The following is a 71,852-nucleotide window of genomic DNA, read 5'->3' as shown; positions in this document are numbered from 1 at the left end:
TAAGCCAAAAAATAAATTGAATTACCCCAATTCTTTTAAAGTTTATAAACTGTTTAAAATAATTAAACCAAACAGACACTAAATTTTATTTTAAAGGCAAGTATTTTGATTTTACTATTTAGGTTATATGCAAGCGAAATATGTTTAACCCTAGTGGTTAGAAGTACAAAGAATCTGATGATGACGGTCAGATCTACAAATTAATATATAGTACTCTGCTTATTTTAATATTAATTAAAAATATGTATAATATATCAAAATATAATTAATTTTATAATTTTAAAAATATCACGTAAAAATTTAAAATTAAAAAATTATTAAAAAAAGGAAGAGACGTCCATTTAGAAAATGACTATACAAGAAAATAAAAAAACCAAATTTAAACTGAGTAGTTATGTGCCATACTTTTTTTAGTTAATATTTCAAAAGAATAATATATTTCTGACTAATATTAATAATATCATCAACATTTATTTATATTGGGTCCATTTATTTAGTAAAAAGTCCACGTTCTCTTCTATTTAAAAAATTGTTTATTTTAAGAATAATTTTGAAATATTACAAAGTTTTTCTATATTTTCTTTTAAATTAAACTTCATAATAAATCGAAAATGGATGGAGTAATTAAATTATGCTGGGAAATTTTTGTTGCTTAAATAAATGTAATTTTGTTTTCAAAGAAGTAGTATACTACTTATCTACGAATTCATGCTGTGGAGCTAAAGAAAATTCCTAATATACTTGAAAATAAGTAGAGTGACCAACATGGGGGGTGGGGGGGGGGTGTAGCTATCCCTGGCCTCTATATAACTAATACTTTCCCAGAAGAATATTGCAAGCAAATCATCTTCATTTGTAAATTACAAATTATTAGTCCTTTCTTTTTTCCAATTTAATTATAATTATATACTGCGCCACTGATTCTATGGAAACCAAAGTTATTTCCAGCGGAATTCGCCACACTACTCTCCCTCAAAGTTATATCCGACCCGAATCCGATCGGCCACGCCTATCGGAAGTGGCCGATTGTGAAAATGTTCCAGTAATTGACTTAGGCTGCGAAGACCCAACTCAAATAATCCGTCAAATTGGCGAAGCCTGTCGAATTTTTGGTTTCTTTCAGGTTCTTATTATTGAACTCATGAATTACTACCTTTTGATTTTCCAGTTAATTAACGAACTTGATATGGTAATGATAATTAGGTAATTAATCACGGCGTACCAAAGAAAGTTGTAGAGCAAATGCTAGAGGTAGCGGCGGAATTTTTTAATCTACCAGTAGAAGAGAAGCTAAAATTATATTCAGATGACCCTTCGAAGACCGTGAGACTATCTACTAGTTTTAATGTTAAAAAGGAGACGGTTCACAATTGGAGAGATTATCTCAGATTTCATTGTTATCCTCTAGACAAATATGCTCCTGAATGGCCGTCTAATCCCTCATCTTTCAGGTAAACTCCATTAATAAACTTTTTACTCGTCTTAATAGATATATTACATTGCTATCTGAGTCATTAGTTTTATCCTTATACACGTCAACTACTTTATTTGTATAGTAATGCATGGAGTAACCTCAAATAACAAGTGCCTTGTATCAGATGTTGTTACGTATCTAATTGTTTATATATATTTTAATAAAAATACAATATTTAAAGAGAATATTCTTTTCTGAACATGTGTCAGGTGTTTGTCTGTAGAATGTAAAATTAATTAAAATATGAAATATCACTAAACAAAATCATACTATAATTAGAAATATTTAATAACTAATAGTAGTAATTAATTTAATTAGGGCTACTATTAATAAATTATTTCATCCTATAAAGGGTCTAATCATTCAAAAAATATATATATTAAAGCAAAAAAGAAAGATGATTCTCTTGACAAATTTAAACCAGTTAATTAATTTCCGTAGCTAACCTCTCAATAATGCACAAATTGATCTTGATTTTTTCATGTTCCCTTTGAATGCCCCAACCATTTTTCATTTCTTTACTTTTTTATTTTTTATTTTATTCCTTCTTATTTTCATATTTTAATGTGTGTTTAGCACGCGTATTCAGTTGTTTTGGTAACCTATACTATATTTCCATCTAGTAGGTTCAAATATTGTATCACAATTGATTTTTTCAAAAGATGTATCCTTGACCTAGTCTATATTTTTGTTGCCTCTCCTCAACATCCGATAACCTCTACAATAGCCACATTTGACTATTCAAGATGTCCCAAAAATCTTGCTTCAAGGTGTAGCCAAATGGATTAATTAATGGGCAAAGGGCAAATATACACTTGAGATTTGAAGTATACTCCTTAAAAGAGTGATATATATACCGTCTTTTCATAAATGATGCATATATATATTTGCCATCTAATAAATAGTGTGGATTTACTCTTTTCATTAATAAATTGAATTAAAAAGGATATCTTAAAATTAACTTTTAAATTTCAAAATTTGTGTGACTTAAAAAAATACCTTATCTATTGTTTTTTACGACCAAATCCAATTTAGAAAAGCAATTCTTCATCTATTCAGACATGGTCCAAATTCATTTTATGAGTTTGTATAAGAGTATAATTTTTTTTCCCCATTCGGGTTGAATTTAGAGGTGTAAAAAAGGGTGAGATAATTTTGAAAAGTCATGTGACATTTTTGAAATAAAAAAAAAACATTATAATTTTTTCAATATTTTTTAATTAAGTATATATAAATACGTTAACAAAAAGATAAATATGCATTCATTTGTTAGCAGACAGAATAGATATGCACTAATTTTTAAAAAAGTTGAGGTGTATATCTGCGTCTATTCCCTTAATTAATTAATTATTACGTCATTGTTGACAACATTTGATGACGGCATCATTATAGTTATATTTGCCCATTGGTTGACACGTAAGCAATGAGAGTGTCACCCTTGTTATGACGTCAATTAATAGATCATTTGGTAACGTAAGCAGACAAAAGTGATAGGTGATGGGTTTATTTAACTCATTTTTTGTGTCGGCTTTCGACGACTCACGAAGTCTCCTTTTTTGTTTTTTTAGCAAGTACTGCTATTTTTTTGATAGAAAATAATATTTTATTTAATATAATATTGTTTTTGTTAAAAGTAAGTACTATGGCTATTTGCTTCATGGGTACTTTTAATAATAATAACTTTTATTATTATTATTATTACTTATTTGTCTTTACTAGTGTATCAAGAGAAGTTTTGTATCATGTATTACCTCAGAATTAATTATGTATCTTCAAAATTCAAAACTAAATATTACTAATTAATATGACTATTGTGGTAATACACTTATATGAATCATTATTTTTTAGTAAGCATAAAAAATTCAAAGTAAATAAGTAAATACACACGAAGGAAATATTACAGAATAAGGCCAAATATATATTGAAAAATCAAAAATAATTTAAGTACATTATTTTATTCCAATTATACTTTCAATCCAAATATATGTCTTTTCATTATATTTTAGTATGAATTTACTCTTAATTATGATGAAGGAACACGTAAACCTCAAAAGTAAAATTACCCATGAAGGGGTAGTTAGTATTATCTATACTCTTTTTTATAGATCTGAATTCTGGGGCTGGTCCTTGAGTCCAAAAAAGCTCTCCTCTTTTTAAGTGTCAATTCAAATTTTTCTCATTTGCCTAATATAAACTTATTTTACATAATTTGCGCCTCCAAAAATAAACTGTTTCCTCCGGAATCTCTTATGGTTTTTGATTACTCTTCTTGTCATTTATAATTTATTGTATTAAAATTTTATGAAATTTTTATTAGAATTTTTTAATTTTTATACATTCTATATTCGTTTTTACGTATGAGAAATTTGAAAATGATATTTTCTTTTTATCAATTTGTAGTTGGTCAATTCCATTTCCTCTCAAGTTCTATCAACAACTACATAATTTTTTTTCCTGGTTTTATAATTAATGAGTAGTGGTAAAAATTATTTATTTATTTATTTTTTTAAAAAAGAGAGTAAATGACGGTGGGTAAACAATGAGGATCTAAATCATTTAGCCATTGAAATATGCCGATTTTCTTGTTTTTCAATGCTAAAAAACGCGCTTTTAATGACTACTTTACCAAATGAAAGTGACTTGCAACATAAATTCAATGGCATAACGTAAGACAAAGAATAGTGGGTGTTTTGGTTCATACATGAGGCATTTGATTAATTTGGGAGCCAACGCAACACCACGTATTTGTTTATTTATTATTTGTAATTTGTCAATGCTAACTGCGGCTGATTTCACGCGTTAATTAGTGTGCTAAGTTGGATTGTCTGCTGATCTTCATGATTTGCCTGTTGCCCACTTTATTTTTCTGTTGACTATCTGTCCTGATGGAACACCTAAGTGCATGTGCATTCATAGCCACTTTTAGAGTGACATCTCGTTTCGTATACGGAATGGAATAGATAACAGTATCTTATGAGATTAGTTATCTCATTCTTTATATGAAATAATTAATTTTACAATTTTATTAATCAGATAATATAATCTCACGCTTTATATGGGAATTATTATTCTTATTATCCCTACCGGCCATCAAGTAACTTGTTTATAAAATATATGAAAAATGGCTAAAAATATTTTTGAATTACAGAAAAGGATTTAAAAATAATTTTTATTTATTTTTTGATCTAAAAATACTTTTCTACTTATCTTTTGGTTTAAAAATATTATTTCATTTACCTTTTTGGCTCACTATAATTTTGAAACTAACAACCCTCTCTTTATTTTTTATTTTTAAAAAATACTTATCATATGTCATTTCTTATTGGATGAATAAAAATTAACCTCTAGTAAATTTTCTTCATAATTTATCTAAGCTAAATAAATTAAACCTCTCCAAGACATCCCCCCCCCTCCCCCGGCCATCCAATTTTTTTTTTTTTTTAAAAAAAGCTACATTGATGAACAAGACTAAAAAAATTTTTATCCGATTAATCAAAAAAAATGACTAGACTTTTTTAGTTGTTGGCTTGATTTTTTTTCTGTTTAATAATATTGATTATTTTTTAGTTATTACAAGATAGTTAAAAATTAATAAATTAATTTTTTTTATTTATTACATGATAGTTCTTAGATAGTTATTGTAAAACTATCTTAAAATAATACGTATAATTAGAATATTTTTTTCCTCATAATTTATCTAAACCAAAAAATATATATATTTGATAACCATAAAAAATTAAATTTAAAAAAATACAGAAAATAAAAAAACTTTTTTTTTATATATTTTCCCCATAATTTATCCAAATCAAAACAATATCTTCTTCATTATCTTAAAACAAACTTAAAAAAAAATAAGAAGAAAAAGCTAAAGCAACAAAATCTATTAGATTTTTTTTAAAAAAAATTGGGGTTTGAAGAGGCATATTGTTTTTGGCTTGGATAAATTATGACAAAAATTAGTGGAGATGGGATTTTTATTCTATCTAATAAGAAAATAACACATGATAAATATTTTAAAAAAATAAAAAACTAAAAGAGTGTTGTTATTTTTTAGGATTATAGTGAGCCAAAAAGGTGAATGGAAGGGTAGAAGGATATTTTTAGATTAAAAGGTGGATAACGGATATTTTTGACGTAAAATATAAAGCCTATGCAAAGTATTTAAGCCATAGCTATAGTTTATCTCATTTTTTTAGTTCGAATTTCAAAATACTGTGCCCTATCCTCTACCAAAGAACCCCCCTTAGGTCTTTTAACAGTACTAGAAGAACAAGTATGTATCAATTGAGTCGAGGATTCTAGTTAACTTTTATTCTTCTGGACAACTTTAACTATGTATAATACAGGCTGCATTCTTATTACCTATGGACCTTTTAGACCATCGTTTAAAAACTCTGAAAAATCGATTAGATTACAAATATTAACTTTTATAAATATTAGATGAAAATCTAATATTTTGTCAAGTCTAATAAGGCTATATTTGCACAACTTTGTCAAATTACAATGAACTAGTAAGTTTTCGCTACATCACTACTGTGTAGAGAATATAAATTCTTTACAAGATTTCAGTACATGCATAAATATTATAGAGGTTTTGATGCACCAATATTCATCTTTGGTAAATTGTTTGTTTTAATTGGAAGAGGAATATTCATGTTAATTGATGACATTGTCGCAGGGAGATAGTGAGCAGATATTGCACAGAAGTTCGACAACTGGGATTCAGATTACAGGAAGCCATAGCAGAGAGCCTGGGGTTAGAGAAAGAGTGTATAAAAGATGTGTTGGGGGAACAAGGCCAACATATGGCTATCAATTTTTATCCTCCATGTCCACAACCAGAACTCACATATGGGCTTCCGGCCCATACTGATCCAAATTCACTTACAATTCTTCTACAAGACTTGCAAGTACCTGGTCTTCAAGTTCTTAAAGATGGCAAATGGTTGGCTGTCAAACCTCAACCAGATGCCTTTGTTATTAATCTTGGTGATCAATTGCAGGTAAACCACAACCCCTTTTAGTACTTGTGATTTAGTTAGTCATTACTTCCTCCGTTTCATTTTATTTGTCAATAGTTTAATTTGGTACAAAATTTAACAAAGTAATAGATAGCACATAACATTTGTGTCTCAGTTACTAAATTTTGAAACTTATTGTCTTAAATATGTCTTATAATCTTTGGCTGTAAAAACTTTTCATTAGGAAAAAATAGGAATGAGTTGATTCTTTTTTTAGAACAGATTAATAAGAAATAGCGATGCACAGAATAGAATAAAAGGAGTATAAGCATTGATTTTTACACTATCGGTTCACCTAAACCATAACTACTAGGTCATTTATTCATTTAACTGCGACAACTAATATGCAAAATAAGGCATGTTGCATACTATCGTAGCAATGCTGAAGTCAAAGATTTTAATAAGGAAACTCAAAAGAATTGAACCTATGAGCTAAAGAAAATTTTAAACTAGTTTTGCCACTACAATGAAAATTGTAATGTTTTTGCCCTGTTTGTTTGTGCAGTACAATTTACCGACGAAGGGGAACCCCTTTATTGTTTGTGTAAAAATCTTTACACTATCAGTATACTTTACAATAGATTTTAATCTAATACCACTCAATGGTGATTGTCCAGGCAGTGAGTAATGGTAAGTACAAAAGCGTGTGGCATCGAGCTATTGTGAATTCAGACAGAGCCAGGATGTCAGTGGCTTCGTTCCTTTGTCCGTGCGATAGCGCGAAAATCAGTGCTCCAAAACTCCTCACAGAAGATGGATCTCCAGTCATTTATCAGGACTTCACGTATGCTGAGTATTACAAGAAGTTCTGGAGCAGGAATTTGGACCAGGAACATTGTTTGGAACTTTTCAAGAATTAAATTGGAAGCCCATGTTTGGTTCATGGGATAAGATGGGATCTCTCAGCATTAAGTTAGGAATTAAATTTATACTTTGTTTGGTTGAAAGTGAGATCAAATTTATACATTTAACCAAATAATGTATAAGTTTTGTCTCAAACTTAATCCTGAATATACCATCTTATCCGATCCAACCAGACTTGGCATTATATTATAATTGTGGTATAACTTAATCAACAAAACAAATGACCCCTTCATAAGTAGTATTTTAAAACCCACCATTTCCATTTGTCTTTTTGCAGAGTTGCCAGCGCCTTTTTGTTGTTGATTCGAGCTATAGTTATGGGGTGGGACTTGGGAGTTAAATTAGGAAGAAAAAAGAAAAATGAAGACACCAATTATATCTCTATTGTCTAGCTGATTTACCCAATTACGTCACTACTCCAATGTTCTGTTACTGTTAAGTAGTATTAGCAAAATCTTGTTGGAATTAAGAGGAATAATAAGTTGTAGTAGTTACTTTTATCGTTTACTGTATTTTCTTCCATGATTTTACTTTTGTGAAAGTTTGCGTGTAACGTGTGAGTTATTAAAGACTATGATAATAATAAAAAAAATCGATGTTCGTTAACACCTTCAATGGATTGGAGCAATGTGGTGTCATGTTTACTAATCTTCATTTTGTGAGTCCATATTCAGAATGTTGGTATTAAATTCTCTCTATTTTTCTCTATCTTGCATCGTTATTTTATTTTTAAAAATATATGAAAAAATGATCCTGGTAAGTTATATCTAGAGTACCAAATTAACAAAACCAAAACTATTCAGTGAACCAATTGCAATTGGCTATAAGATTACCTGCTGGCACTCATGCTAAAATTCAATTACCTTGAGGACTAGGATTATATTCCACTTATTACATGTTTTCTTTTATTTTTTAGCGGTGCACCCATATTTTAAAAATTCTTGATCCGCCTAGGTGCCTCTACGGTTATGAAACAACAAACAATGTCGTTTCGAGAAACTTACTAGACACAACAAAGCCATAAACAATACTAGTATTTTGTTGTTAAAAGGCCATGTTAACTAGAGTAGCAAATTAACAAAACAAATACTATTCAGCAACAAATTTGCAATTGCCAAAGCCACAACTACATGTGCCAAAGCCTAAAAATGAGCAAGTTGGACCATTGATGAAAGACTGCGAAGCCCATGCTTCTTCAAAGTACATGTGCTATAGCCTTGATGTGATAATTTCTACTTTTTTTTAGTTTCAATTTGTTTCTTGTATTTTTTTTTAATTTCGTTTCAAAAAGAAAGTTTTTTTTTATTTTTGGCAATTCTTTAATTTAAATTTTCCACATAACATGTTAAAAAGATATTTTAATTTATTCTACATATCTTTAATTTAAGACCACCATAATCAAAAATATTTTTTATTTTCTTAAACTTCAAGCCACTCAAAACATGACAATTAAATTGAAACGGAGAGAGTTGAAACATCTTCGTAGCCAGAGAAGAAAATACTTTACATTTATCTCCAACACTTTATTACTACAATATATGTAAAATATAGGTCTCGTGGTCATAAAGTTAGGGGAAGTATATGATTGAAATTAGCATTCCTTCAATACATATGTATTACATAAATAGTACATACAAGTTCAAAATTGAAAAGAACTGTGTAAACTTTTCCCGTGTTCATTCATTCCCCAAAGGAGAATATATATATTGTGATACAATATTGAAATAAGGAAACTAATTATATGTTACCAAATATGCTATCAAACAAAGAAGGAAACTAATTATATGTTACCAAATATGCTACCAAACAAAGGAAGGAAACTAATTATATGTTACCAAATATTTATACTGCAATACCCCCCCCCCCCCTCTCAAGTTGGAGCATGGAAATAAAAAATGCCCAACTTGGAAAGCAAGAAGTCAAACTGAGTTTTGCCGAGAGCTTTGATAAAAATGTCTGCCAATTGTGAAGATTTTAAAACGTGTGACGAAGAGATCAATCCTTCATTAATTGCATCACGAACAAAGTGACAATCTACCTCAATGTGCTTTGTTCGTTCATGGAAAACTGGATTTTTTGCAATGTTCAAAGCGGATTGACTATCACAAAATAATTTGATCGCCTTGGGATGTTGTATACCTAAACTCAACAACAGACCTTTCAGCCACTTCAACTCACAAGTGACCGCAGTCATGGACCTATATTCAGCCTCTGAAGAAGATCTAGAAACTGCGTGCTGCTTCTTTGTCTTCCAAGAGATGGGAGATTGACCTAGAAATACTAGCCAACCTGTCAACGAACAACGAGTAAGCGGACAAGCCGCCCAATCAAAATCAAACCATCCCTGCAAAGTCAACTCATTGTCGGCACGCAACAAAATACCCTGTCCTGGGTGCCTTTCAAATAACGGACCACTCGTAAGGCCGCTTTCCAATGTTCAATTTGGGGTTCTTGCATGAATTGAGACAAAATATGAATAGAGTATGCCAAGTCCGGTCGAGTGACCTCCAAATAAATCAAACGCACGACTAATCTACGGTAGACCTCTGGATCCGACAACAAATCTCCATTTGCAAGGCCAAGTTTATGATTTTACTCAATAGGGAACCCACTTGGCTTTGCACCTAATAACCCTGCTTCAGAGATAATATCAAGAGTATACTTGCGTTGACGTAAGTCATGATGACACCTACTATAACCCTCTAGTAGGTAAGCCAACCCGTCAACCCGGAACTTCAAGTAATGTGTTTGAAGGCTAAAACTATATAAGAGCATTGAATTATAAAAGTAAACAGAATGAATAAGCGGAAGTAAACCAAAACATGTTTTAAATAACTAAAGATCCTTCCCAGAACCTGGAAGTCACAAGTACAGAGCTGCTATAAAATAAAAGATGAGTACAAGTCCCGAAAGTGGACCAGACATATATATACAACAACTGGCTAGTCTCAAAAGGCAAAAGACGGGCCATCCATTCTGAAGGAGACAGAAGTGATCCAAAAACGCCAAGTTATCACCCTAGTCTCCGAATCTGACTACAACAAGATCGATCTATTCGTGACAGTAGCTGGTGCTCGGTCCTGCATCACGAAAGTAGATGCAGAGTGTAGTATGAGTACCAAAACAACAGGTACCCAGTAGGCATCATAGGCCGACTGAGCAGAAAAGGTGAAAACAATATGAAAAAGAGGAATAAGCCTAAATAGGAATCAACATAAGCATCTAAAGTGAAAAAAGTACTATCTACGAGATCTACAGCTAACTATACCCAACTGGGCCCCCATAAGCCCAGCCAGGACACTCGTACGCAAGTTAAATAAAAACCCGGACGAACCCCCATAAGTTCGCCGAGTACACAGAATAGCTACAACTACCAAGGCTAGGAACCAAGAATCTGCGATGTCAGGAACCGAAGTACTGTATCATTTCCAAAACCCAGAATCTCCAAGAGTCAATCGATCTAGGGGTGACTTAGGGGTCGAGGCCGGGACTGGGATCCAGATGCTCGCCCGAATGTTCAAAGTGGCCAAGGCCGGGACTGGGTACCCGGATGCTTGCCATAATACATCAGTACGGTCGAGGCCGGGACTGGGTACCCGGATGCTCGCCGTAATACATCGGTGCAGTCGAGGCCTGGACTGGTACCAGGATGCTCGCTGTAATACATCGATATGATCGAGGCCAGGACTGGATACCCGGATGCTCGTCATACTAGCAAGTCGACGGAGGCCGGGACTGAGTACCCGGATGCTCCCCGATAATTCAGAATGGAGGCCGGGACTGGGTACCCGGATGCTCACAGATATTTTATCCTATGGTGCCGAATATTCCCCTTTCCAACTAAACAATAATAGTACCAAGAATCTCCATCCCGATGAGTCAACCAATATGCCGCCAAAACTGAAACCAGAGCCAAAGTCAACGATCACGAAATCTAGTATTGCCGACGCATCATGAAAGTCACGATTATACCGAGTTATGGATGGTGGTATTTTTAAGAGCAAGAGTAACGCCTAGCTAAGGCCAAACTACCAGGCACTAGCCCGCTACACTATTCTACAAGGATCTAAGTTTACCGGAGCGACGCCGGGACATCTAAAGCAAGTTTACATCCTATACTAAGGCCAACATACCCCACCGTATCAACAACATACTCATTCAACTATACTTGTAATGCTAACAAATAACGACAAGATACACATGCTTCTAAATATCCGAAAACCCGATAATAAGCCTAAAACATGATTTCTAACACCTAAGATATACAATCAAACTACCCAACCCAAATTCCAACTATTTCAACATGCTTTCACACATTCCAGCTCAATCTAAAGAAAGGTAAAACCGTAGCCTACCTGTAGGCTAAACACGCGAGCTTCAAATCACTGTGCTGGAGCTTTTCCCTTTCGAACGACCTCGAAACGCTTCCAAACTGTCAAAAATAGAACCGCAACGTCGATACGGTCGTTTAGACACTAATTTCATAATTTTTGGAAATGGACCAATTTTTGGGTCGAAAACGGGAATTGTGGGGCCCACATACGAAATTCCGGATTTGACCCCTAAAACAGGTTCTAAACGTCACTCCAAGCTCACAAATCAGATTTATAACACAATTCGGGGTGGGAAATTACGCAAGACGATCAAACAACCAAAACTCATAAATTCGGACTAAAGGACTAAAAATGGCAGCATCAAAATCAGTAAATTCTGGAAATACGAGACTCTTTCAACCCAAACAAATTGCACTATGATGATCCTTGCGAAAAACCCCACAATCTAGCCTCAAGAATCACTCAAAACGGAGTTATATTGACCAAGATACACTCTTTCAAAATTCAATAAAATTTCATTCTGAAAATCACTAAATCTGCAGCTAAAAATCAATTTATTACCTCGAACGACGTGCCAAAAACAGATTCTGAAACTTCCACGATGTTCTCCTTAAATTTCCACGCAAGATAGCCTCTGGAATCACCCAAATCGGATTTATATTGGTCAAGAAATAACTTGTCAAAGTTCTTCAAAAATCCATTCCGAAAATGGATACTGCTGCAAATAAAATCACGATTTTTACCTGAATCGAATGCTCCAAATCAGTTTTCAATCTCTCCAATGCGTTCTCCACGAAAAACCTCACAATTTTGCCTTTTGAATCACCCAATTTGGAGCTCTAGAACTCAAGAAATGAGGGTTCAAAGTTGAGGAGAAAAATCTGAAAATCTGGTGCAAAATCTGCACTATTGCACCAGATTTTTCTGGTTTTTCATTATTTAAAATCTCCGAATGGACCCTCGGAATTCGTTCGGAATCCGATAAAAATAAACCAGATATGCTACCCTACTAAATTCGATATTTCGGACTCAATGGCGCATTCAGAATTCTCATACGAGGTTATTATAATAAAAAGTGGGCCCCACATCCAAGAGTCATTTTAAGTCATATTTCACCACGGGCCTCGATATTAGTTCGGAAGCCTCAAAAAGCGAACGAAGGGTCGTTCTAGACCAAAATCAACATTTCGGAACTAACCGCGCTGTCAGAATTTTTATTCGAGCACATTTTCCAAAAATGTTGACCAAAGTCAACTATAGGCTAAGTTTCAAAGTCAAAAGCGCCAAATAGCCCCAAATTCGTATCGATTGACTCGATAGTCATTCCAACAGTTCTACTAGCCTAATTTGGTCATTCCGGAGCTGATGGAACCATCAAAATTTGAATTCGAGATTTCGTTGGCCCAAAACTCAAAAAGTCGCAACTAAACTAACTTAGGCCTTTAAAATACCAAAATGGACTCGGGACCTCTAAAAATTCAACCAATACTTCTTCTAGACCAAAAACCATCTCTTGAATCCAACGGAGTTGTCGGAATTCCATTCCGAGCATCGGAACTCCAAAAGTTGACCAAAGTCAAACCTTGGCTTAAAGTTCCTCAAATTCTCAACTCAAGGCCTCAAATCTTCGTTACAGCTCCAAAACTGATTCCGTAAAGTCTCCTAAGCCTATTTCAACATTTCGGAGCTGCTGGAATCGACAGAATTCCATTCTGAGACTCGTAGCTTCAATTGACCCCAAATACCACTTTTTAACATTTAAAGCTTATGAAACTCATAATTTCCAAACACTTAACTTTTCATAGGATTTTCTAAAAATCAACACCCGGTAACAATTAGAAATGACTCGGGGCATCTAAAGGGAGGGGTAAAATGGTCATTTTACAAAAATTCCAAAAATGACCTTGAGGGTCATTACACAAAAACAACCCTGATGAACTACGAGCTACTTCAATACTCAAAAAATATTTGAGAGACCCAAGGTCTTTCATTTTGAAATAATCACTCAAATAGGCTTTGAAAGTTGCAAGTGCAGCAGAATCATTCCCAGAAATAATAAGATCATCAACATAAATCAAGATATTAATCTGAATATTTCCTCTAGTAAATGTAAAAAGAGAATAATCAGAATAGAATTGTAGGAAACCATACCCTTTTAAAGCAGTCACCAATTTTGCAAACCAACATCTAGGGGCTTGTTTCAACCCATACAACGATTTGCGCAAACGACACACCAACCCAGGATCTGGACTTTCAAACTCGGTAGGGAGCTTCATATACACCTCCTCATCAAGGTCATCATGTAAAAAGGCGTGATGAACATCCATTTGGTAAAGTTCCCAATTTTTTGATGTTGCAATGGCTAGGAAGGCTCGAATAGTAGTCATCTTGGCGACAGGAGCAAAAGTTTCATTGTAGTCAATCCCTACTTGTTGATGATTTCCTAACACAACCAAGCGCGATTTGAGTTGTTCCACATCTCCATTTGACAAAAACTTGGTCTTATACACCCATTGATTATCAAGTGCTTTCTTACCCGGAGAAAGATGTTCCAAAGTCCATGTATCATTGTCTTCCAATGCACGTATCTCTCCTTTCATTGAATTTCTCCAACCTTCGTATTTCATGGCTTCTTTGAAGGTCTTAGGATCCTTACCAGAAATAATAGTTGCAAGAAACTTACGATAATTTAATGAAAAATTGTCATAATTAATATAGTGTGTCAAAGGATAGGGAGTACTTGAGGAGCGATTATTAATCAGAGTAGTAGGAGACAGACTATTAGCAAAAACTGAGTATGTCACATGATCACGAAGCAAAACAGAGGGAAATTTCTCCCGAAAACCACGCCCCAAGCCACCTTCCAGTGGTCTGGGCAGTGGCCGTTGGTTGCAGCTCATCCTGGCTGCAAGCAGACGCTAGATGGGCTGTAGCTTGCGGCTGCTGCCCGGCAGCCTCCGAACGATCAACTTTGCCTCCTAATTCATCTCCGTACACCATAAAATTACTATCAATTTCAGCACCCATATCAAAAAAATTAGAGGAAATATGAACATCTTCCGGACAAGCAAAAGAAAATACATCCTCCATAAATTTTACATCGCAAGAGACAAAATATTCCTTCGTATCAAAATCAAACAACCGTCGCCCTTTCTTACCAAAAGGATATTCCACAAACAAACACTTTCTGCTCTGACTAGCAAATTTATCACCCTGAGTTTTCTGATTATGAGCAAAACACAAACATCCAAAGGTACTAATAGCATCGAGAGAAGGAGGTTTATGAAATAAAATTTTGAAAGGTGTTTTATTTTGTAATATGGGTGTGGGGGTACGATTTATGAGATGAGAAGCAGCAAGAACACATTCACCCCAGAAAAAATAGGCAAATTGGCCTGAAATCTTAGAGCCCTCACAACATTCAACACATGTTTATGCTTCCTCTTTACTCTCTCATTCTGTTGCGGAGTACCCACACAAGAGATTTGAAACAGAATACCAGTGAAAGTAAAATAATTGATCAAACAATTAAATTTGGTACCATTATCACTTTCTACAACTTGAACTGTTTGATTAAATTTTCGATCAACCATAGTAACAAAAGCCATAAACATCTGAAACACCTATATTTTATCAACCAACAAGTAGATCCAAATAGCTCGGGAAATATCATCAATAATTGTTAGAAAATAACGAGCTCCACACGATAAAACATGTCGATATGGACCCCACAAATCACAATGTATTTTTTAAAATATTCTAGACGCTTTATTATGACTTAAATAAAATTTATCTCTAGGATGCTTAGCACGTAAACATACTTCACAATCATTTGCTAAACTACTCTTATCACTACTGACATGAAGAAGCAACTTAACTACTCTCTCGGAAGGATGCCCTAATCGTCGATGCCACAATTCCAATGCTGACACTGCCATGACAGTGGACACATGTTGCACCACGTTCGATTGGCTAAAATAGTATAGGCCGTCCCTCCTAACTCCTGTTCCAATCAGCTCCTTCAGTGGGTCCTAAATAGAACACATATAAGAATTAAAAGAGATAATAGTGCGTAAATTATCAGTAAGTTGGGGGAGGAAGAGTAAGTTGCAACGTAAATAAAGCACATAAGGAAAATGATGTAAGATGATTTTATCTGACAGTCGAACAGATCCTCCCAAAGAAGCAAACACTGTTTCACCATTAGGCAAACCAACAAGACAATCAACGGTATGGACGTCAAACAACCAAGATTTCTCACCGGTAACATGATGAGTAACACCGGTATCAATAATCCAAGAAGAAACATCAAACTTACCATTCAAGCGATTTTCACGAATTGTAGCATTTCCAAAAAATCCCGTAATAGCCTTCCATTGATCGGAAGTAAAGTGCTAACCCACGGCAGCATTATTTGATGCAGTTGTTACACAATTTGCCAAGGGTGAAGACGTGGAGGTGCTACCGGGCGTGGTAGTCGCACGTAACAAGCCACGACCTTGACCAGCGGAAGACAGTCTTCCACTCTTTTCAGTCCACCCTTTGGGATAACCGATGATGTCATAACATTTACTAACATCATGACCACGCTTCTTGCAATGAGAGCACACAAAAAATGACCTACACTCTTCGATCACATGTCCTACCTTCTTGCAATGTGAGCATATAGGATAATTTGCAGAACCACGGCCCCGTCCGGCAGTAGCACGAACCGCAAATCCAAGAGCCTCGATCGACATTATCTCAGATTCGTGTTTGGCTGTACGAACACATTCCTCTTAAATCACAAGTTGATAAGCCCTATCAAGACTTGGTAACGGATCTTGAGACAATATATTAGTCCACAGCGAAGAGTAATACTCGAAATAAAAATCCATCAAAAAATCATGAAGTTTAGATTGCTCACGACGAACCTCATGTAAAGGACCTGCCGTACAATCGGAGCAACAAGTACAAGAAATTAGGGGCTCATGATGATCTAATTCTTGCCATAGAGCATGTAATTTTCCATAATATACGGACTCTGACATGGTTTTGGTATGTTCACATTTAGCCAGGGAAGATCGAAGTTGTTGAACGCGTGGTCCATTAGTCTGCGTGACTCCTTTAAAGGTGATCCCAAAAGGGTTTGACCTCTCTAAATTTTGACAAGGAAGATTTGACATCAGCATCAATGGTGTTGGTGATCCAAGAGATTAACACTGTGTTAATTGCAGTCCAATCGGACTTGGTACAAGGAGGCTGCGGTTCAGTGATAGTGTCGTCCAAGAACTCAAATTTATGTCGTGCCTCCAACGCCGTTTGTATGTCGACTGTCCATTCATCAAAATTGTTGCCTTTGAAACGAGTAGGCGTGATATAGTCCTCGGGTCGGTCTTGAGTACCGAGAAAATAGGGAGAAGTAGACTCAATTTTGGGTAGTGGTGGAGGAGGTACGTCATCACCAGCCATGGAAAGTTACGATGAAGAGAAAAAAAAATTTGGCTCAGATACCATGAAAAGAACTGTGTAAACTTTTCCCGTGTTCATTCATTCTCCAAAGGAGAATATATATTTTGTGATACAATATTAAAATAAGAAAACTAATTATATGTTACCAAATATGCTACCAAACAAAGAAGAAAACTAATTATATGTTACCAAATATGCTACCAAACAAAGGAAGGAAACTAATTATATGTTACCAAATATTTATACTCCAATAAAAGTCCAGCAAATAAAGCTTCATATTATTTGATCTTCCCTTTTTTATCCCCGTTTAGAACATCAATCTCTTCAATGTAAAAGCTAATTGTGTTTTATTTCACAGTGATCACTACATCGTATGTCAAGCCACTCAGAGAAAAGTAGGATCCCAATTGCAAAATGAATTATTAATTAATCACTTGTTGAATTCCATGACCCAAGTGTTGTAAGCACAAGCAGCCTTGCGGAATCCACTAAATCCAGCCCCTTTAGCCAAAGCCTCAAATTCTTTCTCAGTCCTTTCTTTGCCTCCTGGATTATGTGCTAACATTATTACATCCACATGTACTGTATTCTTAGTGGAATCTGATGTGTCTGGGGTCTCTGGAAGTAGGCATTCTGCAATTATCACTTTCCCATTTGCTGGTAGTGCTTCATAGCATTTCTTCAAGAATTTTAAGCAATGTTCGTCGCTCCAATCATGACAAATCCACTGCACCCATATATTCAATATTATCCTCTGTTTTTTAGATCTTCTATTTAATATTTTTAAATAAGCGTGAAAAGATAAATTACACGTTATAATATAATCATAGTATAGTATAAAAGATCTTTAAACTATCAATGTTTATAAGTTAACTCTATGTTGATTATCCTAACAGACATCTCTATTTATTTCGTTTTGACACCCCACACCTCGTGCTCTACGTATCTGGATGGAACCCCATGGAGCAGGAGGGACAGGATGGTTTAAGAAACAAGTAGAGATTGTTCCACTTTAAATCAAAATTAAAAAAAGGGGAACATAGTATGCTTGTATGTTGGGGGAGAGGGGGTAGCTAGGCATTACCTTCATGAAAATGGCATCCGCTTTCGGCACACTAACAAACATGTCACCACCAACGTGCTCGACGCCTAAATAAAATTTAGGAAAGTATTTAGTACGCAATACAAAATAGAAAAAGAACATTAGTGTCGTTTTCAATTGTAGGTGAAGAATAAGACATATTCTACTTGTCATGTTTTCAATTGTACATATTTCTCTCGTCCATTTTTATTTTTCACACTTCTTCAGAAAAATATTAATTAAAAAGTAATTTGATTAAATTATCTTTATTTATTATTCCTTGCTATTTAATAATACTCCGTTTCCTCTCATTTGCAAATATTAATATCTCTCCATATTTATGACTAGGCCAACTAATTATACCTTTATTTTGGATCATTTATTTCAGATAAGGACAATAATTAAAATGGAACGGAAAGAGTATTAATCAGGTTTAGTTACCTGGATAAGCTGGAGCATCTTGGATAACATGGGGCAAATCAAAGTTAATACCCTTAATGGAGGGATACTTGGAGACAATCATGTTCACAGTAGCCCCTGTTCCACCACCAACATCAACAATGGAATTGAGTCCTTCAAATCCCTTATAGTCTTCGAGAATCTTCTTCATGGACAGGGTGGTGTGATCAGACATTCCACGATTGAATACCTTGTTGAATCTTGGATCTGTTCCATGGTACTCGAATGCTGTCATTCCATACGCCTTGTTGAAAGGGATTCCACCATCAAGTACTGCATCTTTTAAGTGGTACCTGCAATACAAAACCAAATCAATTCAAATACTAATATTATTTTTTTGATTTTCCAACTCGATGTTCCGTATCCAATACTTGTATAGAAATTCGACTAATTTATATTCGTAAGATCCGTTTCTGAATAGAAAGACCTCCATGTATTAATGCATATGCTAACTACCATGTACTAAGTACTTTACTATTTCAATTTCTTTTAATTGTAATTTTACTATTACTATAATAAATAAAGTTCAGACTTCAGTGACGAAACATGAACTTGAACTCGAAGACTGACCGGTTGTAGTTGGATGATTTTGTGATTACTCGTCCGTTCATTTTTACTGTCACATTTGAATTTGACACATTTATTAAGAAATCAATGATTAAAATAACTATTTTAATACACTATTTCTGTTAATAATATGTAATATTAGATCTTAGAAAATAATTTTAAAAATAAGTAATTAATGTTAATAGTAAAAATGAAGTTTATTTTTTTTAATAGGTTAAAATTGATAAATAAAAATAAAAGTTTATTTTAAAAATAGTTAACAAACAAAAATGTAAAGATGGAGTAATTTGTGGTGCTCAATCATTGTTTCCATTACATCAAAAATTTCTAGAAAAAGAACTGTTCTACTGTGACTACTTTTAAACAGATGTTTCCATATGATTTTTTTCTTCTATCTTTGGTGGCCCACCTTATCACAAGTGGAACCAAATTCAAATGAAACTTGTCAACACGATACCTCCTTTTCCAGTTTCCACACAAACGAAAAAGAAATTTTATACGTAATACTACTTCTCATCAATTGTATGTCGTTTTTTCAATGGGTAGAATAGAATCAATCTGTTGAATTACACGCCAAGTTCCAATACGGGGTAGCAATCATATAAAACCAACTCAATTAAAGTCGACACATTCTGAAATGCAACCAACAAACCTAAAAACACCTGTTTGAATTGTGTCATTAAACTATTACATTTAAAAGCTATGCCTAATGGACAAAACACACTATTTTTACTTAATATGTTGAATTTTATGGCCTTGAACCAAAAATACGTGGAATGTATTAAATTATTCTTTAATTTTAAAAATAATATATGAAAAGATTTTCAAAAAGAAAAAAGAAACATTTCTTTTAAAAAACTGACTAAAAAAAACTAAAACAAATAAATTGAAACAAAATAAATAATAAACTTGCAATTGTTAGGTGTTTGTCGGAACATAATTGCACATTGATAGGTGAAAAGATGCCAGCGAATCCACTTGTGTGAAGGCAATTGAGGGTTTTAGTAAGAAATTGCGTATACAATTGGATTAGTCCTTTCGATTTGGTTTGTATAACTGGATTTTGGTTTGTATAACTGGGTTTAAGGTGTCCTTACTTTGAGATGATGGCAATGGCTACCGAGCTTAACGGTTGTAATGACCCTCCAGGTCATTTTCATCCCTTTTTATCTTTTTCGTATTTAAAACTTTTCTATAACGATTTCAAACTATTTATGACTTACTGACACTGACAGTTCGATATAAGTTGTTGTTAGAATTCTTTTTACGTTGTGAGTCCTAATACTACTTATGTTATATTTTTGACTTATTTTATTAGTGCAAGGATAACATAACTAGAGGAATTGAGTAATTAATTGTAAATTAGAATTTCATCAAACCAGAACAGATGAATCAGGCATACTGAAAAAGAAAAAAATTAAGGGAATTTACCAGCTCTCCATGAGTACTTTATCTTGATTCATGAGCAAAAGTGGTGCGACAGAAACACCATCGGCATTCTTAGTCAGGAACTTACAAACCGGAGCAAGACTATAAAGCCGCTCGACTCGACCATCAGGGAGTGTCCTGAGCGTACAATTGAGAACAGAGTAAGTAGCAAGAAGCCTAAGCATTCGATCAAGCATTACGGGTGCATCTGGGTTCTTCGAAGGAAGCTGAGCGGCTAGCTCAGAAGGAGAAATAGATGCACCTGGACCAGCCTTAGCCATAATTTCAAGAAGGTCAAGTTCTACAGCTGATTTTAGAACCATGGGAAGTACAGAGGCACTGGCTAATTGCATAGCGAATAAGAAAGCTTCATCCTCTGTTTGAGTTAGGCTATGGCTTGTTGAACCCATTTTTTGGTATAACTGAATTGGGCAAGTAGAAGAAAACAAGAAGGGTTTTCGGTGATGTGCAAAATAAGAGGAATGTGTGTGGCATTTTATATGGTTATTCTTGGTTCACCAACCCAAGTTTGGTGGAGATGCTGGCCTACAATTTGACCCCACATCCCACAACTAAGAAGTAGTCATCCTCTACAATAGTTGTGAGTTTAGATAGTAATCTGACGTAAAACTGAAGTGAGCAACCACCCGATTCACCTCAATTTTTGATATTTATTACTATAATTTTAATGATATTATATTTTGTATTGAAAGTATTAGGGTCAAATGAATTTTGTATCGATACATTAGATCTACTCATGTTAACAAATATTTTTTTCTATTAATATTTGATATTCTTATTGTGTCTGACTAAATTTAGATTCACATCCAGAAATTTCATATTGAAAAATAAAACATTTTCTAACAAAGGGGACTTCGTATCTAATAATGTTCGAACAGACACCTATTCACATTTTGTGGGTTTAAAAGGGGTTGTTTTGTATGCAATATTGTTTGATTGATCATAAATTTAAGAAAATAGTGACTAAAATGATATAGATTGAATTATTGAAGTTTCAAGTATCTTTTCACATTAAACTGCAAATGCAGACTTTTAAAAGGGTTCAAAGACTACAAATTCACTTTCTTGTATTTGTTATCTAAAATTGAGTAGTTTTTGCATGGCGAAATTTGGGGTTGGGAGAACTAAACCTTGGATTGGAAAGTAACCTAAAAAGGGTATTACCAAAAGGAAAAGGGGGAAAGAAGAGTTAGGAAAGATGCTAACAAATTCACAAATCAATTTTGGGCCAAACGACTTTTTACAAGTCATAACGTATCGAGTCATTTTGTTTGTATATTTTGTGACAAGTTGCTCTCCAAACATGACAAAACATGAATTTAAAAAATTCTCAAATATAACAATAATATTATTATAATAAAAATTCCGACTAGCATTTTCTTTCTGCTTAAGAGCCAAGGGATCGGAATTGAGCCCTAATATTACTCTGGTGCAAATGATATATAAAAATGATCTTGAAAGTGGTTGATCTTAAACTTTTGACCTTATTTTTCTCACATGCAAAAGTTTGTTAACTGTAAAATTTGTAAAAATAAAATAAAATAAAATGTTAAAGACAAATAGGTTAAGGTCGATCAAATTCACTTTCTTTGGGGCTAAAAGATCAAGGTGGTGGATCAATACAAGTATACAAGAACACAACCTGTTTAAAGAAAAAAGAGATTACTAGTAATTAGGGGATGATTTCGAGACTTTCCCATGAAAATTCTACGGAAGAAAATTGAAAGATTGTATCTCGCTTTCTGGATTTTTTGATGCCTTATATTCTTCTAAGAGCCCATTGTATAGGTCACAAAAGTCTAATCGCCGATTCAATAAGTGAAATGATTGAATGCTTAGCAATGAAGTTGCTACATAGTAACACGTGCCTACGCCCTAATGCTTCGCCTGAAATTGATTGAATGCAGATTGACACAAGACTCGAAATTGATTGTTGAATTCCTGGAGTCATTATGAGTGCGTCCAACTAAAGAGACCTTCCTCGGGGAAATATTGATACCCGGTCACAATGCAATCTTGTACGAGTAGATATTGAATCATCTCCGATCTCCCCGGAAATGGTTCTTCCCAATTTTCCCCCCTTTTTTTCTTAGGTTATTTTTCGGAAAATTATTTTGGGCAATCTTCAAATTTCTAATTAGTCATGAGTATATGTGTTTGGAAGTAACTATGAAACTTTAGAAAGCAACCGACTACAATAATTTACAATATTTTTATTGGATCGAAACTGCTTTCAAGACAGTGTCTAGTCATGACACATTATATGTTTGCTAAATTATTTATGTTTTTTTTTTTTTTGGTTCATTATCAATATTCTCAGTTATTTTTCCTAAAAAATAATATCCTCGTAAAGGGACATTGAAGACGGCATGATTAATTTAATAGAAGCGTATTCTTCTTAATATATTATACTGTTTATATTTTAATATATGCACTAATTGTTGTCTTGAAAAATAGCATAACATGAGCATTAGAGAGTGTATGAATTAAATACAGTCAAAATTGAACAACTAAAATGTCAAAGACTAGAAGGAAAAAACTAAAATAAAATTGAGGTAGGCTATTGTTTCAATTCATTTAATTATAATACTATAGAATAAATCAAGATCCCACCTTGCTCCATCCCACCCACCTTGGGCCCAAGAAGGTATTAATGAAAACGACGTCTGTTTTTCTATAGCTAATTTCTTCTACTTCTTAGCTTTCTTCGCTTATAGTAAAATATGATAATTGCGTGAGGAATTAAAACTCATTTCCTTGGAAGAATTTTCAATTGGTCCACAATGACTAATTATCTGCCTTACCTACTTTTGATTTAACTTGCAATGTAGAAAAATATACAGAGAACACACTTGTACTGCAGCCATTGAGTGACCATAAAATAATTAACCACTTTTGCCTAGAGGAAAGACGATCCCGTAGCAAAAATAAAATAAATTTGGGTAAAGCACCGCCCCTATTATTAATTCCTATATTTCCTGCCTTATAAAGGGTGAATGAGGACAAATTAGATGAAGTATATCAATGATTTTATGAGGTTAAAGTTCCCATTGCAATAATTTGGACCAAAAACGGTCATTTGAATCCTCCTCCTCTGCGGTGCGAGAGAGAATTTCACTAGAAATTTATGTTTATGCATACAATAAGACACTCACAAATTAATTATTCAGAAAGTGATTTTTTTTTTTAAAAAAAGGAATAACTATTACTTTCTTCATTTTACATTAATTCACTCATGTTGAATTGACACACCTTTAAGAAAGTTTTTTATTAGAGATGTATTTTACTAAACTAAACTTATTAATTAATGATGTTTTGAAATTCTAAATTTGACTAGTAGCTAAAAAAAAGTTTATGATTCGGCTTCGCGCGGACAAATATGATGGGCAATGAAATAGCCAGTTTAAGACAAGTTTTGGATGTAAATTTTGCTATGATTTGTCTACTTTTCCTATGTGCAAGTGTTGAATGTGATTAGTAAAAAAAAAAGGCCAAAAATAAATGCTAAAGGAAGAAAAAGAACAAAAATGCGCAAATCAAAGTTGTTCAGCTGTGAAGCTGAAGCTACCAACGTGCAGCAGATTAAAAAGCAACAAAGGTTGCTGGTCCTCCGCGCGCTCAAGCGTCCAGCTGCGCACCCGCGCGGCATGAGGCGTGCAAAGCATCAAAACAAGGGCAGTTTTGGAATTTTGCGAGAGACTCTATGCTATATGAGTTTGGAACTTGTCTTAAGAAATAGGGAATGGAGAAAAAGAGCACGAAAAAGGCTAGGTTACAAAGAAGAGAAAAAAAGATTGGTACACTACTCAAATTCAAAACGGAAGGTGGGATTAAAAATTTGTTTGCTATTTCTTTTTGTTAATCCTTGTTCTTAATAACCTTCTCCTGGAGTAGTTTCTTAAAGGGTATTTGACAAACATGGTGTATTGATGAATATGTTGGGATTTTGATTTTCGTTCTAATGCTTGAACTCGTTAGGGAGTTTGAATTAAATTGTAACTTTGTTCGTTATCTTATTTATTAGAAAGAGGAGTATCTTATGAATATTGTTGCATAGTTTTGTTTGGATTGAATCAATATATCTTTTCTAAGTAATGGAAAGAGCTTGTTGACAATTATTATTGAATCCCCGGATAAAATAGTCGAAGAACATTAATTCCTTAAGAATAATCCATAACATACTCTTGCATATTATATCACTAAGTTATAATTAGTTTATTATTTAACTTAAGATTTACTCTGAAGAGAAATCTAAATATTAATGATACTCTACTCAACTATCGAATTCGAGAGAATCGATAGAACTTTAGATGTGATCAATGAACATATTATTAAATCCTGGCTATTATTATGCATTTGTTTCATTTTCTAACCTATCTTATATTATTAATATTAAACTTTGTAGTTACCAATTGTTAAAATTATCATTTAGTCTATAAACGTGGTTCATAACCACAACCGACTCTTTTTTTTTTATCATTTGAATAATAATTAGCAAGATTTGATTACAATCTTATAAGTATTAATCCCTATGGAGACTATCTTTTGTACTCTATTATATTTGACTAGCAAAGCGCTAAATTTATAATATGTTTTGCGCTCGTCAAAATACACTAAATTGCTTTAAATAAATTAAGTCAAACAGATTCAATTATTTTTTTGACTTATTTTAAACACAAAATAATTTTAAGTTAGCTAATCAAAAACTAAAAAAAAAAATTAAAATAACTTATAAGGCAATTCAAACGAATTCTAGTTCCCATAAAAACAGATATTTTCCCGGCTCCCATGTGCTCCTTGTTTCTTTCTTAGTTAGTCCAATAAGAGCCTATATGTCACTACGTACACTTGCATATTTAGCTGTCTCTTATCTCTAAGGAGTAGTTGACATTTGACCGACGATGCCAAACCCATTCAGATTCTGTGTGTATGTATTTTTTAAAAGGAAAAAGTTTCAAATATACTATTCAACTTTTATAAAAGGCTCTTATCAATTAAAAGTTTGATTTATTTATGTTATTTTTCAATTAAGAAAAAATTTATTTATGTCATTATTTGTTAATTAAAAATAATTTTGATTTTGCAAAATTATTTTGACACATGACCAATTATGATTCGGCTAAATCATTAATTTCATTATTTTTAAAAAGAAAAAGACTTAAATATGTCATTGGACTTTAAGAAATGATTCATGTATGTTATTTTCATTAAACTAAGTACTTATCCACGTCATTAGTTTTTAACTGAAATAAGGGTGATAATTTGACCAAGTGAACATGAACCAAGCTTTTATGTTTTAACGGATGTTGAGCCTTTTCTCAAAATTAGATGGCCTATTTGAGATTTTTTTTAAAAAAAATAATTTAATTAATTAATGACGTGACCAAATCATAATTGGCCACGTGTCAAAAATGATTTTGCAAATTCGAATCTGTTTTCAGTTAAGAAATAATGGTATGGATGAACCTTTTTCTCAAACGAAAATGGCATAAATGAACCAAACTTTTAACGGATGACACAAATGAGCATTTTCTCAAAATTTAGTGGCATATTTAAGTATTTTTCCTTTTAAAAATAATAGTCCAATATATATATATATATATTCCAATGCAGAATAATAGTCTAGAATTTTCAAAATATTTACTCGAAACTAAGGGCCGACTGAAGGCTCATGTGCATTAAAATGCTAGTAGTTGGGTGGGAGGCAAATTTCGGGTCAAATAATAGTCATATAGTTGAAAACTTGAAATAATAGCGATATGAAAGAGCACATTAGATACGTGTATCTTGAATATCAGATACTTTTCAAATATATTATGAAATATAGATATATAGAGAAACATCAAGGAGCTTAGATACAGTTTCCTAATAGGAAATCCATGGATCATAGGCGACATCTTCCCATGACCTTTCGCCTCTTAAAGCAAGAGAAGATATATGTGTGTGAGATAGGAGAGAGGTGAGTGAGAGAGTCAGATACATATCCATTTGGATCCGATGTATCTAGAACAAATTATACCTAATTTTGACTTCATGTATCAAGACATATGTATCTGGATACGCTAGATACATGTATCTAAAGACCAAAATCTGGCATAAATAATAATTTTGAAAGTTCACAAAAAAACAAGTAATTAGGCCCTAAACTAATGAGATAGGTGTTGTTTGCCTAAAGAAATTCATCTGTTGTTGAAACCAGGCCCAAATATTCCGTCCGCCTAACGTTTAGGTTTAGCCCACTTAACCCTTAAGGCCTTTTTTGTAAAAAGAAAAGTAAACTTTACCTAAATCCCATTATGGAAAAGTTTAATTACTATACATCTCTCATCGTACCAAAATTATTCGATTTTCCCTTTTTTCAGTTTGCTGATACATTAGTTATGTAACTGATACATTAACTTTAGCTGTAGAGTAGTTAATGCAGATCATCTATTTATGGATAATATCTTAATATAAGGTATGATTGGTTCTTTATATCAATTACTGATCTAATTAATGAGATTAATTGGTTAAAAAAGTAACGATTGTGTACATGAAGATTCAAGCCAAAAAACAAAGCATCAATTCAAAACAAAGTCGATTTTAATTTTTTTCAGTTTTGCTGATACATTAGTTATGTATCTGATAAAGATCAGCTCTTTATGAATAGTATCTTAATATAAGGTATGATCGGTTCTTTAAATGAATTACTGATCTAATTAATGAGATTAATTTATTAAAAAAAACAGCGATTATGTTCATGAAGATTCAAGCCAAAAAATAGAGCATCGTCTCGAATGGAAAAAATAGAGCATCAATTCAAACCAAAGTCGATTTCAATTTTTTTTTCCAGTTTTGCTGATACATGAGTTATGTATCTGATACATCAATTTTAGCTGTAGAATAGTTAATGCACATCGGCTATTTATGGATAGTAGATTGAGATAATGTATGATTGGTTCTTTAAATGAATTACTGATCTAATTAATGGGATTAATTGGTTAAAAAACAAAAAGTTATGTACATGAAGATTCAAGCCAAAAAACAAAGCATCGTCTCCAATAAAAAAACAGAGCATCAATTCAAACAAAAGTCGATTTTGACTTTTTTTTAGTTTTGCTGATACATTTATGTATCTGATACATCAACTTTAGCTATAGAATAATTAATGCATATAAGCTATTTATGGATAATAGATTCAGATAAAGGTATGATTGACTTTTTAAATCAATTATTGATCTAATTAATGGGATTAATTGGTTAAAAAGGCAACAGTTATGTACATGAAGTTTCAAGCCAAAAAATAGAGCATCAATTATGTACTGCAGGTTTTTGATACATCAGTTATGTATAAACTTTGCTAATTAGAGATTGATACGTCAATTCTGATGTTGATACATCAGTTGTGATACATATGTGTGAAGTTTATTTCCTGCAGTTTTTTGATACATCAGTTAGGTATAACCTGTGCTAATTAAATACTGATACATCAGTTCTGTAGTTGATACATAAGTTCTGATATATATATGTGAATTTTATTTCCTGCAGTTTTTGATACATCAGTTATGTATAAACTGTGCTAATTAAATACTGATACATCAATTCTGATACATCAAATCTGTAGTTGATACATCAGTTGTGATACATATATTTGAAGTTTATTTTCTGCAGTTTTTTAATACATCAGTTAGGTATAAACTGTGCTAATTAAATATTGATACATTAGTTCTGATACATCAGTTCTGTAGTTGATACATACGTTCTGATACATATATGAGAAATTTATTTCATGCGGGTTGTTGATTCATTAGCTAGGTGTAATATGTGCTAATTAAATACTGATACATCAGTTCTATAGTTGATACATCAGTTCTGATATATATATATATATATATATATATATATATATATATATATATATATATATATATATATATATATGTGAAGTTTATTTCCTGCAGGTTGTTGATTAAACAGTTAGGTATAACATGTTCTAATTATGTACTGATACATCAGTATAGATACATTAGTTGTGTAGTTGATACATAAGTACTGATACATATATGTGAAGTTTAATTATTACATATATGCGATACAAAAGTATATGTATCAGATTCATTAAAAATGGTAAATGTTATTGTGATACATAAGAAAGATGCCCCGAGCAGTCAGGTTTGATACATTAGAATATGATACATAAACTTTGATTTTATATTCGCGTTTGACAGATGAGAAAAACATACAAATCTTTTCAATTAATATATGGAAAGATTATTACATTTCAGTTGCTTACTGATTCTGATACATTACAGTTAATGTATCAGATACATTAAAACAATAGATACATCTAAAATGTTTACTGTTACAAAAAAATGGTTATAATCTTCTTGATGACGTACTTCATTCCCTGCATTGACATGAAAAATGGTTAAATACAACTTGAATTTTATACATAAATATGATGTATCAAACACATTAAAATATTTGATATATGAGAATTTGATACATACAGAAGATGTATCAGAAGCAGTAAGGCTTCATAAATTATAATCTGATACATAAATATATATGTATCAGAATCATTAAAACTTGATACAATAGAAACTGACACTTAAACACGATGTATCAAAAGTAGTAAATCTCTAGAAAAAATGACATTTAAAAAAACACTATGTATCAGAAGCGTTAACGCTTGATACATGAGAATCTGATACATAAAAAATATGTATCAGAATCAAAAAACTTTCATAAAAACGGCATTAAAAATAACGTGATTGAACCCATACCTTTGGGAGATTAGGGCGTGTTGTAACCCCTCCAATCTTGTTGTCTAGTTCTTTGAGTGCATGATTAACTGGAGCTTTCGACTTCAATTTCTCACGGAGCTTATCCATCATTGTTGGATCGTTACGATGTTTGGATGTAACCTCATCGTAACCTTTCCAAGATGAATCAGAACCAGGTGAAACAAGAATTCCTTGATTTTTATTCAATTGTGTGAGACCATGAACGGATTTCATATGTATTATTGAAGATATGAGTTTAAAAAATAGAAAGATTTACACAACAAAGCAAATGATACTAATTTTAGAAGATTTTTCAAAGATTTATAGAAGAAATCAAACGATACAAATTTTAGGAGAAATCAAATTAAATGAGGATGAAGTGAAATTCCAGATAAGGAAAAACTTAAATATACCTTAGTTAGAATCTTGAAATTGAGTAACAAATGCACTCAAAAATTCAAAATCTAAAAAATTGAAGAGAAGTGAATTTAGGCGAGGATTTAGGGAGGAAGAGTGATGTATCAGTGAGGGAGAGAGTTAAAGAAAAAAGAGTAATTTTGGATATTTTTTAGTATAATAGGGAATACAAGTAAATGTGGTATTAGAATATGGGTAAAAGAATAATTTTTGGAAAAGAAAAGCCTTTGTAGGGCCCATTGTGGGGGGAGAATTGGAAGTCCTACGGCTACTCCTCTTCCCCATAAGGAATTCGAAATTTGAACAAACGTTCACTTCTCCTGTTACCATCAGAATCGAAAATTTATCTTCCATTAACGTTTACTTTTTTCCGCAAAAATGATGAAGAAGCTTGAAAGTTCGCATTGTGTTATCCCATTGGTAGTAGATTTATCTTCTTCATCCTCCGATGAAGAAACTCCATTGAGACCTATAATCTGCCTCAAAAAGAGAGAGCAATTGAAGGAGTTTGAAGAGAAAGAAGATTGCTTTATCCTCGATTTTGATCCTTATGAATCCATAGATATCTCAAAGCTATCTGTTTCCAACAATCTTGATACTTCTGACCTTTCTGTTGTCGCCGAAAAAGGAGAGGTACACTTGATCTCTACTTGTTTTTTTTTTGTTTTTTTTTTTCCTTTGTTTTCTTATTTCCAACCATTTTTTGGATTCAATTCTTGACTTTAAATTGCTGTAATTGGGATTCCTCCCTTAGGGCTTGGGTCGGGTTTCTGGAATGCTGGTTGTATTTTCTTTCTTTTTTACTGATTCTGCTTCTCTTTAGCTTTGAATGGTTCGAAAGTCTATACTAGAAGCTTTATTACATAAAATTGTAGACTACATAAAATGTGGTTAGTGTAATACAGCTGCACTTACTTTTAAGGTGTTTGTTATTGTCTGTTAATTATGACAAAATGAATTTTTTTACCTCTAAATGGAACACCACATTCCCTTAGCATAAAATGAGATTGATAATCTTCTGCCAGAGTTGGGTTGAAGTGTTACCAACGCCAACTTAATTAGTCGGTGAACCAGTTCTTAAAATGTCACAGCTTGAACAACATTATCATTAGTCCGATTTCAATAGTCTATCCACTTGAGGTTTTTTCTTGTTCTGGTGTTAAAAATATACTACTTTGGTGCACAACTACCCAGGTGTTGGATCGATGTTCCTAATTTTTACTTCCCATGGAACAAACAAGGATGGATTATTATCTTTTGCTCTTCCTCCGCGGTGGTTCCTTATCTATGTGCACTTACTTTTTACATAAGGATCCTTGATTCTGCTTGTAGTTGCTGAAAAAGGCTAGTTATAGTTAATCACTAGTTTTTTCCAACAGGGGTTCCTCATTTTCCTTATTTCCAACCATCATTTGGCTACCAATTTGTATTATGTGCCGCTGTCTAATTTGGTCTTGAATAAACCTTTATTCTTAATGGGAAATTCTATAACTGAAATGATTATTGATCTTGATGGTGAAAAGGTGGCATGTCGAGATTTTCCACATCCAAGGCATGCCTGCGCGAAACATCTGTTTGAGAAGACACTTCACCAGGATTACTGTGAAATGGTAATGTTTGTTCCATTTTATTAATTATGTAAATCTTTATGTCATTAGATTAATCATTTTAGGACTCAACTAGATTAGGATTGACAGATAGTTGTTGTAATATTAAATTCATCATCTTGTGTGCCTTTGGGTTTTGATGTAGTGTTATTGTGATTTTTCATTGGCGGAATTTTTTCCACTCCACACAAAAGTACAAGCAAATTCAATGAAGCGGACGAAAAGATATAAAAAGTTTTTAACTAATAAAAACATAAAAACAACTGAAAATTCACTGATTCGGTGAATCTAGAAGCATATAAAAAGGAATTTTAAGGTGTTCTTCAGTGTTCATAGCATTCTTCGGTGATAGAGGGAGGGAAGGGTTGGGAATTTTTGTGTTTTTCTCTTTAATTTGGCTTTTGGGCATTCTTGATTTGATGTTAATAATATGTCAAAGTAATTAATTGTATTGAAAGTTGAGTTTTTTTTATGAACTGAATTGTAAAACTGATTTTTTCTAGTAATTTAAGTCGTGAGATGAGTGATGTCAGTAATTCCTTGGGAAGCTATTTTGGCAGAATATACAATGCTTTTTGTAAGACATGTTTGCTCTAATAATTTCTCTGGATTTTCTCCATGAAAACTTTCTAGTCTAGGTGAGAGCTAACCTGTGTTTGATTGATGACTGATTATTTATATGTTCAATCATTGGACTTGTTTGAAAAGAAAGAAATATTCATGCAGTCCATTGTTAGATCCAAAAATGGGACAGTTCTGAATTAAAACTTCGATGAGTGTCTCTACAAACATGAAACACTTTACTGTTGTGTAATACATTCCTTTTACTATCACTCTAGCTTTACATATGTAATACATTCTAATGCTTCACAGCTTTGTCTTATGTTGTTGTTGTATTAAATTAATCAGCTTGTGTGCCTTCGTGATTTGGTGCAGTGTTATTGCTATGTCTGTGATGTGGCTGCTCCTTGCAAATCCTGGACTGGGGATTCAGGGCATTGCCATGCCATGAATAATGAGGCTTGGAATGCTCTGAGGAACGCCCTGAGAAAGTAACTGAAGTTTATCCTCAACGAAAACGACTTCCCTAGACTTGTAATTTTTGTGCAAAGTGATGGCTCGATCTGCCCGTGAGCTGCAGTATGGTTACGTACCTAGTTATGATCTGGGATATTAAGTTGGATACGAGGTCGGTATTCAAGTGTCTCTCAAAATTAAGCTAGATTTTTGTAGATATTTTGCTTAAGGTATGTAAAAATCTGGGATGAGCATGTTCCCTTCTGGTATATTAGCGGTTGAAGTGGAAAACTATTTCACAACAGCCCTTCTTTCTGTTCTTTTTGAAGCCAACTCCTTTTATTTCTGTGTTGCCATGTTGCAGATGAAATCTTCAATCTTTGTGAGTACTTTTTAATTTTCCCTTATTGTATTTATATATTTGAGTAAAACCGTAATGGCTGATAGTGATTATTGTGATAGCAGTGGTGTTTAGTGGTTGTAAATACTAAATAGAGTGGTGGTGAAAATTATTTACAGTAAATATTTTTTATGATATTTAGATTTTGTTCAAGATCTTAATAATTGAGATCAATTTAAATTAAATAAGTATTTAAATCTTAATATAAACAAATGTACTTAAATGACTTAAAGTCTAAACCATTTAAATATAGACTTTTATTAATTGAATAACAAATAAAGCCTCAATCACTTTATGAACTATCTTTAATTACCTTTAATTAGGGAGTAAATTCCTTAGACAGTCACTTATATTTGAAAATTTGTCTTATATTATCATTTTTATTTCTTTTAGGATCACAATATCACTCAACTATTTTTATTTTTTTCAAAATATATTCCTCTCTCCTAATGGGATACCATGTCACATTTTTATTTTTTTTTAAATAATTTTTTTTAACAATATAAGAAAAGTTTGTTTAATGTCTCTATAAGCAACTTCATTTAGATATTCAATTGACGCATTTACTCCATTCTTGAATTTATAAAAGGTAATCAAATTTTAAATTTTCAAAAATTAATATTTATTATTTATTTTCCAGACTCTACTTGTGGGATTTGAGTGTGTATATTATTGTTGAATATTTATTATTTATTTGTCAATATTTTAAGAAATTAATTATAAAAATTTATTATCTTATTTATTTGAGTATATTAAATTAATATTATTAGTATACAATTTTTTGGTTATGATATCAAAATATTATATATATATATATATATATATGATAAGCTACACTTTTATTTATACATTATATTCCGTTAAACTATTATCAAGATAAATCTTTGTTTTTGATTATTTACCTTGGACAAAAATCAAATACTTTCATTTGTTGCAACTTATTTTTTCTAATTTTTTTAGTCTGTTAAAAAAATATCTCTTTTTTTTTATCAATTTTTTAATTTAAATCTTCCACATAACATGTTTAAGACACAAAATTTAAAAATATTTTAGTATATTTGACATATGTTTGATTTAAAATCACAATATTTAAAAAAGAAAATCATTTTCTTAAATTTCTTGCCAAATTAAAATAGGACAAATAAATTAAAATAGAGAGAGTAATTAATAATTACTATAATACAAACATGAACATACAAATTTAACGCGTGATTAATCTATGCATTTCATACCCAAGTAATACACTACTATTACAAAAGTGCATAATATATTGATTCGAAATTCATATATTTTATTTTTTTATTTTATTTTAAATTCAATTTTTTTGTTAATTCAAAAAAGTGTATCTTTATATTCAAGTTAGAGAAGAATGATACGGTTGGAAAAATATATAAAAATGAGACTCTTTTAAATAAATACTATGCATTAGAACTCTTACAAGATGGAACCTATAGTTCAATTTCGATGCAAAATATTATTTTCTATAATTTTGTTAGTAAATTAGTCTGTGAATTTTATTTACTTATATTTTTTACTTATAATTAATTTTTGAAAATATTGATTAATAAATAATAAATATTAGTTAATTTTAATTTAAACTTTGATTTACCTTTTATAAAATTCAAGAATGGGGTAAATGCTTCAATTGAATACCTAAAACTTGACAAACTTGACATGGTCAAGGTCTATGATAAGGTATCTTGGTCTTATATTTGTCTAGTATTGAGAAGAAGGAGTTTTGAGGAAGTTTTCATTGACATGATATGGAGAATCATGTCTGACAATTGATATTCTATCATTGTTAATGAATCAAGACATGGCTTTTTCCATTCCACAAGAGGTCTTAAACAAAGGGATCCTCTTTCCCCTGCTTTGTTTATTCTTGGTGCTGAAGTCCTCTCTAGGCTCATGAACAATCTACACCAACATCCTCAGTACCATGGTTTCTTTATGGAAAATAGGGCCCCCAAATTAATCATCTCATTTTTGCAGATGATGTAATCATCTTTTCATCTAGGTGAATTCATACTTTGAAGCTCATCATGGAGACTTTACGCACCTATGAGAATATTTCAGGCCAGCTATTCAATAGAGACAAGAGCCACTTCATGGTACCTGCTAATGCTTTTCATTCTACTATGACAAGAATCAAGAAGGCCATATGTTTCAAACAAAAAAACAGCCCAATCACTTACCTGGGATGCCCTCTCTACATAAGTAGACAAAAAATCATCTACTACTCTAATCTTATTGCTAAAGTTGTAGCTAGGATAACTGGTTGGCAAGCCAAAATTCTGAGTTATGGAGGAAGAGTTACATTGATTCAACATGTCATTAAAGCCCTCCCTATTCATTTTCTTTCAGCTAGTTCCCCACCTGAAACTACCTGAAACTACCATCAAACAAATTTAGAGAATCACCGCAAATTTCTTTTGGGGATGGAAAAATGAGAGGAAATACCATTTGTCCTCTTAGAAGAATCTAAGTTATCCTCGTGATGAAGGAGGTATTGGTGTGAGATAAATATCAGATGTGGCTAAGTCTTTCCAATACAAACAATGATGGATCTTCAGAACTAAGAGCACCCTATGGGGTGAATTCCTCAAAGCCAAGTATTGTCAAAGGTCTAATCCTATTACCAAAAAATGGCATACTGGACAATCACTGATCTGGAAGCACCTAATGAAGAACAAGCACAAAATTGAACCTCATATCCAATGGCAAATTCAGTCTGGTTCATGCTTGTTTTGGTGGGATAATTGGTTAGGTATTGGTCCCTTAGCAAATTTCAGACCTGTAAGTAGTAGACTGAACAATACTAAAGTATCTTCTTTCCTGATCAATGGCCAATGAAATGTAGACTTGATCATTCATGAAGCTCATCCTCATCTTGTCCCTACCATTCTTGGAACTCACATCAACTATCATCCTCACAAGTTTGATCAACCTTCATGGAAGCCTAATAGCAATGGGGAATTTAGTTATTCCTCTGCATGGGAGCTCATCAGGGAAAAAAGAAATAAGACTTAGATCAATACTCAGACTTGGCATAGCCTGATTTCTTTTAGATGTTCTTTTCTACTATAGAGAGCTCTTAGAAGTAAGATACCAACAAATGAAAAGCTCATTAGTTTTGGACAGTCTCTAACTCAATGTTACTGGTGCTACAGACCTGGCCAAGGCACTATTGATCATATTTTTGCTAATGGACACTTTGCCAGACACATCCAGAGTATGTTTTCTGACCTTTTAGGTATTAACAAATTATACACATCTCTAAGATACTTCGTAATGAGGTGGTGGTCTACGAAATATAAAAATAATGTGCAAAAACTTATTCTTCAGTCCACACATATCTTCATATGTTGGAACTTGTGAAAGAATAGGTGTGCTTCCAAATATGGTGGAAAATAATCTAACCTTGCAAGAGTGAAATTCTCTATAGCCAAAGACACCTTCAACCTACTGAAAACTGCTTTCCCTTATATTAAGTGGCTAACATGTTGGAAGGAACTGGTCCTTCTGATTGACAAATGCTCCCATGAGATCAAAGTTATTGTAGTGTATTGAAGGAAATCATCTGAAGACATGGTGAAACTTAAGACCGATGGAGTGCACTTGATAATCCAGGAAGAATTGAAGGGGGATGACTTCTCAGAAACTGTCAGGGTGATATTATCTTTGCATATTCAGACCCTTTTGGGGAAGGCACCAACAACTAATCAGAGATAATGGCTGCTATCTTTGGCTTGTCTTTGTGTCTTCAACTAGGATATACTAATATAATCCTAGAATTCAACTCTAAGATGCTCATCAGATGGATCAAACAGCAAGTCAAGGCCTCTTGGTCTGTTAAGGAACACCTGTACAAGTTGTAGAGCATCACTCACCATTTCCAGAACTTCAAGTGCAATCATACCTATAGAGAAGCTAACTCTATAGCTGATACACTGTCTAAACACAGTCACAAATGCTCCAATCCAGAAATTTACTTCACAAGCAAGAGCTTCCCAAAGAAGCAAGAGCCAATCTTGATTAGACAAAGTTGGAATGTCTAATTTCAGACTAAGACAACTCAAGAGGATCAAGCAACCACCATGAGCTCTCCTTTGCTACTTTCCTATTTTGGTGCTTCACACTGGCTGTCCCTACTTGATAGTTATAACCTTTTGAAGAATCTTAGCTACGATTATCTTGTAAAGGGGAAAGTCTCCCTTGTTTAACGCTTTCCTAGATACTTTGTATTGAGAGGAGTCCTCTCATATGTGCATAGCTACCTCGGGACCATTGTATTGTATCGAGAGATGAGGTGACAAATCATAGTAGGTTAGTCGACTCATGTACCATCATAGGATTAGAGGTAAGGTCTATGCCCCCCTTCATGTACTTTTGTTGTTTATATTATGTTAAGGCTTGGGGGTGTTCGACTCAACCCTTGACCGCCACGAGGGGTGAGATACTTGGGTAAGGTCCTTTATTTTTTTTAAAAAAAAGAGTTGATTATAGAGACATTAAACAAGCTTTTATTGTATTGTTAAAAAAAATATTTTTAAAAAAAGAATAATGTGACATGGCATTCCATTAGGAGATAGGAGTATATTATAAGAAAATTAAGAATAGTTAATGATATTATGATCCTAGAAAAAATAAAAATGATATTGTTGGACAATTTCCCAAACAGGAGTGATTATCTAAGAAATTTACTCTTTAATTAGGTCGTACTACATTCCAGTGATTATATATTGGTGGCTAGGTGGATACGTGACAAACTTCGTCACATATTTTAGTGTAACAGTTTAACAACCTTGTAATATAGATTAAATTTGCATTGGGCTAAATGGAAAAGAAGAAGAAAAATAAACACTCTTAACTTCAATACCATTTTGTTATCCAACACTATTTTACTTTTGCACGCACCTATAAAAAAATATTAATTAAAATAGTAAATGGATTAATTTTTTTAAATCTCAATTTAATACTGATGTCTTTGTCACTATGTCGATCTCTCTATATTTATTAACACTTGTTTGGATGGTTGTTACCCACTGTAATGTATTGTATTATTTGTTTAAATATAGTGTTTGGTTTGATATTTACTTAAATTCTATTGTATCGTATCGTTTAAATTCATTATTAGGTAATTAACGATGAAAAGACTTATTTTATGTAATGATCGATTTGGTATGATCGCATTGTTACCTTAATATTTTCTTCTCATTTTGTCTTTATTTTTTATTTAATAATTATATTTTATCTTTTACCTTACCTTTTCATAAAAGTTTTATTCCGTACCCTACTTTTCTTGTAAGTTTATCATTCAAAATCATGAATGTGTGACATTATGTAACGATGTAGAACGATATAATCTATCCAAACACTATATTCATTAAAATAATATAGTACGATACAATACAACACAATACAATATAATATAAAATAATATGATACATTATGAAACAATACGTAACAACCATCCGAACAAAGTGTAAGTAGAGATAAAAAAACATTAATAATTAATTATGTTTTGATTTTGTAAAATAACAATTATTTTTGACAAGTTATTTTTAATAAACATAATAAATGAACCAGAGAGAATGGGGTGGGAGGACTTGGACTTCAACATTCATTTTAGGAAACTTAGTAAATGTACCCTTCCACCAACTAGTTTACTAATATAATTGAAATAGACATTATCTACACATTTTTTTGATCGATATATTCTGTATTGATGTGTGTGTATATATATATTTAAGTGGGCTTATGAAATTGGGCTCTAGTTAACAAGTCTAGAGAGAGGAGGGGTCGTTCGTACATATATTCTTATTTTGGGATAATGTTTATTTTTATCTCTCTCATTTATTTCTTTTAATTTCTTTTTCTTTATCATTTTAAATAAAAAATAAGTCATTAAAAATACTCATGATTTGCGTAATAGCATTAGTGAAATTTTTTTAAATGGCTGTTTAGTTTATTAGATAAAGCGCAAGGTATTTATAATTGTTGAAAATACTCATGATTTGCGTAATAGCATTAGTGAAGAATTTTTAAATGGCTGTTTAGTTTGTTAGATAAAGAGCAAAGTATTTATAATTGTAAGTAATGATGCTATTATAAATTATTTTTGAAATATAAAGTCTCATCGAGTATAATTATAAATTAATGACATTTTTATTGATAATGTAATTATTTATCTTTTGCTCGCAAACTCATTGTCACCATAATTTTCTTAGATTTTATCTTAAGAGCAATAGTGCACTCTTATTCTTAAAAACTTAAATATTGAACTCTGTGTATAAATTCATAATTCATTTTCTTATGCAATATTCCTATGGAAGGATTACACAAATTTCATAGTATTAACAACTAATTATATTCTATTTCTATTCTTTTTCAAATTACAAAAAATTCTTAAATTTAGTGAAATCCAAATACATTCCAAAATCTTTATGTGATGTATCCGACTAATACATCGTGTAAAGTGATGTACCCAACCGATACATCATGTAAAATGATGTATCCGACGTCTTGATACATCACATAAAGTGATGCATCCGAATGAGACATCGCGTAAAGTGATGTATCTGACGTCCCGATACATCACGCAAAGTAATGTATACGATCAATACATCGCGTAAAAATAATGTATCTGAGAATAGGAGAGAATAAAAAATTTTATTATTTTTTTAAATGATAATTTTTTTTAAAAAATATGATAAAAAAAGTTAATGTATTTAGGTAATGTTTCCTACTATTAAGGAGAAGAGGCAAGGTATAAGTGGGCCGATGAAATTGGGCTCTAGTTAACAAGTCCATATATAGGAACCATAACCTTTGGTAAAGTAAATATCTTCCGGCGTACGAATTTAATCTCAAAACACTGGAAAAGTGAAAACCCCTTCCCTTCCCTTTCTCCTTCTCGTTTCGACAAAGCCAAGCAGCGATGCCCGGTCTCATCGTCGAAACCGAGAAGAAGCTTCAGGAGGATGACTGGATCGTGGAAGAAGACGATGACATGGATAATTCCGACGAAGGTGATGACGCCGACGATTCTGACGATGACGATGACAAGGAAGATGACGCCCAAGGTACTCCTTGTAGAGCTTCATTCTGCATCTTGCTATTCAAATTTTGCATTGTCTAAAGTATGCTGGTTTAAATATGGTCTGTCGATGAACCTCTCATTTTGTGAAATATCTATTCCTTTTAGCTCGATTTGGCCATAGATTTTGAAGTTGAAATTTGAAAATATGAGTTTGTTTGGCCATGCATTCTACTTGGAAGTTTTGTGAGTGGAAGTTCCAAAAACTGGCACATTTCAGATCAAATTTCATGCTCAAACAGACATTTGAAGATAAATTTTAAAATTTATTGCCAAACTCTAGCTTAAGAGATATCCTGCGGTATTTCAAGACTTGGAAGTTTTTGATTGCATTAGTTATATTGCTGCTACACGCTTAGTTAATTCCTTGAAAGTTCTACCCTTTGTGGATAAATAGAAACTATTTGGTGTTCTGTTTTGGGAGTTTTAACAATTAAATGCTCAGTGCCCCTCTGTTTTGAAAAGTTTGTAAGAAAGAGAAATAGATGAACTTGCATTTCGATTAACTGACCCACACGAGCATGCATTTCGAAATTGCAGAGCCGACTAGGGAGCAATTGGCTGAAATTAGGATGAAGTTGGCTAATATTGAAAGGGAGATTGCTGATATTAGAATGATGATGGAAGATAACTTCAAGCAGATCTTGCTAACGCTAGAAGCTCTACCCAATAAGGTTTCAGAGATTCTAGCCCATCATTTAGCTGGTCTATCCGTGTCCCATGAGCCTGGCCCAACCCCCGCACCCACCACCGTGGACAGTGTAGCATCTAAGCCTGATTCTGCCTCCTCTTCACCTGCCCATGCACCTGATGTTGATGCTCCTCCTGCTACTACTAGTTGTACCCCTGATAGGGCTCCTGCTTTTCTTATACCTGCTGTTGTTGTTCCCATCCCGCCTATTGAGGCGGGAGACACACATATGCCAGATGCAGCTGCCTAGAGGGAGTTCTCTTCACCCTACTTATTTTTGTTTTGCGTGCATTGGCTCCCGATGAACGATTCTAAGTGTGGTGGGGTGTGGGAATTATATTTTTGTGGATAATTGTGATTAATTGATTAACCCTTCTTCTAGCAAAAACAGTGTTGCTGACTTTCTGGGGAAAATGGAACTAGGAAGCATTATGTCAATAGTATTACTAAGTTGTCTATTACTACTGTATAGTAAACCTTTTGTTAGTTCCCCCTTTTGTATGTTTTGAAGATCTTTTGGAGGCAAACTAACAGTAGTATGTACTGGGGCGCTACGGAAAAAGCTACATCGTGTTCCAATGGTTAAGTATTCAATATTAAGTAACGGTTTGCACCAAAAGGAAGAGAAAGAGCCCGATCCCTACTCATTTTTTTCTTGCTGCTTTTATTTTTCTGTTTGTTTTTTCATTTTTTCGGTTGAAATATTTGTTACAAATATCTTCATCCTGTAAAATATTTACTTTTATGCATTTCTTTTGTTGCTATAGTTCATTTTTAGCTGTAGTTATTTTTTGAAATACTAGTATTAGGAAATAATAAATTTCTTGGGTTTCTTTGATAATTTTGTTTTGAATAAAGTATTTCCACGTTAGTTAAATGAAAACATATCAGGTGGGGCTAATTCAGTCCACTTCAGGTCAATAACCCACCCAAACTGTCCATTTGAGAACCTTATACGCAACATAATAGGGTGGTGTTAAGGTGAAAAATCCCTATTCACTCACAATGTAAAAATTAGAAGGGGAAATGTTCTTAGACTGCCTCATTGTCGAATCTTGAAAGAAGTTTAAGTTGAGAATATTGGGGTGTGATGATCTTTTATTTCTTGCATTGTTAGAAGACTGCACACACAAAAGCAGTTCTAGAGTCATGAAACAACAACTTGTACATGCGAATGTATATAGTTTCTTGCATCGTTCTCATTCCACCTTTTTTCCCGCTTATCTACTTATTTTTCCGGCTTTCCTTTAGAAATGATAAATCGAAATTATCAATTTTCTACCTATATTTATTCAGAAGTGATGCCACTCTAATTCATTAATCCATATGTGATGATTAATCAGAGTCTCCTTTCTTCTAGACGAAAATGCTTTGATTTATTATTTTGTCCAAAAAAAATTACCTCTTAAAGACAAGGAAATTTACATCCAAGCCGAAGGAATCCAAGAATAAATCAAAATCGTGAATAATACCGAATTATACTAGTATATCATTTCATGAAACATACTATCGAAAATATAGAAACTGAAATACCTTTAAAAAAAAACATATCAAATCGTCCGTAGAACAAGATCGGACTTATGACTTGTTATAATGTTCTTGTAGTTGTATTATATTTGTCACATGAGATCGATAATTTTTTTTACATGAAGTTGATAAAAAATAACACATGAAATTGATAAATAAAATATAAGAGATCTTTGTAATATCATTTTTTTTATTCAATTTATAATGGGTCATGGTAGATTTTCTATGATCTTAAAAAAAATCTGACTTTAATACCTCTTATTAAAAAAATGGAAAGAAAATTATCTTAATTCACAAAGTCGATTGAAATTTTTTCGTCTTGAGATTAAAAAGAGGGATTTGAATTTCATAATAATCATTTTCTTAAGCAATAGTATTGAAGATAACAGACAAGGTATAAGTGGGCTGATGGTGATATTGGGCTCTAATTATGGAAGCCCATAAGAGAGGAACCCTAGGATAAAACCCCACCATTTGATACACTCCTTCCTGCTTACGAATTTTATCCTCAAACTCCTCCCTTTCCATCACACAGAAAGAAGCAGCCATGCCAGGTCCCGTCATTGAAGAACTCGAAGCAGAGAAGAAGCTTAAGGAAGATGAGCCAATCGTGGAGGACGTGAAAGAGGAAGATGATCACGATGATGACGCCGACGATTCTGAAGACGATGACGAGGATGACAAGGAAGATGGCACCCAAGGTATTCTTTCCCTTCCCCTAATCCTTTTTATGGTTTAATTTTGTTTCTCTTTACTCATTTTTTGTCTTTCGTATAACTCTGCTGGTTCTTATTTTTTAAAAAAAAATAAAAAAATTCTGATTTATATATCTATCTATTTCGATGGCATTCCTTTTAGAGGGTGTTTTGAAGGTTATTTGATTGCATGACCTATTTTGATTCTGCATTGCTTAATAATTTAATGCATTGAAACTATTTGGCATTTGTTTGGATTGTAGTAATAAGTTAAATGCTGAACGCCACTTTTTTTTCAAAAACTTGTTAGAAGGAGAAAAGGATGCTGCTTTAGTTAACTGACTTTCTGGAATAGTTAAACTGAATTATTGGTTTATGATTGATTTGTACTTAATTATATTTGTAATTCGTAATAGATGTTATTGGGTTGCCAGGTTTTTAACATTGGATGATGTTATTGCTATCCATTCGTCTGACTAGTTATTGGATTGCCAGGATTTTGAGCATTGTATGAAATTATGTTATGCCTTTATGTTCGATTATTAGCTACAACATGCAGTATGTCTCCTGGTGTGTTGTGCAGTCCTAACCAGTATTGATTTTTTTGAACTCGCTACTTATCTTTTTGTACTTATTTTATGACCCGTTTTCGTTTTGCTTTTGCACAAAATTGTACACGATCTGTTAAACATAGTTACATGGTTGGATGACGTGTGAGATAATCATGCCGCACTGTATGATTCTTGTGTTGTTAAATTCTTAGAAGAATATGAGTGTAAAATGATGCAGGTGGCAATTCTAAGCAAAGCAGAAGTGAGAAGAAGAGCCGGAAGGCCATGTTGAAGCTTGGCATGAAACCTGTTACAGGGGTTAGCAGGGTCACTATTAAGAGGACCAAAAATGTAAATTATCTTGATCATTCTTCATTTCATCTTTTATTGAATTTTATATTTTCTAAAAAGAATTTGGATTTGATGCAAACCAGTTCAATCCCAATACTGCAGGTTTTATTCTTTATCTCAAAGCCAGATGTCTTCAAAAGCCCAAATTCTGAGACATATGTCATATTTGGAGAGGCTAAAATTGAGGATTTGAGCTCTCAGTTGCAGACACAGGCAGCTCAGCAGTTTAGGATGCCAGACATGGGATCTGTGATGGCTAAGCCAGATGTGTCTGGCTCTACTGCTGCGGCAGAGGCAGATGAGGAAGAAGAAGAGGTCGATGAGACTGATGTTGAACCTCGGGACATTGATTTGGTCATGACACAAGCAGGAGTGTCCAGGAGCAAGGCAGTCAAGGCTCTGAAGACCCACAATGGAGACATAGTCAGTGCCATCATGGAGCTGACCACTTAAGTGTTTTTTCAAGTATTCACCTTTCAATTCGTGCTCTATGATGAATCTTGGAGGAAGTCATGCTTTCATACTATTTTTGTTGCCCTTGTTAATTGGTGAACCCCCTATTGAGTAGTAGTGCGTTGTAGAACCTCAATGACCAATATCAAGAAATGAAGGGCTTTTCTTTATTATTTTGATTGTTTTTGAACTTTTATATTGTTATATCTTATGAATTCCATTTTGCCTGAACAGCACCATGTCTTAAGATCATATGATTGAAGGTATTTGCAATTTCAATTTTCCGATAGAGTTTGGAAAAGAAGTTTCAGTTCAATGCGAGCACGTCTGTCGTACATCTTTCCATGAAATGATTCTGAAAATGAGACAAAATGACATAATAAGAGGGCAGCAGAGCAATACAGTGGTGTGAAAGTTCCAGCCTGAAAGGAGTAGTCAGCTATTAGAGTACAGATATATATGACATTTCTTTAGCTATTAATGACTCTACAGTTAGATCGGATCTCTCCAGCTGTGCCTGTCAAGACACCAATTTGGCCCATCTTCACCATTGCACTAGCAAATTTACTTTTCCAGAGGAATGGACTCCTAGCATTTTGTGTTACTTGGATAGCTGTAGTTGGATTTGTGAGAAGAGTTTGATCGGATGTAAATAAGCCCCTGTTGGCCAGAATATCGGCGTAGTAACCTACATCAGTGATAGCTGGGCTTGCAGGGTTCATTGGCACCACCAAACTTGCATCCGTGCTGCCTTGTGGACATTGCTGTTTCAACTGGGCTGCATAGGTAGGATCAAGACTGGGATCCTGGCTTGTTGTTGAGTTGAAGCTGTATAATCTGTTACTGAAGGGCCCGCAATGAGATCGACCAATGGTGTGTGCTCCTAGACATCAGAGATCAAAGATCAAAGATTCAGTAAACTGTCCATAAAAGTTAAAACGAAATGGTACACTGCTGCTTACCAGAGAGAGTAACCATTTCTTCTTGGGTGAGTCCCATATTTTTGAAGTTTTGGGTGAGCTGGTCAACGTTGAATGTAGGAGAGGGCAAACTTCTTGTTTCAGAAAATAATGAGATTCTGCCATCTCTTCTACCAGCTGGAACGTCATAGCCAAGTCCTCTAGTCTGTAGAAATTTCAAGCGTGCTAGTAAGTACCTAATACAGTATTACTACAACAATATACTTGGTGAAATCCCATAAATAGGCTCCGGAGATGGTAGAGTGTATGAAGACCTTATCCCTACCTCGTGAAGTTAGAGAGACTAGTACTTAATATGGTAAACAATACTTAATAAATCTTTATTTGCGTGACTAACCGTAGTATACTTACTATCTCTATGCTATCCCTAGCTGCAAAAGCGACTATATCAGCACACGAAACAACTCCTGGACAAACTGATTCCAACCGGGCCTTTGCTCTATCAATGACTTCGAAACCTCGAAGACTCGGTTTATTTGCTGGTGAGTCCTTCTCTGCTGAGTTTGTTGGAGTTGAGTCAATCAGCACTGATCCATCACAACCCTATCCATAATGCCAGTAGTTAATTTTCTGGATGACAGTGTATTAGACTATACATACATAGCCATTCATAAAAGGTGGGATTAATTATAACATGAAAAATAAAACTAGGTTATCCGTTACAACAGATAAAATACATAGATGATGTAACAATGACACCACTTACTCTAACGAAGCAATCATGGAAATGCATGCGAACAAGGCCGGCAGCCACTCCCTTATCTTTAAAGAAGGCATTTCTAACCTCTTGTTTCACTATGAACTCAGCCATACTACATGAATTCTCATAAAATCCCTCCTGAAGCTGTGCTTCTAACATCATACATTCACATAAAACCAAGAATATCAGTGCACTCATTAACATTCTTGTACTCATTTTCCTTTAGTTTTTTCTTGGTAAGCTTGAGTAGCTTCATTAATAATCGATGTCAATATATAGGTCCAGCCCGTGGATATCAAGGGGACCCAATGTTAACTTGTCTTGATACAATAACTAATCTCGCTGGTGAATCTATAATATTTTAGTCCATGGTAAGAAGGCACTAAACTGTAAAATTGTAATTGCTCCATCTATTTTTACTTGTTCATGTTTGATCTGATACATTTCTTAATAAATACTCTTTTTGTTTATTTTTACTTATCCAGTATTGACTTGGCACGTTCGAAATAATAATAGAATGACAATTTTACTACTATATCACCCTTTGAATATAATAAATTCAAAGCTTTGCAAAACGCATTGGTAAATGATTATGGTTAATAATAAGGGTAAAATTAGGTGATAAATTATCTCGTGATTTTCTAAACGATACAAGAGTGGATATCTATTTTTAGTACAGTAAACAAGTAAAAGTAAACGGAGGAAGTCATTAATAAAATGGTAAGTTTACTATATCAAACTTTGAATATAATAAACTCAATGTGTTGGGAAATAATTATAATTAATAATGAATGTAAATTAAAAGTTAACTGATAAATTATTTCTTGATTTTTCAATTTAGACAAATAAAATGTATATCTAATTTTAATATCGGAGGGAGAGAGTATATACGTAACCAAAGATGCCCCAATGTTTTGGAGGGTTAAGGACAACTGGAGTTGGTCAGTGATTGACTATAATTGCACGTAAATACATTTTCTATCTTTCTTTTTCTTTAGGGTTTATATAGGAACAAAACAAGCTTGACTCATCCAATCCATTTTGTTGACTTTTTTTGCATGAAAATACAGTGTAGTGGTTAGACATTGATTTAACACTAGATTTCTGCTAATTATGGTGGATTGTGCTTGCAAGTGGGTCTTTTTTCTTTCTTTTGGTTCTTAATTATATTTCTTTAATCAATGTATAATCATTGAGTTACGTAAACTATAAAAGACTTGACACCAATTTTTTTTTAAAAATGAATCGAAGGGTTTTACAAAGAAAAGTATAACTTTTATGTATTGACGATGGAAAAAATATATTTATACAATTTTAACTTATAAACATTAATTGAAAATCTGATAAAAATAATAATCTAACTTACTATCACAATTCACAAGTTAATATTCATTGCTAGTATAAAAGAAAATTCTTTACACCGTCCATACATATATGATATATATAACTTAAATCCAAGAATGAAAATAAAATCTTGGACCCGTGACTTGAGATTCTGCAGATTTATTGGAGTTAAACACTATTCACTAATTAAAGTTTAATCTCATGGTTGAAATAAAATTTTAAACAAGGTAATATCACAGGCATCTAATTATACTAATAGAAAATGAAGAATTAGCGACGAACATAATTTCATGGTTAAATAACAAAATCAGTCTCATTTAACTACGAATAGCGATAGATTATAAAATAATTCAATTAGCTAGGATCGTTTTAATGATGAATTAGCTAGAAATTACTTACAAATTTCATAGTTAAGACTTAAGTCCAATAGATAATATTAAGAGCCATCCGCGGTAATTTATATCGTGTAAATAATAAGATAGTAATTTAATTCAGTTAGGATCCAGCTTGCACATTATGTGGGGTGTCCTTATCAAGTCATAAACAAAAGTAATATATTGCATGGTAATTAACACATACAAGCAATCAGACACTTATACGGAACAAACTACATCTAACTTATTAAATGTGTTGTGTATATTATTTAATCTTTGTATGCTAACCCCCTATTATAGTTCCATAAAAGAAAACTAATGTATATATTACTGTTCAATTACATATAATTTTTCTTCGACTTATAAATAGATAATCATGACAATTGGTTTGGTAATATTGATAAGGTTGCAGGTAAGCAAAACAGGTAAAATATAATTTTGTTACATAAACAACTTGAGAAACAAAAGATGTTTTTTTTAGCAAAAAAATACTCCAATCTTGAAGGACAATTATTTTTTAAGTAGTACCATATTCTACCAAAAAAATAAAATAATATTTGCCCACTTTTAAAAATATTTTGTGCAAATTATTTGAAATCAAATTCATATTTTAGACAAAAGTGGTGTAATAAGCAAAAATAAATAAATAAAATCATGCATATAGGATCCTGAACTTGAGTGTTTTCTTCATTAGCTGAAACATGTTTTCTTCAAGTGGGAGCAGAATTTAAGTTATATAGTAATGACTAGACAGGTAAGCTAGAAATAAAATGGTGTGCACAACCAAGTAAAGATATTGCAGTATCAGAAAGCAGACGATAGGAATACGTAGTTCCGTCCACTCTACAATATATACAGTGTATTCATATATCTACTGGAGATAGTAACATCAAATATCTTCGAAGTAACGTCTCATCAGCTGTCACACATACTCATCCTTGGCTACATGCTCCCAATCTGATGAAGAATTATCATACAAACCTGAAGAGTGGTGATTTCCCAGTCTGGCCTTCCTATTTGAATGGACAACTGGATCATCCGCGACAGAGAGAAGAAACTGTTTCATGGAATCATATCCAGAACCATTGGCGTAAGACCCAATAGAGTCATATCCTTCACTGGCATTAATACTGTGATGATAAAAGTAAGGTTCTATGACCACATTTGCTCTCTGATCTTCTGACACTTCTCCTTTGATCAATCCAAAATTCTCCATATCTGCAGAACCAGCAGCAACCATGTCCAGATCGTTTTTCACCTCCATAAACGGTGAATTCAGCTTGTCTCCACGGAGTGTTAATACATTGAATCTCGCCATAACAGAATCCTCAGCATCATTAGAGACCATATCTGGATCCTTTGTCTCCTCCATGAAAGATGAATTCAAGTTGTCTCCCCGCTGTCTTAAGACGTTGAGTCTCACCTTAACAGAATCCTCAGCATCATTAGCAACCACATCCTGATCCTTTTTCTCTTTCATGAAAGATGATTTCAAGTTGTCTTCCCGTCGTTTCAAGATGTTGAATCTTTCCATAACAGAATCCTCAGTGTCACTGGAGACCATATCAGAAGCTTTTTTTTCATCCATGAATGATGCACTGAAGTCGTTTCCCTGTTGCCTTAAGCTATTTAGTCTCATCGAAACAGAATCCTCAGCATCACTGGCAACCTTCACAGAATCATTTTCCTCTTTCATGAACGATGAACTCAACTTCTCTTCCCTTCTATTTAAGATATTGAATCTCTCCATTACAGAATCGTCAACGTGGACACTTTTGCTTGAAGTAGAGGGACTCTGGGTGGTAATCTTTGATGCTGAGTCATTTTCAGCTTCAGGTGCCACTGAGGAATTCAGGTTTAAGACTGGAGAAAATTTGAAGCACAAAATCTTATTGGCAACAAACACATCTACTGAAACGTCTGAATCAGAATAAAGACCACAACTGTAACAGAGTCACAGCACAGATAATAAAAAAACCAACAGCTTTTACCTTTTCCTTGGCTGAGTTTATGCTTCTCCATTTCGATCTTCATACGGTCAAAACGAGATTTATAGCTTAGGGAACATAACTGTGCTTCAGCTTCAAGCCATAAATTCTTGAAAAGAAGGGCTTGGGGCTGCATACCTTCATCAGAGAGAAAGTTCTCATTGAGGACTTTCTTTATAGCCTGCATGCCTGCCATATTAGTAGGCCACTAACATAGAACTCTATATGGTTGGAACTCCTTCGAAGTCACATTTTCAAAACTTGAATTTACAAGACTAAAATTTAAATGATAATTTCACAACTTACACATAGAGCATACCTGGACCACTTGTTCTTCATTTGAATCCCCTAAGTCATCTGCAGGAGTTAGAAGGGGTGAATTCTCAGCTTTCTTACCATTGTTCTTGCTCTTATCTTCAGGCGTGGGCTGATTACCAAGGCCACAAGAATCCCAAGTAACTTTTTCCATAAACTGGGAGTGTCCTGTCTCAGTGCCCTGGAGGAGAAAATTATAGTTATCTACAAAATTACGCTAACAAACATGGCTTATCAGGTCGATGTACAAACAGAGAACTTAAAACTTAGATCCATTCGGTCGCGCATAAAACAGAAGGGCAGATAATGAAAATACCCAAAATTCAACAAGATAATCAGGACTAACCCAGTCAAAGGCCAAAGGTACACAAAATCAAAAGTCTAAAGCTGACACACAAATCCAATTAATTCGATAAGAAAAATGACATACTAAAACTTAGTTTCATATTCCTGCATACGAAACAGAAATGCATTTTAAAAGTATTCAAAGGTCAGACAAAAACAGGACTGACCCAGTGAATGGCCAAAAGGGTACCTTAATGATTGAGGTTTTCTTATTTAAACAACAACACTTCATGGATATAAGACATCCATTCTAAAATATATACATGAGATGGCAAAGATGACAATTGAACTAACAGCAACAATAACACTGATACACAAGCCATCTTTAGGTTTATCCTTCTCTATTAGACTTAGAAAGTAAAGCAAGCAAGGGAAGCATACCAATTTGATGCACAGTTGTATGATAAAGTAGGTTGATTAACAAACAAAATAGGTGAAATCATGTCAAAGTTGTTAATATTGAAAAATTGTCACATAAAAGAAAAATGCATATGCAAGCTCCTCTTCTGTCCATTATATCTGGAACCATTAGATCATTGGGATCCAATAGTCCACAATGCAGAGAAGAGGTAGTCCACGACCGCACAAGTATTAAGGTCTGGAAGGAGGGATTTAATTCCACACCAGTAATGGCAATACTGCAACTGCTTCCACAATTTGAACACAATGGCCATACCTAAAAACAAAATTAGCTAGTTTGTTCTCTCCCAAAGACTTACCATATAAAAGCGGCGAGATTCTCTGAAGTTTTCAAAAGTGTCATGCTGGGGAAACATTGTATCTTTTGTTTCAATCTTCTTAGCAGTACATTCACCCAGATTGGTAATTGCATTCTTAAGGGTGTCATAGTCTTGATCCTCCAGTAGACATGCATTACTCAAACATTGAGATTTAAGTAGTTCCGAAAGGTTATGAATTGCATGCACAAGTGTTTGAACATCCAGCTTTGGACTTGATCCCATTTGATATGGTTGGGCCTGCTTGGCATCTTCTTGAGAAGCTGGTGAACGTAAAACATTTTCTGCAGCATCTAGTGCAACTACTCCACCCTCTAATGTGTCATTGAGGTTCAAACCAGAATGCATAAAACCCTCCGGTAAATTATGCTTTGCGGGTCCATATTTGTGGTCATCAACACTAAGGTGCTTGCCCCAGGAATATTGTAGTTGACAATCATTTTCAGAGTACTGAGGTAGATTATATCCTTTGGCAGGCCTGTTCAGATCTTCAGAAAATTTAAGTATCCCACCACTGCTGGACAGATCCATAGGCACCAATGTTTCTTTTATGACATCATTGGTCCTGTGGTCTTCTGTGATGTAGTTATTACTTCCAGTGCCTACTGAAGGAACAGACAGACTATTTCCAGCATATACATGGTTATGCAGATTTTCTTCACCAAGTTTCTTTGAGGAAGTTTTCCCTGAATGTTCCGCTGGGGGAAATAAAGGATTGCTTTGACCAAAATCAGAACATTCTAGTTTGCTTTTGAAGTGGCATGAGCTTGGAGCTTCAATAGAGTCGCAGAGAGAAATACGAAAAGCAGGAGCACCTTTCCAGCAGGGTGAATCTACATTTGGGTTATGAAGATCTAGAGCATCTGAACATTTCTCAGCAAAAGTCACAGGTGGTGCACTAGCGCAAGGAGCTTGAGATCCAGATCTTTCTTTAACTGCAATCTCTATGCTATTGCTGCTACAAGGACGGGTCGAGCACTGATTGTTAATTGATGATGATGCAAAAAAAATGTCCTTGATCTTGTCAAAGTCCGGCAGTGTGCTTGAGCCCAAGGAAAACTCTTTGACCAGAGAATCTATTGGTAGCCGAGTTTCTTCACCCTTTAACAGGTCACAGACATCTGATTTCTCACTGTTTGTAGCCCCAGTTTTGCAAATATCCACATTTTTGTGCGAGTCTGTCTTCGGTGCGAAGAAACCGCTTCCAGAAGGTGCTGGTCTGATAACCACTACAGGAGAAGATTTTGATGTGGATGTAGTATCACGGGGACGAGAATCAAGGGGTTGGAAGAATTTCTCATGTGGAGTAAAAGGGTTTTCATAGTTCAGGTAATTATGAGAAGACCCTAAAGAAAGTCCCACTTGGCATGACAGAGGGAGAATTGAACCCATAGTTGTTTCTGAGTTAAGAGATGGGTAGCCTGGTTCTTGAGCGAGATATGACTTGGCATCCATATGTCCCATACTTGAAGTCCCAGTATATACACCATCAGTAAAATTTCCAGCACCAGAATCTTCTCCAGCTATGTTCACACCTTCAAGTGAATTACCTACAAAATGACAGACATTAAAAGCCTCTATCTGACTGCATTATTGCAACAAGTTTAGACAATTATACAAACGACAGATACTTCTTTTAAGCTTCAACTTTGAACTAGTTACAAGTATATAGCAACCCTCACCGCACATAGAGATAAAATTGCATGAATCAGACACGTAGAAGTAAAAGACTTAAACTCCATGATATGAATAATTTGTCATTGACATAAGAAGTTGAAATGGATTTGATAATCGAGGAAAAATTTTAGGTCAGGAATAGTATAATACTCATCAATGAAATAGATTTCTTTCTTTTTTGGGAAAAAGGACTACATCAGTACTATGGTAGTGAAAGCAATTAAAAAGATAATTACCAACAACAAGCATAAGACAATGAATGATTAAACCCATACAAGTCAAATTTGACATCCTAAATGCAGATAAAATAAAAGTTAGATACACTCAGAAAGCAAATTGAAACAGACAAATTAAAGACCCGTACAATTTGGTAATATACTCAAAACAAACCATGGTATGGAACATATATGAACAATGAAAATACGGAAATTCTAAAGATAAAAAATGCGAGATATAAGGAATACATTGCAATTTGGAACAATACAGATAAGAGCAAAAGGAAATTACCTTGAGACATGCAATTCCTGTAACCAAACGAAGCATTAACCTTCCCCAAGGAAAAACTTCCATCAACTCCCTTCCTCTCATCTTGCATCCCATCAGCCACTTTACTAAAAAAACTCCAATGCGAGTATTCCAAACCAGACAAGCTCTGGGTATAATCAACTTGCGACGAGGGGTGTTCAACATGGATATTACCAGAATTAGGCAAAACATCAAGTGAAGGTTCATTGAAGGCGGAGGAGGGGTGTTCATTGCTCACTATGGAAGGCAGATAAGGGGCATAATATCCCTCATGACCAAAGGAATACGTGTCAGTTGAAGCATTAACAGTGGGGTTTGAAGTTGACCAAAAGTTACTGCTGGGTTTAACAGAATCAGAAGGGGAAAACTCAGGCATATTGCAAGTTGTGGGCACAGAATCAGTAACTGAAGAGAAAAAATTGTATCCAGGCGGTGAAGGGTCAGCAGCAGCATATTGCCAAGACTGTCCAAATGGTACTGTACCAGTATAGGAGGAATCACTGAAATTCAACAATTGGGTTGAACCGGATTTGGAATTGGACCGATCAACAGTAAAAGGTGGAGCTAAAGGTGATAAATTGGAGAAGGATGATGAGGAACCACCATTACCCAAAGACCCTAAACCCATCATCTCTGAGTGAGTCAAAACATTATTTCAATCCACTGATCAAAACCCAGAAAGCTTTAATTAGTCTTAACAATTCTGAACAACAAACAACAGTATCAAGAAGCGGGAAAAATTCAGTCTTTTTGTCCACAAAAAAAAAAAGGAATCACAAATCGAAAAATCAAAGATTATCTGATTAATTGAAGAGACAAGGGCGGAAAAAGAAAAGATACCTAGTAGATATAGTAAGGCATAAGGACTCTGAGAGAGGCAACGGAGACTCTTCTGTGTGGGTCTTCTTGCTCTTTCCTCTTCCCAAACTCTAGTGCTGAAATTTGGCTTATTCTGTTTTCGGTACTCATCTTTTCTTGATTCCGTTTATTCTCAAAATTACCATGCTGCCCTAAACATTTCTTCTACACCCGGCGAAGAAGCCCAAGTTAATGTAATTAGCCACGACTTCATTTATTACTATAGGTTAATACTTACTCGAGAAAATGTCATAAATAGTCCCTTCCCTATAAAAGTAGATTTAAAATAATTTTTTAACTATATAATTATTGAATTAAAATTTTTAATTATTCAAAAATTTATCGGGTTTGATTTCTTGATTATACATTTATCGATTTTAGTCCTCTAATTAAACACTTACCGATTTTAGTCATTTAATTATTTAAATAGTTATCAGGTTTGGTCTCTTATCCATGTTTTATACTGTCACTATCCAAAATATACCATGAGTGACACACACACTTAACCTTCTAGGTGGGAGAATCAATGATACAAATCTCAACTTATATTAGCGATTCAACTCATAAAACACGACAATATTGCGGAAGTTCAAACTTATGAAAGTAAGAAATAACAATACACAAGAGTCTACTACTTAACGTTTCCCAAAATCTGAAAGTCATCACATCGAGGACATCTAATTCTAAAATACTATGACTAGAAATATCAAACACTATAATAAAATAAATAACATAGTTCGTGTCCGAATACTAAGGACATCTTGTCATGACTGAAAGAATCCAACACGAGCTAGAATGAATAGCTTACCCTGAAACCTGATGTGCTGGACACTGGCTATAGCTAAGGTCGAGTCGAAGTCGATGATATACTCGCTGCACTCCACAAGATAAAATAAAAAAAATACAAGTAGGGGTCAATACAGGACAATATGTACAGATTAGGTATCATCGACCGACTCAAAATAAAAATCAATATATCTAAAGTAATAACAGAAAATCAACTACAACATTTAACATGTGTCAAACAACAAGATTAAGATCAAGTGACAACACAATGAAATAGTTATGTAACCAATCAACAATATCAAGAGTATACATGAGGACTCATGCCTCCACATCGCGGTCTTTTAGGATTGAGTTATTTGAGATTGAGTACTATTAAGTCATTTTAATATTTTTCCTTTAATATTAGTGTGTTGTAACGTGACATACGATCCAATAATATCGTGTCGAAATGTGACACCCGATTCAATAATATCGTGTCGGCTCGTGACATCCGATCCAATAATATCGTGTCAGAATGTGATACCCGATCCAAATTTATCGTGTCGGCTTGTGACACACGATTCAAATATATCGTGTCAAAACATGAAATCTAATTCAAATATATCGTGTCGGAATATGACATTCGATCCAAATATTATTAAATTATTATTCTTTATTATCACTTTCTACTTTATTAACAATATTTTATCAAGCCTTCTTTATTCAAGACATCACTTTTGATAGAGCTAGTTTAAGATTATAGATTTCACGATTTTGAAATTACAGATCAATTACAACAATATATCAATCATCCAAACCACAATAATTAAATGCATAGAAAACTTCATAACATTACTCAATGACTATCAACCACTATTAAGACTCTGTTTATGATATAGAATAAACCATAACCTACCTCAACCGAAGAACCGAAGCCAAGCAAGTTAATTTACCAATGTCTTTTCTTTCTTCAACAACTTAGAACATTTTCAATCTATCAAATATACAATATTCGTAAGTAAACGAGTCCATAGAAATCAATAATATATATATGTTTAACCTAAACCCAATAACTCACCCAACTCTATAATCAATTTCCTAAAACTCAAGTCTAGGGTTAAGCCTCAATTCCTCCAATATCATAAACTTACTGATATTCATATAATACAATGTACCTAATATTTAATTACATATCTCAATATATCAAAAAATGAATTATAATGTGACAATTTAAAAGAACAAATTTTAAAACAGGGGGTAACTGATTCGAACTAATAACATACCAAGAAGCGAATTGCAGAATGTTACTACCGCCACCAATTCAATCACTCCAACCATCCTCTCTCAATCATTATCCATGATTATCCTAAAATCTTATTAATCAATACTTAATAATAATTAACAATAGAATTTGTCTTCACAGTTTTAAGAACCCACGCGAAGTGAATATCCTCTCAAAGCCTCTTACCCCATTGTGGAAGATAAAATTTGTGGACCTAGTAAAGCTTAAAAGGATCTCCACTATAACACAAATTAATTTTTGGGTGAGAAGTTGAGGCTTCTGTTCAACCTGAAATTATTTGTAGTACATAACTACGTGACAAAATACTTAGATTAGCCTTTAAATTGTTTGACCGAATGAGATAGGAATTTGAAATTTAGTTCATTCAACACTAACATATCATACTAAAGAATTTCCACCCAATGTATGCACAATATATATATATATATATATATATATAAAACAACATTGGAGTTTGTTTAAGCTTACCTGAAGCAGTTTGTCGCCAACTATGAGTTCTCTCACTCTTCTTTCATCAGAGAGTTTGAGCCCTAATTGGTTGGTGTTATAACTAAATAAATAATAATAACCTCCTTTAACACATGTTTATGCTTTCTCTCTACTTTTCCATTTTGTTGTGGAGTACCCACACAAAAGGTTTGAAACAGAATACTGATGGCGAAAAAATAATCGATCAAATAATTAAATTCGGTATCATTATCACTTTGTACAACTTTAGTTGTTTGATTAAATTATCGATCAACCATAGCAACAAAAGTTATAAACATCTGAAACACTTCTATTTTATCAACCAACAAGTGATCCAAATAGCTCGGGAAAAATCATCAATAATTATTAGAAAATAATGAGCTCCACACGATGAAACATGTCGATGTGGACCCCACAAACCACAATGTATTTTCTCAAATATTCTAGACGTTTTATTATCGCTTAAAGGAAATTTGTCTCTAGGATGCTTAGCACATAAACACACTTCACAATCCTTTGCTAAACTACTTTTATCACTACTAACATAAGGAAACAACTTAACTACTCTCTCAGAAGGATGCTCTTATCGTCGATGCAACAATTTCAATGCTGATGCTACCATGACAGTAAACCACATGTTGCACCATGTCTAGTTTGCTAAAATAGTATAGTACTTCCTTTCTAACTCCCGTTCCAATCAGTTCCTTCAGTGGATCCTAAATAGCATACATATAAGAATTGAAAGAGACAATGGTGTGTAAATTATTAGTAAGTTGGGGGACGCAGAGTAAGTTGCAACGTAAATAAGGCACATAAAGGACAAAGGTGATTTTATCTGACAGTCGAACGGAATCTTTCAAAGAAGAAAATACCTTTTCACCATTAGGCAAACTAACAGGATAATCAACAGTATAAACATCAAGCAACCAAGATTTCTCATCAGTAACATGATGAGTAGCACCAATGTCAATAATCCAAGAAGAAATATCAAACTTACCATTCAAGCGATTTTCTAGATTTATAGCATTATCAAAAAAATCTGTAATAGCCTTTCATTGATCGAAAGTAAAGTGTTGACCCCATGATAACAATATTTAATGCGATTGTTACACAATTTGCCATGGATGAAGACGTGGAGGTGCTACCGGGCGTGGCAGTTGTAGTTGTCGATTCATCAAAATTATCGCCTTTGAAATGAGTAGGCATAATATAGTCCCCGGGTCGGTCTTGAGGATCGAAAAAATAGTGAGAATTAGACTCAATTTTGGGTGGTGGTAGAAGAGGTACGTCGTCATCAGCCATGAAAATTTATGATGAAGAAAAAATTTAGCTCTGATACCATAAAAAAAACTGTACAATCTTGATTACTCTTTATTTATTCCTCCAAGAGTAAATATATATGTGATACACTATTGAAATAAAAAAAACATAATATCTCCTTAATATGCTACCAAATATACAAAGAATTATATAATAATTATTTTCCTACAAATAATTATCTGTTACATGTGGATGTCTCATTCCAAAAGGAGCCCACCACTTGCAAAGTTAGGCCAAAAATTTGGTACGTTATTTACCTATATATATGCATAGTCTGTGCATTTGAAAAATATATGAACACATAGAATAAGAAGAATATTACATACTGCTTCATCTTATTTCTGCTCTATCTTTCTCTCTTTTCTTTTTACTTTCTCCGCTTTATTTGTTTAAAGATAGAATATTTCATAAGATTATCAAATATATAAAATACCAAAGTTTGTGATACTCGTCGTTTATGTTGATGACATAAATTTCATTGGAACCCCTGAAGAGGTGTTATTACCCGTATTTTTCACATTAGGACAATTTGGGGATAATGGTAATAAGTCAAGGGCAAGGCTATGTTTGACCTTGTTGGATACAAAATTGTTAAGACTAAATTGAGATGTAGAAATATTGGAAATTTGTTAAGGGTAAAAATTGAAATTTCTCATGTGGAAATACCATAAAAGATTAAGGACAAAATTGGAATTACTCATGTGGAAATACCATAAAAGTTTAGGGGTAAAATTGGAATTTTACATATGGAAATACTATAAAAGGTTAAGGGCAAAGGTGGAATTTCAACTTGGAAATATTAGAAAAGGTGAGGGGCAAATTGGTAATTTCACTTAGGAGTCTTTATGTCTTCCAATTCTTCGAACTTTCAAGACAATTCAAGAAAGAAGAAAAAAAAACAAAGGAAAAGAAAATAAGGGGAAAATCGATCAAGGAAAAAAAAATAGGGAGAAAATTGAAAGCTTGCTCCAAAAATTATTTTCTCCTAGTATTCCTACTAAATCAAGGGTCCTCTATAACATGGTAAAGTTATTTTGGAAGATAGGAGGCTTGTTTGGTTGATTTGAAGCTTTGGTAAAGTGAAGAAGTTGGAAGGAAAAGGTAAGAATTAATCCAATTTCTTTGTGTTATGAAGTTTGTTTATGTTGTAGTAAGTAGAGATGTGTAGAATCCATGGAAATATGGAAGTTATATGGTTGGATTTGGACATATGAATAAGTTATGTGTATGTAAGATTGTTGGCAAGAAGACTTGAATTTTTGTGTAGTATTTTTGTGTAGTATTTTTGGTGTAGTATTTGAATAGTAGTATGATAAATATTTGATGTTGAAAATGGAAGTTGGATGAAATTAATTGAAGTTGGAAATATGAGTTAGGTGATGAAATGGAAAAAAAATAAGTTTGTATAATTTGTTAGTTGTTGTTATAATTTTTGGGATATAAATAAAGTTTATATGGTGTAAGTTGGTATTAAAATGGGTTGTAGGAATTATGTAATTTTAGTATGATATTATAAGAATATGGAGGTAAGTTATTAAAAGTATGGATTCTTGTTGTTGATTATGAAGTTGAAAGAAGAAAATGAATTTGATTATGAAGTTGAAAGAAGGAAATGAATTTGATTATGAAGTTGAAAGAAGAAAATGAATTGTAATAGTTTTGTTGCATTTATGGAATTTTTGGGTGAAATATGGAATTGATGAATATTGAATAGTTTACTTGGAATATTTTTCACCTATGTTGGAATGAGTTGAAATTAATTATGAACATGAAATATTCATATTTATTTGGAAATGCAAAGTTTGGTTGAAAGTTGTTGCACTAATTGGAAAATTACATCAATTTATGTTATGGTGTGTTTAAGTTGATTATTGATGGAATTGGTGTTGATGTTGGCTTGGTTGTTGATATTGTGGCCGAGTTATAATCTCGGGGTTGTCATATATATAGGGGAGATGCTGCCGAATTTTTTGTAGACAAGTATTGGAAAAATTGAGTTCTTAAAGTCTTATGAATAGTAATTGGTAAATGTGACCAATTGTAGATTTTGGAGGAAACGAGAATTGAATTTGGACAACCGTAAAACGTCAAAAAGGTATGTAAAGCTTTACATTTTCTTCTCTTGGCATGTCCTAGATGTAATAAGAGTGAATACGAACCTCGGGGATCACTCTACTCTTTGAAATCGACGCTCGAAAATTTCCCTTTTCTATTCAATAGAATTGAATTAGGTAATTATGAATAATTTTGGAAAAATTGTCTAAACTTTTAGATTTTTCGTCGAGCCACGACCAAAAATAAGGCGCTAGGTGGGAGGCAACCCACCCAGTTGTTTATATAATTGTGAAAATTTCATGTGCAGAAAAACAGGTAGCAGTGTGGAACAAGCTGAAGCATTGGTTCTTGGCGCTACACTGGCGCGATGCGCCACTACAGCGCCAAAACCTGCACAAATTCTAGTGGCGCGACGCGCCAGGAGGCAAACTACTGCGGCATGTTTTGGGCGCGATAGTGGCGCGATGCCCCACTGCAGCGCCAAACGAAATTCTTCAGAAATTCCCTGGGTGCGATAGTGGCGCGATGCGCCACTACAGTGCCACAAGCAGGGTCGGGTCGAAAGCTTAAATATCAGGTTTAAAACAGACCAAAACCCTCTATTCCCTAAATTGCCTCCATCATCTCCTCCAATATCCGACCCTAAAACTCCCAAAACCTTTCTCTCTTCAACTTCCCCTCTAATTTCAAAAACTCACAAAACTTTCCCCCTTCCACTCCCACTCTAATATCTACTATAAATCACTTTCCTTCACACACATATTCTACCAAAGAACATTCACCTCACCAAATCATCCCTAAATCTCTTTTCTATCCTCTTTGAACTTTTCCAAACAACGACATTACCAAGCATCCGATTTTAATTACCCTTCTCCTTTTTAATGGCATCCAAAGGAAAACAAGTGACCCAAGGAGTTGGCAACAAGAGGTCCCGGAAAACTGGGACTTCTTCAACCACTGGACAAACAAGCTCAGGGATACCACCGCGTCGATTTGGTAGACAAGCAGTGGAGCAGTATGGATTAGATTGGTTTGACTCCCAGAAAGAAGCGAAATACATGAGAGATGAATATGTGAATGAAGGAAGGCTACAGACGGAGTTCCCCCGAGTTCACGAGATGGTCTACAATCTGGGTCTTCAATTTATTTTCGAAGACCAAGGTGAGTGTAATTTAACTCTTGTCCGTGAATTTTATGCAAATTGGAACACTGATCAGTCAAGTACCAATAAGGTAGAAGTTCGGGGTAAAGTTATCCGTTTTTCAACTAGAAGTTTGAATGAGTTTTTGGGGACACCACATTGTGATTTTAATGAATTTATAGATATGAAAGAACAGCCACCATACAGAGATATTCGTCATACTCTTTGTGGTACTAACTCCATTGCCCGATGGGAGAGGGCAAAGGACACCGGTAGGCACAGTACGCTGCATTATTCACATTTGAATAGTGAAGCCAAGGTGTGGTTGAAAATCGTGTGTAGTGTCTTGTTGCCATGTAAGCATGTGTCAGAAGTGACTAGAGAAAGGGTTGTCCTAGTTTACCGGTTGATGAAGGGGTTGCAGGTAAATGCCAGGTCGGTGATCCGTCGGAATATGCTGAAATTCAGAAACAATAAGAGGTGGCATTTCTGTTATGGAAGCATAATAACCCGAATGTTGAGAGCTCAAGGAGTTGAAGAAGAAAGTCACGATCTAAGTGCACCAAGGGTGCCGTATCTAGGGGTGGGCATAAAATACCGAAAACCGAATTACCGAACCGAACCGGCTATTTCGGTATTTCGGTATTCGGTATTCGGTACTTCGGTTCGGTATTCGGTACCAAAATTTAACAGTTCGGTATTTCGGTTTCGGTTTCGGTATTTATAATTTTCCCATTCGGTATTCGGTAAATATCGAATACCGAAATTATTTCTGTTGGGCTCCTAAAAGATGCCTTTTAAACATAAAGGGCTATAGGCTCATTGCTATAATTTAAGTCCAGCCCAAACCCAATAATCATTAAAGTCCAGCCCAAACCCAATAATCTTTAACTTATCTAAACCTAAGTCCCTAGCACACTATTACACTAACATTTAACCTATTCACCTCAATACTTCATTTTTCTATTCTGAGTTCACTTATGCAGTTATGCCGCCTTCAGCCCTTCACCTTCGCCGCTTCACGCCGCCTTCGCCATCACCTTCATCGCTTCACTTGAAGGTAAGTTCTCTTTGCCTCTTCTTTTCCTCTTCCTCTTCCTCTTTCACTCTACGTCCTTCACTTGTAATAGTGCCTAAATAATTGCAAGATTCACTTGTACGTCCTTCACTTAATGTTTCTTCTATACAGGAATTTGCAAGATTCATTCGAGTTCTTGACTGCTATCCCATGGACACAAATCTATGATTGGTTACCTTCCATAAGTATGTTATGTTGGGAGATTTAACTTGTAGAGGAGTTGCTCAACTTCAAATTGTTGTATGTTTATCTGCTAGAAACTTCCAGTCCCATAGGCCATAGTTGTGCCTGCCCTGTGCTCTCATATTCTTTCCATCTACATTTTAGAAGATTTGTTGTTTCAGTTCACACCCATCCCCTTTTATTTTCTAGGCTAGCTGTTAGCAAATCTCAGGATAGCAATTAACTATTGCTTCACCTGTAGCTTTTGTCCAATGGGCAAATTGTTTATCCACATCTTTTAACTTCAGTACTTATATTAAAAATACCCATATTATGTTCTAATAGGATTCAAAGTTTTCCGTCAATAGTACTTATTTAGGCCTCATTTATTAAAGGTATTATCAAGTGTGTTCGTTTTTCAGCTGGCTATAATAGTACTCGAGCATACTTGTTACAAAAACTAATATCAGACAATGGCATGCAAGGCAAACAGGCAGGCACGATTTTACATTGGATTTCGACTTCAATATGGTATTACCGAATACCGTACCGAACCGAAGTTTGATTTACCGATTACCGAATTACCGAACCGAAATTTGAAAGTTCGGTATTTGGTATATACTTTGAAATACCGATTACCGAATTACTGAATCCTAATTTTGAAAATACCGAACCGAATACCGAACGCCCAGCCCTAGCCGTATCTGATTTGTAAGGTGGTTGACGTTACCAAAACAAGAAGTCATGATGCAGCACAGGGACAAATGCTATCGGCTGTAGAATGACAAGCTCGTGACGAAAGTTGGATGGGTCACATGTTTGGAATGGCAGAATTGCAATTGCGTACTGGTGGACATCCGGCAACGGCCGAAGAAATGACAGAATTGGCAGAGCGCTATCCACTGACGGATAGTGCTATGTATATGTGCAGGGTAGGGCCGGATTTTCAAGCACCTCTGGATGATGATGAACCCACCATGGAAGATGTGGGAGAAGACGAGGAAGATGAAGAACCAGAGGATACGGCTACCACTGCTCTTATGGTGGTAGATAACACAGCCACCATAATTGGAGGAGATGATGACTGAGCTATGCAGGGAGTTCTTTCTTTCACTCTTAAAACTATGCATTATTATAGAGCACTGGGGACGGTGCTTTGTTTTGGTGTGGGGTGAGAGTGTGAAAATTAATTGTATTGTACCTGTGTAGAAACTTTACTTTAGTGCATTCTAGTGCATTTTTTTCATTTTGGGTTTCTTGGTAGTTGTTTTCGGTTCTTTAGCCAAGAATAGTCCCTTTTGAACCGTATATATATAAAAAAAAAATGACTAGTTTAAGACACTTAAATTCTTGTATTTGACTCAGGTGATGCATGCTTTCATATGATTGTGTAGTTGGCATTCAATAGTTATCATCCTTAAATTGTACATGTGCTATGTGGGAGTGGGGATTGTATGTATTCAGTGCAGACATATCGAGAGCTAGAACTTGCCCGGGGTACATACAAAACAAAATAGAGATTGGTTAGTTTAGGAAAGAAACTAGGCATTTCTTAAATAGCCTTGATTATTTTCCCTTGCTTTATACTAAACCCAAACTTTCAATACTCTCTTATTCCGAGCGTCTAAAAAAAAAAAATATGAAAAGGGGTACCAAATACTGATTCTTACCATCCCTCCAGTTTAAATTACAACTTATGAAGATCTATGCAATCCTAAAACTATTGCATTCTTGTATTTGATAGAGCAAAACACGGAGGGCAAGCCTATGGAAATCTTTGTGTAGCACATGAAATTGTTTGAGTGAGTGAGATGCACATGTTGAATTGTAAAGGATTTGATAATCTATAGAATGTCCAATTAAATGATGCATATGAGTTTGCTGTATTATAGAGTCAATTCTTGAGTTTAAGAGGTGTTGAACTAATTAAGGTGATTGAACATGTGTAGCCAGGTGCTTAAGGTATATCTGAGACAGATTGCCTTATGTTTATGCTAGGATCAACGTCTACGCTCAATTCAGGTGTTTGTTCGAGGACGAACAAAAGTCTAAGTAGGGGGTGGTGATCTTGGGCGCATTTATAAGCCCATGCACTATGTTTGGCCATTGTTCTGTGGCATTCTGAGAAGTAATTGAAGCCAAATGACGTGTTTTGGATGAAAATCAAGCAAGTGTGAAATAAGGTATGAGTTCCAACATGTGCAGGGATTTTGCAAAGCAAAAGGCAAAAGAAATATGGTCCTGGCGCTATAGTAGCGCGATGCGCCACTGCAGCGCCAAAACCTGCATATACTTTAGTGGCGCGACGCGCCAGGATACAAACTACTGCGGCATGTTTTGGGCGCGATAGTGGCGCGATGCCCCACTGCAGCGCCAAACGAAATTCTTCAGAAATTCCCTGGGCGCGATAGTGGCGAGATGCGCCACTACAGCGCCATCACCTTTCCAATTGTTTATTATTCTTCTCTTCAATAATTGATAGGAGAGAGAACACTATAAAATAGTGGGGTGTGCTAGGGCAAAGGAGGCGGCCAGAGAGGTGTTTTTGGAGGCAGAAAGAGAAAGAGAAGAGAAGAAAGAAGAAGAGAAGCACAAAAACATCTTAGGTTCTTTTCTTACCTTAGTGTGTTCTAATGTATTTGGAATTGATTCCTGATTGTTGTTATTTACATATGAGTAGCTAAACACCCAAATTCCGGGGCTATAGCTACGAAACATGATTTAATAGCATTTAAACTTGGTGGAAGATGGGTTGTTGATTCTAATTACTCTTTCATTCTTGTGATTATAATTTTGATGCTTGGCCAGCATTAAGATATATATGTTGTTTATCTTGAATTCGGAAGAGGACAGGTAGATAGAACAAAGAAGGGAAGGAATGTGTTCATACTAACATACGTTAGCATGATTAGTAGATAGGATGCTTGTGACACATACCTATTTACCACATTTGGTTATGATAAAGGATGATAGTTAAATGCGTTTTTATTGTTTCATACCTATCACCGCTCAAAGATGTACTTAGGTTGGCAATGAAGATAGGCAATTATAGGTCGGAAAACCATAATTGGATTATTAACCCTTTTTATCAGTAATTAAATAACCCATCGGAAACTAAGATTGAATGATAGTAAACATGATTTCACATGATGCTATAGCCCTGGAATCTCTTAAAGCCCGATTAATATACATAATTATAGCATTGTCTTCACTTCGAGAAAGTGTTTATATTTCCGAAAATTAGTAACAAACAATCTCAACCTCATTGCATAACTATAATTAGTGGAGGCATTTGAAAGAAACTGTTTGCCTTATCAAGGTCCCTGTGGGTTCGATATCTGGCTTGAAAGAGCCGCTTTACTACTTGAGAGACTACGTACACTTGCGTATGCAATTGTAGCTATAACAATATTATACTGGAATATATACACAATAATTTATTTTTTTAATATATATTAATTATTAATTAATATAATCTCACGTACAAAGCACGTACACTTAACTATTATTATAATAACTTTGTGTTGTTACTTTATATATTCGGTAGTAATATAATTTTAAAACTAATCCAAATATCATATACTTTTCCAAGATAAAAGAGACTAAAATCACACATTTTAACTAATTAAAAATTAAATATATTTAATGAAATATCAAAAGGACCACAATAAGAATCAACCAATAATTGAAGGACTTGAATTATTATTATTTCCCCGAGGGACAAAATATACCATTTACCAAATAAATATGATGATTTGCAATTTTTATATGTTATTGTTATTTTAGGATTTATAGGTTTCAATTAGATTTACTTTGGTGGGCAAAAGGTGTACTACTTGAAAAGGAATAAAAAATCAAGAAGATTGAATGAGGAAAGAAGGATTAAAATGAATAAGAATAAAAAAATAATTAGTGTTAAATTATGGCGGATGTCTCTTTAATGGATGTCTTTTTTCCAAGTGGAGCTCACTCAAAGTGGGCAAATTGCCCACTTGGTTTTTAACTCTCATCTCTAGCTATAAATATAGTCATTTATCTGTAATGATTGTCACATAGATATAGCAATACTTTCTCCTTTCTATTTCTCTTGCTCTTATTTTCTTCTTCTTAAATTATTAATTTATCTTATTTTACAACACGTTATCAGCATGATGCTCTAGCTATTTTTAGAAGGTAATAAAAAGAGTAAAAATTTTATTTTCTTAACAATTTTATTTTCTTAAAATGTCTAATATTTCCAAACTTAAATTTGTTGCCCTTGATATTTTTGGAAAAAGCTACTCATTATAGGCACTTGATGCTGAAATTCATTTAAAATCGATGGATCTGGCAGACACCATCAAAGATGAAAATACGACATATAGTCAAGATCGTGTAAAATTCATGATATTTCTCCGCCACCATCTTGATGAGAGGCTAAAATTACAATATCTCATATTAAAAGACCCCCTTAAATTGTGAAAAAAATTTAAAAAAAGATATGACCACCTGAAGTTGGTCATACTTCCACAAGCACGTCATGATTGACTAAACTTGCGATTAATGGATTTCAAAAATATATCTGAATATAATTCTGTCTTATTTAGAATTATAGCTCAGTTAAATTTATGTGGAGATGAAATAACTGGGCAAGATAAACTCGAAAAGACATACTCCATATTTCCACCGCGAATATTCTGAATTACTATCTCACTTTCTTATTGCTGAACGACACAATGAACTATTAATGAAAAATTATGATAGTCGTCCCGTTGGTTCTTTACCACTCCCGTAAGTTAATCAGGTAAATTATAACCAATGCAAAAGCGTGGTCATGATTGAAGAAGAAATTATAATCATGATGCTCGTCTGGCACCGAGAAATGATCGACAATATAAAATACAGAGTAAAAGTCCAAAAGTTTTATCAAAAAAAATTTTAGAAATTATATGTCATAGATGTGAAGATATGGGGCACAGTTCGCGGACTTGCCGGTCATCAAAATACTTAGTTTAGTTATATTAGACATCCTTAAAAAGGGCAAAAAATAATTCAGAGATAAATTTTATCTCTGAAGATAATATTGAGCCTATGCATCTAGATGTAGTTGATTTCTTTAATTTCCAGAAGAAAATATGAATATTGATAAGACTAATAATATTTAAATCATTTTTTTAATTTTATCTGTACTAAATATTATGTTTGTATTTTCCTAGTCCATGTAAATAAAAAAGATTGTGTAATAAACCATGTATTAATTATAATATTTAGTTTATTTCTTGTTTGAAGAAAAATATGAATATGCCTCAACTTTTGTTTGGATCAATAATCAATTATGAGGATATTTATGTAATTGGTAGTGGAACAACTCATGCTATTTTTAAAGACGAGAAATATTTTCCTACTTGCTTAGAAGAAAAGCAAATGTTACTACAATTTCTGGTAATTCAAAAATGATTGAAGGCTCCAAAAGAGCTATTATAATTCTGCCTATGGGGACAAATATTATTATAGAAAATGTATTATTCTCTTCTAAATCCCAAGAAACTTGTTAAGTTTTAAAGATATCCGCAGAAATGAATATCATGTTAAGACAGTAAATAAAATGAATACTGAATATCTTGGTATAACCAAGAGTGTCTCAGGCGAGAAATATATTTTAGAAAAATTACCAACTTTGTTGTCTGGCTTATATTATGCAAAAATTAGTGCAATTGAAGCACATATGATCGTAAAGCAGAAGTTTACTAATCTAAATACAGTTGTGTTATGGAATGATCGAATAGGCCATCCTGAATCAATAATGATGAGACGAATCCTTGAAAATTCAATTGGACATCCGTCAAAGAACCAGAAGATTCTTAAGAATGATGAATTTTCATGTGCTGCTTGTTATCAAGGCAAATTAATTGTCAGACCATCGACCTTGAACATTGGCATTGAATCTCCTAGCTTTTTAGAGCGTATTCATGGAGATATATATGGACCTATTGATCCACCTATCTGGATTGATGTCCCAAAATGATCATCTACTAGTATCATAGCTTCTGAATTCCAAACACGCTTGAAGCGTGGTAGACCATTGGGTTCAAAGGATAAAAATCCCAGAAATAGAAGCATAAGAAATAATAAAGATGATACTACAGAAAAACCTCCTGAAGAAGGTCAAGATTTGAGTAATCCTGATAATCCTGATAAACCTGAAGAAATCAGTGAACCCAAAACTCAAGTGAGTGAAGAACTTTCAATAAGTTCTACCAGTGATGAGATAAATTTAGATCGATCGAAAATCACGGTTGATAATATTTTTGTATATAATGTTGCACTTAACCTCATGCAAGATAGTGAAAGTCTTGAGCCTAAATCCATCGAAAAATGTCGACATAGATGTGATTAGCCCGAATGGCAAAAGACAATTCAATCAGAATTAGATTCACTTGCTAAACGTGAGGTTTATGGACCTGTAGTCCAAACTCCTGAAGGTGTAAAATCAGTTGGCTATAAATGGGTTTTTGTGCGAAAACGAAATGAGAGAAATGAAATTGTAAGATACAAGGCACGCCTTGTTGCACAAAGATTCTCTTAAAGACCCCTGGTCAACCATGAAGAAACATATTCACCTGTTATGGATGAAATAACATTTCGATATCTCATTAGTTTAGCTGTACATAAAAATGTTGAATTAGATCTAATAGATGTAGTTACAACTTACCTTTATGGTTCACTTGATAATGAAATTTACATAAAAATCACAGAAGAATTAAAATTGCTTGAAGCATGTAATAAGTCTCGAAAGATATATTCAATAAAACTACAAAGATCATTATATGGTCTGAAACAATCAGGGCGTATATGGTATAATCTCATTAGTAAGTACTTAATAAATGACGGCTATATAAATGATGTTATTTGTCCATGTATTTTTATTAAGAAAATAGAATCCGAGTTTGTTATACTCGCCGTTTATATTGATGACATAAATTTCATTGAAACCCCTGAAGAGGTCCAAAAGGCGATTGAATATCTAAATAAAGAATTTGAGATGAAAGATCTTGGAAAGATAAAACTTTTTATGGGTCTGCAAATTAAACATTTAGCGGATGAAGTCTTTGTCCACCAATCTGCCTACACTGAGAAAATCTTGAAATGATTTTAAATGGACAAAACACAGCCATTAAGTACTCCAATGGTTGTTCGATCACTTGAAGTGGAAAAGGATCCATTTAGACCTCCAAAAGAGGATGAAGAAATTCTTGGTCTTGAAGTACCATATCTCAGTGCTATTTTGCACTTATGTATCTTGCTAACGCAACTAGGCCTGGTATATTTTGTGATATCTAAAGGATACTATTGATATGGGTTTGTTTTATAATAACAAAGGTTGTGCAGGCCTTATTGGTTATGCAGATACAAGTTATTTATCAGATCCACATAAAACTCGATCTCAGACATGCTATCTATTTACACACGGAATAACTGTTATATCATGGTGATCTACAAAACAGTCTATTGTTACTACTTCTTCAAATCATGCTGAAATAATAGCAATTCATGAAGGAAGTACAGAATGTGTATGGTTGAGATCGATGATACAGTTCATCAAAGAAAGATGCGGCTTGGAAAATGATGTCAAAGTACCCACAATTATATTCGAAGACAATGCTGCGTGTATAGCTCAATTGAAAGGTGGCTTCATAAAAGGAGATAGAACGAAATATATTTTACCAAAATTATTCTTCACATATGATCTCTAGAAGAATGGTGATATTGATGTACAACAAGTTCGTTCAAGTGATAATCTTGCAGATTTATTCACAAAGGCATTACCAACATCTACTTTTGAGAAGCTAAGATATAAGGTTGGAATGCGTCGTCTCCAAAATATCAAATGAAGTTTTCATTAGGGGGAGTAAAATACGCGCTGCACTCTTTTTTCCTTGACCAAGATTTTGTCCCATTGGGTTTTCTTGGTAAGGTTTTTAATGAGGCAGCATTCAAGGTGTATTACCAGATGTGTGTACTCTTTTTCTTCACAAGGTTTTTTCCCACTGAATTTTTCCTAGTGAGGTTTTAACGAGGCACAACATCTATGGAGTTCAGAATAACTCTATATATATTTGTTTTTTCATTAGAATTAATTTTTTTGTAGACATCCATGGGGTGGGGGGTGTTAAATTATGGTGGATGTCTCTTTAATGGGTGCCTTTTTCCCAAGTGATGCCCACTCAAAGTGGGCAAATTGCCCACTTGGTTTTTAACCATTATCTCTGGCTATAAATATAGCCATTTTTCTGTAATGATCGACACACAAATATAGCAATACTTTCTCCTCTCTATTTCTCTTAATCTCTCTTGCTCTTATTTTCTCCTTCTTAAATTATTGATTTAGTCTTATTTTACAACAATTAGTTAATACTATACGACAAAATAAGGCTGAACTCCCACATGGATAATATTTTCTTGGCTAATTTTTAGTTCAAACACAATTACGAGAGTGAAGTCATTTTTTCATGTCATTCAAATTCTAATAATAATTTAAATTTAAAAATTAAATTAGCAATAACATCCTATAACTTAAGTAAAAATATTATAAAAATGTGTATAGATTAAAATATTTTTTTATATGTACTATTTTTTTTATATCTTGGTTGCTGTTGATTTTCTAGGTGTCTTTGTTGTTGGATGTGTAAACTTATGGAGCTTAGGACTTTTAATATATTTTTTAATTAAAAATGGTAAACAACACCTAAAAAAATATTCAATAAAGGTTAAAGTTTTATTACAAATGTAAATTGGCTGTTTCCAAAAGTAATAAAGTAATGGATTATCATACTACCTGTCGAGTGAAAGTTGTATCTAACTAATTGGATAGATTAATTAATTGGGTCGTCTAAATTCTAATAGAGATTTAAACAACAACAACAAAATACCTGGTGAATCCCACAATTGAGGTTTAGGGAGGGTAGAATATACACAAATTTTATCACTACCTCATTGAGATAGAGATGATATTTCCGGAAGACCCCCGACTCAAAAGTATCAGCCCCAAATAAGAGAAAAAAACCAATATATCATCATAATGGCAAAAAATGAAAAGTGATGCAAATTGTACAAGACAATAAGAACAGCAAAATAATGTGATGATCGAGAGGCAATAATAACACAACTATATTGACACACCTAGACCTACGACCAATCCTAAACCGTCACAAGGCAAGACATCATTCTAACCCTACTAGCCTTCTATTTCTACTAACCTTCCACCCTAATCTGCGAGCTTCATTCCTTTCTATCTAATAGAGATTTAAACATTATTAATAATATTGTTATGTCTTAACAGTAACTAAATACTAAAAATTTATTATGATCCTGACCCATCGTAAGTGACACTCACACTATCCCTTTTGTGGGAGAATAAATTTCTAACCCAACTTAACCTACCAAACTATTTATAAAAGTCAGTTA

General features: G+C 33.6%; 7 protein-coding genes and 1 long non-coding RNA gene across 8 annotated transcripts; 4 read left to right on the top strand and 4 right to left on the bottom strand.

Annotated features, from left to right (window-relative positions):
• Positions 1 to 822: 822 nt before the first annotated feature.
• Positions 823 to 7,974, top strand: LOC129894437 (protein DOWNY MILDEW RESISTANCE 6). The gene is made up of 4 exons (XM_055970137.1): positions 823 to 1,123; positions 1,204 to 1,451; positions 6,153 to 6,477; positions 7,113 to 7,974. Exons 1-4 carry the CDS (start codon positions 926 to 928, stop codon positions 7,353 to 7,355), a joined length of 1,014 nt encoding a protein of 337 aa, XP_055826112.1. The 5' UTR covers positions 823 to 925; the 3' UTR covers positions 7,356 to 7,974.
• Positions 7,975 to 10,170: 2,196 nt separating this feature from the next.
• On the bottom strand, positions 10,171 to 11,852 carry LOC129894355 (uncharacterized). The gene is made up of 2 exons (XR_008767672.1): positions 11,715 to 11,852; positions 10,171 to 10,439 (listed from the first exon to the last, which is right to left on the bottom strand). It is a non-coding gene; the product is annotated as an uncharacterized LOC129894355 (long non-coding RNA).
• Positions 11,853 to 17,401: 5,549 nt separating this feature from the next.
• Positions 17,402 to 21,130, bottom strand: LOC129894354 (caffeic acid 3-O-methyltransferase). Its single transcript, XM_055970011.1, has 4 exons — positions 20,683 to 21,130; positions 18,667 to 18,977; positions 18,229 to 18,293; positions 17,402 to 17,871 (listed from the first exon to the last, which is right to left on the bottom strand). Exons 1-4 carry the CDS (start codon positions 21,087 to 21,089, stop codon positions 17,575 to 17,577), a joined length of 1,080 nt encoding a protein of 359 aa, XP_055825986.1. The 5' UTR covers positions 21,090 to 21,130; the 3' UTR covers positions 17,402 to 17,574.
• Positions 21,131 to 30,150: 9,020 nt separating this feature from the next.
• On the top strand, positions 30,151 to 32,903 carry LOC129895876 (RPM1 interacting protein 13-like). Its single transcript, XM_055971655.1, has 3 exons — positions 30,151 to 30,515; positions 31,406 to 31,492; positions 32,426 to 32,903. The coding sequence occupies exons 1-3, from the start codon at positions 30,261 to 30,263 to the stop codon at positions 32,543 to 32,545; spliced, it is 462 nt and encodes a 153-aa protein (XP_055827630.1). The 5' UTR covers positions 30,151 to 30,260; the 3' UTR covers positions 32,546 to 32,903.
• A 6,845-nt stretch (positions 32,904 to 39,748) lies between these two features.
• LOC129895139 (uncharacterized) lies at positions 39,749 to 41,537 on the top strand. The gene is made up of 2 exons (XM_055970797.1): positions 39,749 to 39,991; positions 40,546 to 41,537. The coding sequence occupies exons 1-2, from the start codon at positions 39,847 to 39,849 to the stop codon at positions 40,944 to 40,946; spliced, it is 546 nt and encodes a 181-aa protein (XP_055826772.1). The 5' UTR covers positions 39,749 to 39,846; the 3' UTR covers positions 40,947 to 41,537.
• Positions 41,538 to 42,701: 1,164 nt separating this feature from the next.
• On the top strand, positions 42,702 to 44,446 carry LOC129894939 (nascent polypeptide-associated complex subunit alpha-like protein 2). Its single transcript, XM_055970535.1, has 3 exons — positions 42,702 to 42,924; positions 43,708 to 43,820; positions 43,923 to 44,446. Exons 1-3 carry the CDS (start codon positions 42,771 to 42,773, stop codon positions 44,271 to 44,273), a joined length of 618 nt encoding a protein of 205 aa, XP_055826510.1. The 5' UTR covers positions 42,702 to 42,770; the 3' UTR covers positions 44,274 to 44,446.
• Positions 44,447 to 44,626: 180 nt separating this feature from the next.
• LOC129894938 (peroxidase 5-like) lies at positions 44,627 to 46,199 on the bottom strand. Its single transcript, XM_055970534.1, has 4 exons — positions 45,960 to 46,199; positions 45,605 to 45,796; positions 45,236 to 45,398; positions 44,627 to 45,156 (listed from the first exon to the last, which is right to left on the bottom strand). Exons 1-4 carry the CDS (start codon positions 46,167 to 46,169, stop codon positions 44,744 to 44,746), a joined length of 978 nt encoding a protein of 325 aa, XP_055826509.1. The 5' UTR covers positions 46,170 to 46,199; the 3' UTR covers positions 44,627 to 44,743.
• Positions 46,200 to 48,332: 2,133 nt separating this feature from the next.
• LOC129893786 (uncharacterized) lies at positions 48,333 to 54,249 on the bottom strand. The gene is made up of 6 exons (XM_055969168.1): positions 54,099 to 54,249; positions 53,241 to 53,921; positions 51,039 to 52,606; positions 49,979 to 50,155; positions 49,663 to 49,840; positions 48,333 to 49,534 (listed from the first exon to the last, which is right to left on the bottom strand). Exons 2-6 carry the CDS (start codon positions 53,887 to 53,889, stop codon positions 48,594 to 48,596), a joined length of 3,513 nt encoding a protein of 1,170 aa, XP_055825143.1. The 5' UTR covers positions 53,890 to 53,921; positions 54,099 to 54,249; the 3' UTR covers positions 48,333 to 48,593.
• Between the last annotated feature and the right edge of the window lie 17,603 nt (positions 54,250 to 71,852).

This window comes from Solanum dulcamara, chromosome 7 (assembly GCF_947179165.1).
Source record: "Solanum dulcamara chromosome 7, daSolDulc1.2, whole genome shotgun sequence".
NCBI lineage: Eukaryota > Viridiplantae > Streptophyta > Magnoliopsida > Solanales > Solanaceae > Solanum > Solanum dulcamara.
This window is presented reverse-complemented; position numbering and strand designations above follow the sequence as displayed.

Coding starts and splice junctions, on each gene's coding strand:
- LOC129894437 (XM_055970137.1), top strand. CDS start 926: ATGGAAACCAAAGTTATTTCCAGCGGAATTCGCCACACTACTCTCCCT. Junction 1,124..1,203: donor GAATTTTTGGTTTCTTTCAG/GTTCTTATTATT, acceptor AATGATAATTAG/GTAATTAATCACGGCGTACC. Junction 6,478..7,112: donor ATCTTGGTGATCAATTGCAG/GTAAACCACAAC, acceptor GTGATTGTCCAG/GCAGTGAGTAATGGTAAGTA.
- LOC129894354 (XM_055970011.1), bottom strand. CDS start 21,089: ATGGGTTCAACAAGCCATAGCCTAACTCAAACAGAGGATGAAGCTTTC. Junction 18,978..20,682: donor AAAGTACTCATGGAGAGCTG/GTAAATTCCCTT, acceptor TTTGTATTGCAG/GTACCACTTAAAAGATGCAG. Junction 18,294..18,666: donor AGATGCTCCAGCTTATCCAG/GTAACTAAACCT, acceptor AATTTTATTTAG/GCGTCGAGCACGTTGGTGGT.
- LOC129895876 (XM_055971655.1), top strand. CDS start 30,261: ATGATGAAGAAGCTTGAAAGTTCGCATTGTGTTATCCCATTGGTAGTA. Junction 30,516..31,405: donor TTGTCGCCGAAAAAGGAGAG/GTACACTTGATC, acceptor GATGGTGAAAAG/GTGGCATGTCGAGATTTTCC. Junction 31,493..32,425: donor ACCAGGATTACTGTGAAATG/GTAATGTTTGTT, acceptor GATTTGGTGCAG/TGTTATTGCTATGTCTGTGA.
- LOC129895139 (XM_055970797.1), top strand. CDS start 39,847: ATGCCCGGTCTCATCGTCGAAACCGAGAAGAAGCTTCAGGAGGATGAC. Junction 39,992..40,545: donor CAAGGAAGATGACGCCCAAG/GTACTCCTTGTA, acceptor TCGAAATTGCAG/AGCCGACTAGGGAGCAATTG.
- LOC129894939 (XM_055970535.1), top strand. CDS start 42,771: ATGCCAGGTCCCGTCATTGAAGAACTCGAAGCAGAGAAGAAGCTTAAG. Junction 42,925..43,707: donor CAAGGAAGATGGCACCCAAG/GTATTCTTTCCC, acceptor AAAATGATGCAG/GTGGCAATTCTAAGCAAAGC. Junction 43,821..43,922: donor CTATTAAGAGGACCAAAAAT/GTAAATTATCTT, acceptor CCAATACTGCAG/GTTTTATTCTTTATCTCAAA.
- LOC129894938 (XM_055970534.1), bottom strand. CDS start 46,169: ATGAGTACAAGAATGTTAATGAGTGCACTGATATTCTTGGTTTTATGT. Junction 45,797..45,959: donor TCCATGATTGCTTCGTTAGA/GTAAGTGGTGTC, acceptor CATTATGGATAG/GGTTGTGATGGATCAGTGCT. Junction 45,399..45,604: donor CTAGGGATAGCATAGAGATA/GTAAGTATACTA, acceptor AAATTTCTACAG/ACTAGAGGACTTGGCTATGA.
- LOC129893786 (XM_055969168.1), bottom strand. CDS start 53,889: ATGATGGGTTTAGGGTCTTTGGGTAATGGTGGTTCCTCATCATCCTTC. Junction 52,607..53,240: donor CAGGAATTGCATGTCTCAAG/GTAATTTCCTTT, acceptor GTCATTTTGTAG/GTAATTCACTTGAAGGTGTG. Junction 50,156..51,038: donor AATCTCGCCGCTTTTATATG/GTAAGTCTTTGG, acceptor TTTCTCCTCCAG/GGCACTGAGACAGGACACTC.